The sequence below is a fragment of the Rhinopithecus roxellana genome, chromosome 5, assembly GCF_007565055.1.
Source record: "Rhinopithecus roxellana isolate Shanxi Qingling chromosome 5, ASM756505v1, whole genome shotgun sequence".
In the NCBI taxonomy this organism is placed as follows: domain Eukaryota; kingdom Metazoa; phylum Chordata; class Mammalia; order Primates; family Cercopithecidae; genus Rhinopithecus; species Rhinopithecus roxellana.
The window spans coordinates 144,881,109-144,953,197 of record NC_044553.1 but is presented as its reverse complement, the minus strand read 5'-3'; the positions used below and the strand labels follow the sequence as shown (position 1 = coordinate 144,953,197).

Here is a 72,089-nt window from a genome sequence, read left to right as displayed (position 1 = left end):
ATTGAAATGTCATGGGTCTATACTTTCTCTGACTTAAACTAGTGACTATCTCTAGGGAACGGAACAAGCTAATTAGCTAGGCCTAGCCCTGAAGCAAATTTGGAGATGGTCACACCTGAGCTCATGGACTGACACTGAGGAGGGGAGGACTCTAAGTATAAATTAGAGGAGGGATCACAGATTCTGCAGAGACAAAAACAACAGATGTTTACTATTAGGGGCAAGACGTTGCTACCAAACTTATAGATGTGGTGGCTTTAGGATGAAGAAGAAATCTTGTCCGTCCACTGTGCCTCATATATGGGGTGCCCTAAAAACCCAAACTTCCTCATTTGCATTAGGCATACATGAAGAAAACACTTCGTTTTTCAGTGGTTGGTGCAACCCTTGAAAAAATCTGTCCTATTAAAGAGCTTTAAAAAGAAAATGAATAAGAGGTCCAAATATACCCTCTCAAAAATCAGATGAGACAGTGTTCTTTCCATGAGAAAGACCTAGTTACCAGCTTGCAGGGGACAGGTAGCAGAGGGAGTTTCTCTGTTCACTCACACAAAAAAATTTACAAGTCCCAGCTGAAGTTAAACATATATCAGTATCACTTCCTTCTGCTATATTTTATCTTAAGTAGAGCAAGAAAGAAACTAGACTCTAAACTCAGGGCTGAGCCACAGACCCAGCAATCGTACAAGAAGGCCTTGGGGACAAGAATGGCCAGGCCTACCGTGGGAAGCATGGAATTATGTCTGGCTTGGCAAAGAGGTTAAATATAGCCAGAAGCAGCTTAAACGCAGAGCACTGGGAGGGATCAAGTGACAGAGACCACAGGCATGAAGTGATATGTTTCATATTAAAAACCAGATGTTTAATTACTTGACATTTCCAGTCATTTACTTAATTTGAGTCTCTCATAAGTCTCTTAAGGTAAATGATGGAGACTAAAAGTCTATCTCTTTAAAATCAATGAGTAAAATCCTTACGTAGGGCTAGAATTAAGATCACAGTTATTCATGGGGGTGATTCACCACTCTATTGAATACAGTAACTTCTGCAGGTTTGGGGGGGTATTACTTAAGGACAAATTTTAACCATGTTTAAAACAGTCAAGGTACATATTAGCTAGTATTTTCATCCCCTTCAAAACAATGTATCATCTATTGCAGCTTGGGAGTTTAATTGATTAACAATATTGGTGGAATTTTCATTGTTTTCTTTAAACATAAAACACCATGCTTTGAAGTACTTAAGATTTTTACCCCACCTTATTTTAAAATAATTAATCAGTAAGAGTTGCTGTAAAAACATAACCAGGAAAAGAAAGGGAGCAATTCTGTACTAAAATCATTAACACCATGGGAGATGGGGTAGGGAGTTGACTTGAGAAGGCTACTATGTGGCAAAGAAGAGTACTAAAAAAAATAGAGTGTAACATCTGGCTTTCCAATTTCTACCCTGCAATCTGGACAAGTTACTACTTTCCAGAGCTTCTATTTTTCTATTTGCCTGTTGAGGGGGATGATGCCATTATTTTTATAAGGATATGGTAATATACACAAAATGTAATTATTAACTGTAATGCACTAATGATCCTTAAAAATGAGCAGAATTTGAATCTTCAACCTATTTGCCTAGGAAAAGTATTTTTCACTTTTTTTATTTGCTCCATTATAATTGACTTAAACCCCCCTAGAATGGAGAAACAGTTTTGTCAGTTTGAATGGAAAATGCATTCTTCCTCTCAGGGATGGATGTCATTTGGTCATGTTTTTGAAGACTGAGTCTTCTCTGAATTCAGAAATAGGAGAGGTAAATGTTCTGATGCTAATATATGCTCAAGACCGAGTCTTCTCTGAATTCAAGAATAGGAGAGGTAAATGTTCTGATGCTAATATATGCTCAAGATTTAATAAGACTTTAGGTTCTTCTTGTTGAATAGCCATGGAAGACTTCCAAATAACAAGTGAAATTCTCAGGCTGGAGGCATGAATAGATACATGCATTAAGTCAGACAGGCTCGATAGAAAAGAAGGAAGAAAGATCAGGAAGCTGCAGAAACATGGGGAGCCTCATTCAGAAAATCGTTCTGAGAAGACAGCTGTCCAGGAGGAGCCAGTAGAATCCTGGCCCAGAGAAAGTTTATTGCAAGGGTAACTGGTTGTATTCTCAGTTTCGCTGCCTGGAGCCCTCACTAGCTGGCTGTGCTGTTTGTACATAAATAGAAAATTAACATCACCTGAGCTAAGAACTTGGGTCAGTCAACCATCAAACCTTTACCTGAATAAGGACTTCTATTTGCTTGCACTGAGCCTCCGCACTGTCAGCTGCTAAGTAGGAACCATATGGCGAAAGCCAGACTTGCTACATTTGACAATTGCCAGCTACCCCATGAAGGAGCCTCCCAACGATGCTCCAGCATGACTATTAATGCACCACACTCCTTGCCCTGAGCTGTAGCTGAGTTGGGCAGAGGAAAGTAAACCTCTCTATTATCACAATAATTACAATTAACATTAGTTACTAAAGATGATGTGGGAAGTTTTACCAGAAACCCTGAGCTAAGAATACTAACAGCAAGTAAACTCAAAATTTAACAGTGGGCCTCCTGGCAAGCAAGAAAGAAATTATTTTATACATCCCCTTTATATAATAATAATTACATGAAGTGAGATGATTTTCCTAGTGATTGTATAGATCTGCATATTAGAAGAATTTAATATCAAAATGAACAATTTCTATGGGAATAGTTGCATAAAAGCAGCAGAATATTCTTCATGGAACACATTTAAAAATTCTCCATTCTTAATGAAAAGCTAAGAGAAAAGTATCAGAAAATTATAGGTCCAGGGAAGTATTTATAAAAGGAACTGAAAAAAATTAAGGTATTGAAATATTTGATTTTTCAGAATTTTTTCAGACACAATCTTTATGTGTCTGGTTAAAATGGGCAAAAGAAAATAACATTATGGTATTAAAATATTTGATTTTTCAGAAAATTTTTTCAAGTCACAATCTTTATGTGTCTCAGTAAAGTGGGTGTGTATGTAAAAATCATTCTTTCTCATCTGTGGAGAAGAAGAAAGTTCCTCCTACTCTTCTTTTGTTATTTTATATACAACTTGTCAATGTATCAGGTGTCCTTCAAGTCCCAAATATATTGAGTGCCAACAAAAATGAAGACGCCTTTTCACAGCTGAGGCTTTAAGTAAGCAAGAGCCAGTTAGAGTTACTTTGAGGACTTTCTAAGGCAGATTTGTTCTTCGTGAAACACTGGATACTGACATTTGAAATAAAGTGACATTTCTTCAGCTTCGTGGCATCAAATAAGTATGCATTGAGTTGAGCCTGTGTTCCCATAGCTTTCTTCACATTGCATGCAGTAGGGAAACTGGAACTACAGAGAATTCATTTAAAGAAAAAGAAGCCAGACAAATATTGCGTATTCTTATACCTAAGAGGAGTTTCATTTCTCTCCTCTACTCTCCACTACATAGTTGGAATCCAGCTGCTATTACAGACAGAAAAACACCACCCGTGGAAACAGAATAAAAATTGTGAGGCCCAACATCGCAAGTGCCCAGCCCTTCTACACTTGCAGGAAATTGATCATGATTACACGCATCTGATCTTAATGGATAGTCCCTGCTCTGAGCCCTAGGGAGAACAGCCAAAAGAGGAGAGGAAAAGGCAGCTCAAGATTTCTGCCAAAATGCCAAAATGCCCTGAGGAAGAAATTGTTTCCTCAAGTTAAATCTGCAGATGATTTTAGCCTTGTGTCATGTGTGAAAAATAAGTCCATAATGTTAATATCTAATTCCATATATGCCTCTGGGTAGTGGTATTTTAACCAAAGCTAGTTCCCAAGTTTTCATTTCATATCCTCAGAAAGTTAACATTGTTTTAAATTTCATTTGGATGATCATGCAAAGGACAATGAAAAATCCATCAAGCATTCAAAAGAAAAAACAGAATCTATAAAAGCAGTTGTGAATCCAGGTTACATAAAATCATCAGCTAATTCCAAGAAATGTTAGATACCATGAAAAAAGTTTGTATTTTTCAAGCCAAGGTTAATTTTACCAATTAAGTGATTGTCACTCTCTTAAGAAAGATGGATGTTTCCAGAATAAGGAGGACATGCATTGTGAATTCTTTCCGCATTATGAACTAAAATGGATTTGTTGTTGTTCTTATATAGTATCTCTGTTCTTCATTTTGGCTTCTTGGAGATAGAGGGCAACAATGCTCACATCATATATTCCTTCACTACTCCTTTCTCTGTATGGTATGAGTAGAGGCATATAAATTATATTAACACAGGCTCCAGTTTGAGCAATTTTGCCTGGGAACACTTAAAAGTAAAATAAAATAACATCCTTTTACAAAAAGAACTACTCTTTTGCTAAAGAAAATAATTCGAACTAATGGCTGTACAAGAAAATGCCTTTGGTTATAACCCAGATGGAAAAAGTGGTTCAAAGTTCTTTTGTGTTCTGCATATGACAGTAATAGGAATTTGGACTTCTTTCCTGATTCTGAGAAAAGTGTGTTGGGAACCTGAAAGAGAAAATGAGGGAAAGGATCTTGAGTTATAATGGGGTATGAATGTTCTAGTGGCAGCTGGGGCTAGAGAAGGACAAGATTGTAAGAAGTTTCTTGTGGTGGGAACTAAATCAAAGTTTCTCTAAGAGCAAATATTTTTGTGATATTTACCTTAAAGTTTTAGGTTGTTTATGCTCTATTCTCCGTTGTCTCCAAATGTTCATTAAACATCAATTGTAAATTATGGACTGTGTCCTGGAGCTTTGTGAGCTAAGGGAAAAGGACAAGACATTTTGGCTCTAGAGGCGACTAGCAGCAAAGTTGGGGGAGGCTGCGAAGGGATAAAGTAGCAGCTATTATTTCTACAGTGAATTTGTTTGATGTGGATATATATTATGTACTGTTCTTCAAATGAGACGCATAGAGTCACAAGACAAGGTCAGACTGCAGGGTAAATACACAGGCACTAAGCTAGAGAGATAATTTCCAGCTTGATATTCTCCCCTAAATCATGAAGAACCCTTCAGATAATATTCTCTGGGAAAATCTAATTCCCTCCTATGTACTTTCCTAAACTTAAAGCACAAAGAATTGTATCTCTCAAATCACTGGTTCAAACGTAGGCCAGGCTACTAAAAGTATGCTTTGAAAGAGATCCTATTTTCTGATTTGGTCTCAGTGGAAGAGTGTGCATATCCCATCCGAATTCATCATCTGACTCCCTTGCTTAAGGAACAGTTACTATGGTCAGTAACTCTAGAGTTTTCTACCAGGGAAAAGAGTCTCAGTTCATGGGATTAAGATCATTGTGGAAGATTATATGAAGAGAGTGATATGTTTTTATTGATGCGGGTTATATACATGTAAACTACATTTGGCTCTTCATTAGTATTCATTTTGTAGGTATTCTTATTCTATTTCCACAAATTTCTGATATCAACAAAAATATGCAGATATTGTATCAATATAAATAAATACATAATTGTTTTCAGCAGACTGAAACATTTCCAAATAGAATTTAGGGAATTTATAGAAGGAAGGCTGATAGATTTACAATATTTTAATATTTCAAGTAGTACACTATGTTTTAAATAGACATTAGGATATTCTTAGGATATATAGGAAAAGCAACAGATCAGATCGATGTATTGTGGTACTTGATATGGTAATTCTTTGAATTTTGCTTTTAGAAACAAATAGGGTCTAATAGTAGACATTAATATTATTAACCACCAACGTTAGATAGTATTTATGTAGATTCATCCTGTCTGGCAATTCCACTGGAGGCTTTCAGAAGCTATGGTGATTCATTGTTATATGAATATATACGAAAAAGAAATCTCTTTAATATTTTGTGACAGACTATATTGCAAAATTTAGTATTTACATTTGTAGTAGCATCTTTATTGAGCTTGCAGTAATTCTCTTAATTGTACCAACCCACAGTAGCAATGACCTCTGGAAGTCTTGTTTATGCAATTATTTCAACCTTTCCAGCCACAGTTACAGAGACCTTGAAATATGCTCCTCACTTTTGCTTAAACTGGTTCAAGTTTGCTAACATTGAACATTTTCACTAATTGGCAGCAGGTGTGGAATCATTTATAGCAACTCAATTTCTAAGGCTTACAAAAGAATAATGCATTTAGATTAAGAAAACAGGCATTCAACGAGAAAAATATATATATATTTGCAACAAAACCGGCCTCTAAAAGAAGATATGGAGGGAAATTAAGGGGAACTCATATGAGATCATTTCTATATTTGAGTGAATGCTAAAGCAACACATCTTCTATTTCATCTTATTCAAAGACATAATCCAGCTTGGACCTGCATTAAACATGTGTATGAACTGAAGCAGGTCCAAGAGAGGATGGACAGATGGAGACCTTTGTTGTCTCTTCTGAAGAGCCTGGAAAATCTGAACCGTATATAAGACTAACCTTTTATCCAACTATTTGCAATGTTCTTTCTGATCATTTCAGGAGTCCTTAACCTGAAGCCACTTAGCAAAGTCTATATTCAAGGCAAATATAGTATCTGACAGTTCTGGAATGTTCTTTTTTCTCTCCGGGATTTGCATGGGTGTTTTCTATGCCTAGAATATTTTCCTCCCAATTACCTCACCTTTGTACCTAGCTAACCCTATTTTTTTACTGGGCACAGAGTAGGCCTACCATTAATACACAAAAAAAATTAAGAATCTCCATTTAGACATACATCACTAGTTGTCTTTAGCCTTGCCTGTCACAATGTGTCACAATGGCTCATTCACTGTCCTCAGCTAGTCATTTCTGCAGAAAATTCTGTTTCTCAATAGAATTCAGTTTAATTGCTATCATTTTTTTTGTAATTACAGCTATCACTTGGCTATAGTAGTTCTTTTTTTCTTTCTTTTTTTTTTTTTTTGACGAAGTCTTGCACTGTCGCCTGGGTTGGAGTGCAACGGCATGATCTCGGCTCACTGCAACCTCCCGAGTTCAAGTGATTCTCCTGCCTCAGCCTCCCGAGTAGCTGAGATTACAGGTGTGTGCCCCACACCCGGCTATTTTTTTTGTATTTTTAGTAGAAAAGGAGTTTCACCATGTTAGCCAGGATGGTCTTCATCTTCTGACCTTGTGATCTGCCTGCCTCAGCCTTCCAAAGCGCTGGGATTATAGGCGTGAGCCACCGCATCCAGCCTCACTTGGCTATAGTTCTTAAATCTCAGTTGTGATGCTTATTATAATTATTTATCAACATGGCTTTCTTTCTTTTTAGCTCCTCTAAGGTAAGTTTTTGTATTCCATCACCCAACAAGATGTTATACACACACACACACACACACACACACACACACACACACATTTATAATAACCTAAAACACATATATATAACACATACATATATGATGGTGACATATATATAACATATTTATACAAAACATATACATAAAACATACATTAGAGAAAAAACATGTGTGTGTGTGTGTGTCAGGTAGTTGTATTCAACATACTCAACATTTGTTCATTGAATTAAATTGATGCTAAGAAATTATATTAGCTTTTTTTTTTTTTTTTTTTTTTTTTTTTTTTGAGGCAGAGTCTTGCTCTGTCGCGCAGGCTGGAGTGCAGTGGCCGGATCTCAGCTCACTGCAAGCTCCGCCTCCCGGGTTTACGCCATTCTCCTGCCTCAGCCTCCCAAGTAGCTGGGACTACAGGCGCCCGCCACCTCGCCAGGCTAGTTTTTTGTATTTTTAGTAGAGACGGGGTTTCACTGTGTTCGCCAGGATGGTCTCGATCTCCTGACCTTGTGATCCACCCGTCTCGGCCTCCCAAAGTGCTGGGATTACAGGCTTGAGCCACCGCGCCCGGCCTATTAGCTTATTTTTTATTGCCAAAATATTGCTATTAGTTATCTTTTCCTGAGTAACAAATTACTTGAAACATACCAGCTTAAAACAATAAATGTTTATTATATCAAACAGTTTCCTTGTATCAGGAATTCTGCATTCGCTTAGCAGGATGGCTCTGGTTCAGTTTCTCATGAAATTGTATTAAAGATGCCTGTTTAGAAAGCAGACATTTGAAGGTTTGACTAGGGTGGAAGGTCTTCCAGGATAGCTTCCTTAGCAGGTTGGCAAATTGGCATTGGCTACTGGTGGGAGGCCTCAGTTCCTTCTCATGGCGGCTTCTCCATACAATTACTTGTGAATGTTCAGGGCCCGGTAGCCAGCTTTGATGCTAGCCTCCTTTAAAATGAATGATACTAGGGAAAACAAAGGAGATGTCACAATATCTATGACCTAGCCTGGGAAGTCACACACCATAGTTTCTGCAATATTTTATTAGTTACACAGGTCAGTCCTATTCATGGTGAAAGGGACCAACCACATCATGGTACGGATAGCCAGGTGGCCACTGCTGTGGATGATCTTGGAGCTTGACAATCACAATACGTTCCCACGGTAAGTTGTAGGGGGGATGTTTTTAAAAAATAACCCTCCTGACTCAATTAATAGTGACTGTTGTTAAATATTCAGAACCTATTGTCCAATTTTCTGATTGTAATAAGACAATACTGAAAACAATACATGTAAAGAGTACTGCCTTAGGACAAAATATTTGGTCAGCAGGTTATTGTTGACTTTATGCCATGTGTAGGTGCCAATTAACTGTGTGTGTATGTGTGTATGTGTCCTCATGCTCAGATACCTCTGCTACACAATGGGAACTATCCCACACTGTAACTCACCAATCATTTTCTCTTGACTTTTCAAAAGATATGTAACTAAATGGATTTATAGCCCCTTCCTCCCAAACAAACTCTTCACATATATAAAGAGAGGTTATTAAGTATATTTGATACTTTTTAATTGATTTGTTTTATATATAAAATACAACACACAGACACACAGACATACACACACACACACACACACACATATATATATATATATATATAATAATCTCTTTTGATCATATATAGGCCATACAAGAAAGAGGCTACTCTAGTACTGGGAATAAAAGAAAAAAGCTAGGAAACAATTTTATCGGTTTAATGTTTAGCTTTATATTTAATAGGAAAAAATAGATATCTCTTTATTTTTAGCAGGAAGTAGGTTACTGAAAGGAACATTTGACTTGAAACCAGAAAACATATGCCTGTTTATTATTGCTAATTTGCCACTAGTTATATTTTGTGGGTACTTTTTAAAAAATATTTCTGTATGCAGTTTTTCACTATCTTCATAATCCTGGGAAAATATCCCTTGTCTGGGTTAGCAAATTTGACTCCTCTATGATTGTACTGGAGTTTTGAGGAATAAACTATGGCCACTGCTATGTGGTTCAAAGTATCAATGCATCTTAATTCTAACAATGAAATGACAAAATAATACCATCAACTACAAATTACAGGTACAATTAGAAAATTAAGTAAATAAAGTAATAATTAAAAATACCTTTGTAATTTCATGAAATTTCTGTGAAAGCATTTTAAAGCTAAGGCTCTTTGCCACACAAATTTATGCTATTTAAACAAAATAAGTTACAAAACCATGATATAAACAGCACATGCAAATAACTCTGCTTTAAAAATGCATGTTTTTGCCATTTGCTAAGGAAAGTTTTTTAAAGTGTCTGAAAGTAATATACTGCATGAGCACTAACTTTTAAACTTGAAGAGTGAATCACACTGAATTACAATGGATGGTGCTTTTTTGGATACAATTTAGAATAAACATAGATGATAGATTTTCATAAAAGTTATGTTTATAGCCTTTGGATCAGTAATCAGATGGAACAATTCTCATTCTTATAAAATAGCGATCACTTTGGTGATAGAGAGCAAAATTAACATCATGTACTCTGTTTTTCGGTTAAAAATAAAGTCTGTTTCTTCTCTCACATTTAAAAAGAGAAAAATTAAACCTCACAATTACTTTCTAGGGTGTTATCAGTATATGGTAAAGTGAAACAATTACAAGCAATAGTAATATATAATGTTAAAGGCAGGTACAAACAAAATCTTGGTGCATACTGGACAACTAATAAACATTTGTGGAAAAAAATTAATAACATTTTTCTGAAAGCCATTTGGCAAGAAGTTAACACCTGATGTTTTATTTGCAACTTTAAAATAACTTATAAATTCAATGTTTAATTAGAACTAATATTAACTGCTTTGATAATAGTATATAATTATTTCACAAATTAAGCCTTAGAAAGCAATTTAAGTTGTTGTTTGATTGTTTGTTGACGAATGACATACTTATTTTCTTTCATTTTCTTACTCTGAGAAGAGGATGGTGGAGAATTGAAGAGAGTGTAGTAATGAGTGACAGCTAATCACCAAGCCTGGTCTTTTCTTACTGGCCCCGAAGTTGGACTTTTGCAAACTCCCTTGCAGTTAGGTGTGATCATGTATCTGAGTTCAGCCAAGGAAATGTTAGAGGTTAGTTCATTGTCTGCTGTGCCTAGGACTGACTCAAAACATCTTTCACAGTCCCTCCTACATGCCCTGTCTTCACAAGTTTAGTCATCTTAGAAACCACATGTTGAGGAAGACAAAACCAAAGGTGAGATCTGGCCTTAGAATCTCCACTTGAAGGAGTGGGTACCCACCAACCAAAAGTACAATTTTAGATTTCATTTGGGTGAGGTGAGAAATAAACATATTGTGTTAAGCCTATAAGATTTAGGGTTTGATTTGTTAGAGCAATGAGAGCAATGAGCAATTCCCTGACCAAATGGTGTGAGTTATTTTATTTTAGATCTAAAAGTAAGTTAGTACAAACCCACAATCATGCTTTGAGTTATTCTGAACAAGATTTTTTTTTTTTCCTAATTCAAATTAAGCTTATGAAGGTCTGTAAAGTTTAGAGACGGGTGGATATTGGTTGGAATGAAACAGAATTGGAAAACATGACCTTGCTGTTATGGTCACATATGGGTTAATATGAATATTTTGAAATATGACAGAAACTCATGTTTACAGCATTTTCTCCTCTTTAAATGAGACCAAAAATAATATTGAAGTGGGAGACTCACTGTCCTTTTTAGCATCCTCAAAATAACAGACGCCCTTTAATTTTATACATACTTTTGTTCTGTATGTTGAGAGGCTTAAACATGTAGATGGGAAAAAATGATTAAGGCCTATGTGTACATGGAGTACCTGCTGCAAGAAAGAAATGACAAGAAGGAAAGTGACCTAAAATATCTCAAAAATGTGGATATTTTCTCCTGTATTTTGAGAACATTGTGAAAATCGTAGCTTATTACACTGCAACTAACTCAGTGATTCATACACCTACTCAGGTTATGTATATATATATATATATATATATATATATATATATATATACACAAAAATGAAAGCATAGAACTGAGGTAAGAGTGTTTGCATCTACAACATCTTCCAGTTAATATTTTCTAGCAGACTAGGCTGCTGCTTCCACAAACCTTCTTTATTCCCTGTGTCTTCTTTGTTATCAAACTTCAGTTTTGTTCATATATTAAGTGAAAAGTTCTTGATCTGATGGAGAATAGGCCCATTCCGTTTTTTCTATCAGACCAATGAGGTATTAAGAAGTCAGCTGGGGGGGATTCTGGGGAAGATTTTCCCCTTCCGATGAAAGGATAACTCGTGCCGAGAAAATCTCTGCTGAACATCCTTCCTCTTTCTCCTTTGATTGAAGTGAGAAGAACACAAGGCTTGGAGCTGCTACAGCCAACTAGGAAGCATGACAGAAAGGTCAAGAGGACATGTCAGTGCTGTGTCTATTTGGAAATAATGCCAGCAATGGCTAAGCTTAGGATTTCAGGTATTTTGAGAGAAACCCTGTATTTTAACACCACTGCAGCAGATGTGATGGGTGCCCTTCCATGCTCTCTACCACTATGCAGTATCCTGTTCTACTTTCCAAATGACAACACATATTTATTTCCCTAAGTCATTTCTCAGTTCTCTAGACACCCAGTTAGCACAAATGCCACCCAGTTAGCACAAATGCCCAGGGAAAATTGTCATCCCTGCCTCTAAGAGCAGGCCTAATGACAGAAAGCAGTTGGTATATAAATACTTCAGCTCCATCCCTGGAGTGGAATATCATGGTTTGCACTAGTGCCCAGAGTTTCTCAGCACAGCTAAGCTCCAGATAGCTGCAGTGGTATTATTGCCTGATAACAACCCTTACTGGCTGAATTCCCATCCTGGTCTCACTTCCTCACTCTTTTATTGGTGTTTTCTGGGATCTCTCCAAAATAAATTAACTGTATTCTAACCCTTGCTTCAGGGTTTGCTTCTGAGAAAATCCAAAGGAAGGCAGCCTTTATGAATTTTCTGTTACTGGGAAAAGATACACATTTCCAGTATGATTTTCTTCTTGAAGATATAAAGGATCATTCTAACAATTGATATTACTAATTATAATGCAGGGTGTTAGATTTTCTTTTCCTCATATCCTTTCAGTGTGATTTGATCTTAACTGTATGTTTGATTTATAATTATGTACATATCTGTTTATCAATATAAGTAAACATTTTGTTTAAAATGGTATTTGGCTAGCATCCCCAGTGAAAACTTCCTATTGCCCACTAAAATACCTTGAAAGAAAAAAATCAACAACAAAAAAAGGGAAATTAGAAAAAAAAAAAAGAAAATAACATTAGGGTTTAGTACTGACAGCTTAACACCTAACTCTTGAAAGAATTGTCACTTATTACATAGTAGATGAAAATAAATTTAAAAAAATGAAATTAATGGAAAGTGTTGCCTAGGGCTGCCATAACAAATAGCCACAAATTTACCAGTTGAAAGCAGCAAAAGTTTATTCCTTCACAGTTTAGGAGATCAGAAGCCCTAAATCAAGGTGCTGGGAGTGTTGGGTCTTTTTTGGAGGCTCTGCAGGAGAAGCTGTTCTCTGTCCTTCTCCTATCTTCCAGTGGTTGCCGGAGATCCTTGGTGTTCCTTGCTTTACATTTCTACCTCTTTCTTTGCACAGTCTTCTGCTGTGTGTCACTGTGTCTCAAATCTCATTCTCCTTACTTTTCAGAACACACCAGTAATTGGATTAGGGGCCAGCCCTAAATTCAGAATAATGTCATCTTGAAATTTTCAACATTATTACAACTGCAGAGATTCTTTCCAAATAAGGTCTTATTCAGCAGTACTGGGAGTTAGGACTTGGACTTAACCTTTTTGAATAGACAACTCAACCCACCACAATGATTAAGAGCAAAGAGAGATACATGGAAAACCTAAACATCCAGTAGCAGAACCTAAAGGTGAATCCAAGGCAGAAAACAGCTAAATAAGATAGGTTGGGAGATGACATCAATTGAGTATGATGGATAGGAGAAGCGCTCCCAAAGGAAGGGAAAAGGATAGAGTTCAGATGTGATAAAGAAATAATGGAAAGACAATCTTCGAATTATAAGAGGATCTGAAGAAGCTCAAGGAGAATACAACTTTTAAAACAGAAACAATACTCAAGGACATAACTGAAGAAGAATTTTCAGAATGGATGAAAAAGACATCTAACTGAAACTACACTAATTGAAATGCTTCATTAAGATTCAGAAAAAAATAATCTTGAGATACCCCTACATCCTTTCATTAGAAGTGAGAAGAAAATCTTCTCTAAATGTCTGTTCACATTCACAAAAACAAAACACTAAAAGCAGAATACAATTCAAGCCGGCCTTGTGTTTTTTTCTCTAATGTATGAATTGCCACTAAAAGAAAATTTCAATATGTGAGGGACAAATCATGTAAGTCCATGGTCTCGGCCTTTTTGGCATCAGGGACCTCTATTTGGGGAAGACAATTTTTCCATGGACCAGGGGTGTTGGGTATGATGGTTTCCGAATGAGACTGTCCCACCTCAGATCATCAGGCATTAGTTATATTGTCATAAGGAGCGTGCAACCTAGATCCCTCACGTGCGCATTTCACAATAGGGTTCATGCTTTTATGAGAATCTAATGCTGCCGCTGATCTGACAGGAGGCAGTGCTCACGCAGTAATGTGAGTGATGGGGAGAGGCTGTCAATACAGATGAAGTTTCCTTTGTCTACCACTCACCTCCTGCTGTGTGGTCCAGTTCCTAATAGACCAGGGACCTGTACCAGTCCACATCCTGGGGATTGGAGACTCCTTCTACAACCAAATACTTTTCCTGCCATCCGAGTTGCATACTTACTGTAAAGAAATTAAAAGAACCTTATGATAATGATAATAATTAAATAGTGTCAAACATGGTAATCAGCTGGTAATCACCATGTGTTAAACACATATACGCTCTCTAATAGCACAAAATTAAAGAGATTAAGTAGTTAAATATAAAAGGGTTTTAAAAAGTAAAAATAAAACTGAGGAAAATATAACATAAAATGTATTTAATCTCATACAGAAAACTTCTACAGATTAAGTATAATTGAAGAAATCAAAAGAAACATTAAAGCTGACCACCATCAAAAAATTAGATTATTTATCAAAAATCACATAAGCAAAAGTGAAAGATAAATTGGAGAATAAGTTTTCTACTCACTAAAACAAGTGATTAAAAATCAACATTAAAAATAAGTATATGTAAATTATAAAAAATTAAACTCCATCAGAAAACACTTATTTCAGCCTAAGTAATTCAAATAAATAGAAATAAAATCAAGGTGGCCTGAATTATTATTCAGAATGTAATATTTTTTTTAAAAAGCACAAGGGTACAATTTTATCAAATGGAAAATAGTTAAGAGACAATAGGGTGAGATCACCTAGGAATTATCATATTGCTGCAGTGTAAATTGATAAAGATTTTCCATACAGGGATATAGTAACATACAGAAAAATACTTTAAACATTGACATTAAAAAATGACTCAATTTTATGTCTAGGAATTTATTCTGTGGACATAAGCAGAAACAGATGAAGATTAGTTGCTGAGATATTCATTGCCACACATTTTTGTAATAGCAAACTACTTGAAAAAAAAAAAAAGAAATCTGTGGTGTATCAAATGAAGAGTTGTCTTTTTGTCTTTAAATTTTTATGTATTTTTCTTGTTTCCAACCAGTGGCTATCATCATTTTAATTGGATGAAAATAAAGTGTGTTTTCTTTATCCTGTTGTTGAAAGTTAATATAGGAAAACTGATATATTTTATCTATTTTAATCATATATTAGTTATTGTCCTCACCACGTGATGTGTATTATCTGAATTAATCATCACAATAACATAATGTTAAGATACTCATTAGAAGAACAAAATATAGGTCAGAATATTGAAGCCTTTGAACCCGATTTTGCGTCTGAATCTGTATGATTCCACATTTCCAGGCAGTTTCCCACTGAATCCTGGAATGAATGTTGGCAAAAGGAAGGCACTTGCACCTATTTAATCTGGCCCACCTCCTCCAACCTATTCCAGGGAAATTCTCAGGGGGAGGTGGTAGGGACCTCGAGCTACATGCCTGACAGGATGCTTAGTACTGCTCATTTCTCAGAGAAAAAGCTTTCAGGTGTTAAAAATGACCCCCTTTGCTACTCCAGATGGCATTGGTCAATTGCAGCCAATCTATATTTAAAGAAGGGTAAGGGGCACTTGTAGGCTAACCAAAATGATTTACAGCATTCATGGAAAGCCAACAACCCTATGAATATCTGGAAAAAAAACAGTAGCCAATGACTGAGAGAATACTTAAACATGAGAAATGATCATCTCTTCTTATGTAATCCCTAAAATATTTTCTTCAGTTATAGTTCCATATTTGATTATAATAGATCCTATATGATTCACAATATTCCACCCAGATGCACTCTACTCTCCTCCTCCTTTACAGAGAAAAATATATCGCAATGAAAACATGTGTTGTCAAGTCATTCGAATTTATATCATCAAAAGTGGCTCCTAGACTATGTTCATGAGGCAGGGATCATTTGCTACACTATTTACTGAAATGCCTTAATTGTTTAGAAAGGATCTTAGGACACACTAAGTGCTTGCTAAATATTGGTTGAATAAAGGAGTGACAGTAAGAAAGAGAAACAAAATAATGGATTAAAGGACATTAGAAAAATGTGTGTGCATTCATGTATTCACCAAACATTCGTTAATTGCGTAACATATGTGGGACAATCAAGAATGCGTGAACTAAGGGAACCTATGAGAAATAATACTCCCACCTGAAGGAATGAATATTCTAGTATTTATTTTCATTGCTACTGATGAAACATGGAAAGAGACATTGTTAAATAGATTATTAAACTTCCTTGACACTTCCCTGACACATGAGAATATTTTCAAAATACACCTCAAAGTTAAGCCTCAATATTTTAAAGATATAATTTTTAGGAAATTCATGGGACAAATAATTCATGTGTTTTGTGCAAACTAGCTGAAATTTTTACTCTTGTATTAATAGTTTCATAATTATTTCCTCCAGTAAGTTCTTAATTGAAACTGTTTTTCAAACAGTAACATTTGTTACTTATAGGAGAAATTTAGAGTATCAGGACTTTTAATAGACCTTTCTACAGTAAAAGTCAATTTTTTTCCCAGCTATAAAATATTTCACTTTAATGCTGACTGTTATAACCCTACAATGAAGGTAGTTATAACTCCATGTTCAGGACTTGTCAATCTACTAAAAAACCAGGCTATATTTAATGTGGTCATCTCACTACAAGAACAAGAAGATTGGATTGGCAAGGAAAAGACACCATTTCAAACAATGTGAAGTGGATTCCAGCCTTTTGTCTTGTGAATGAGTGGACAGAGTTGTCTTAGTCAAAAAGGGTGGGCTTTGTCCCCATTTCATCTTTGACAGTGAAGAAAAGTGACAAGAAAAGTGATGAAAAACACATGAAAAGTAAATGGCCATAAATTGGAGTCTCCTTGAATGGAAAGTTTCCTGTAATAAGAATGTCTACTTGGAATAATAAGCTATTGAACTTGGAAGGGGAAGAAGACAGCATGGCACTTTTGGGAACAAGTCAACTAAATGTAATCCACTGAACCAAAAGACAGACATTTCCAGCAGGGACTTATCCAGACCTGCTGTTTGTCTCTCTAGGTGATGACTATCATTGACATCACAGGATGAATATTTCTGTTGTCTTAACCTGAAGGCTATCTTCATAATACCATTGGAAAGATACAGCCAGGGAATGTGCGTGTGTGTGTGTGTGTATGGAACCAGTTGCCACAGCCTGTAATCAGCAAAATGGCACAAATGATGAACAAGTCTGTTGCTTCAACCTCTTTTAACCATGAGCCCTATTTTATTACCTATGACATATCATTTGGGGGGGGGGGGCTGACAAGGTTATACATAAAGGCAAATTCACTAGTTTCACATTTCCTGAAGAAAGTCCTCAAAGTATAGCTTTTAAAAAATGGCAGAAGTTGATAGTTTGGGTAAGTGACTACATTAAGCACAGCGTCAGTAACGGTGAGGGAATGAAATTGGTGTGGTGTGGTGCTGTGCTGTACCATTTGTCTAACTTGAAAGACACCTTTCAGATATAAATACTCTGGTCAAAAGTGGCCTACAGAGTCAGGATGATGATGCATATTACTGCAATATTTTTCTACATAAACCAACTAGCAATCTCGATTACGGGGGATATAATTCTTTGACTTTTTCATACCAATCTTTTAAAGTCCTGATAGCATGTACTTTTCTAGAATATATCCTGTTACACACACAAATTTTCTATTTAGAAAAGGTTACAAAGAAATGCTTATGACTTTCAATCATTTACTCTCATTTTTAGGGTTAGAAGAATTAATATTAAATAGAAGTACCTTCAACATATCCAATGAGATACACCAAGTTGGAAAAATAATGAATGAGGCAAGCTATTTAAACTATAATGTGACCCTGGAGGGCATAAGCTACTCTCTGGTAATAGTTAACACAATTATATTAGGTAGAAATGCATACATTTATAGTCTTTGAAATAGTAGTAAATCTTAGCTGTGAAAAAGGAAAGCTCAAGGATTATTATATTTATAGGTGATGAATCTTGCTAAAAAAATGGACCTCCAAAGAATCACCTTATTGAATTGTAGAAATTAATTTGCTGTTTTGTATGCTATGGCCAAAGGAGTCTGACAAAGATATAGCCATTTTATTAGTGGTTAATGGAGGGAAGGAGATGGAGAGGAGAATAAGGTATTTGATATATAGTAGAGAATGTTCTTTGTAGTATAATGTCCAAAACATCATTTGGAGGAAGGTAATTACAATTGTTTATATCTGCTTTTTCCTCTATGGATAAAGGCTAGCAGACAATCCACACAGATTTGTTAAACAAACATATTTATCCACGTATTTATTTAAAACTCATGAAATATCTATATGTGTCATTCACTGTTCCAGGCACTAGAGATATGGCATGAACAAAAGGAGGAAGTCTTTGTCCTCATGTAGGTGTCATTCTAGAACAAAGAGACAGACATTTTAAAAACAAGCAAAATAGAATCCATCAGCATAGCAATGAGTGTTGTAGAGAAAAATAGTAAGCAAGAAGGGGGATAGAGTAGTGTTGGGGAAGAGTAATATTTTTAGTTTTTAGCATAGTCCTCACAGATAAGGTAACATTCCTGCAGTGGCACAAATAAATCAATGAGATGACAAAAGCCACATGGCTCCCTGGGCCATTCCATTGAACTATGAAGGAAACCCGTCTGTTACAGTCTCCAAAGAGACTTTCATTTTGACTTGATGTATGTGGCTTGAGAATGACCCTGTCATGCTGAGGGGTGACAACTGAGGATTTGTGTTCTCTGTCAAGGAAGAATAACCTGCCTGGTATCACGATCACACATGATATGTTACACCAGCATCACTTGTCTCAAAGATTTTGCCTACAAAAATGAAGGATGTTTTGTCTTCTGAGGTGATTGCAGTAAACGTCATCAAAGCTTGTAATCTAAATCATCACCTTTCCTGAGTTTTTTTTTTTTTTTTTTTAAGAAAAGGTACCAAGTACAGTTATTTATTTATTTATTTATTTATTTATTTATTTATTTATTTATTTATTTTAGATGAAGGCTCTCTCTGTTGCCAGACTGGAGTGCAGTGGCACAATCTCGGCTCACTGCAACCTCCGCCTCCCGGGTTCAAGTGATTCTCCTGCCTCAGCCTCCTGAGTAGCTGGGATTACAGGCATGCACCACCACACCCAGCTAATTTTTATATTGTTAGTAGAGACATGGCTTCTCCATATTGGCCAGGATGGTCTTGATCTGTTGACCTCTTGATCTGCCTGCCTCGACTTCCTAAAGAACTGGGGTTATAGGCATGAGCCACCATGCCCAGCCACAGTGTTCTCTCTCTCTCTCTCTCTTTTTTTTTTTAAATAGAAGGTAGCTTGTTTTTGAGACAAGATACTACTGCCTTTCTAAAATATGTTTTAAAAAAGCGTCACTTTCTTCACAATCAGAACAGATAATTTAGTTATGAGAAGAAAATAGAGAGTTTATCATATAACTGGAAGTTTGACAGATATATTCACACAGCACAATGTGAGTATGTGATAAGCCAGGGAGAATTTGAGGGCTTTTCTTAAGAAACATTTGGTTTGTATAAAGAAAGTTGAGAAAAAAATTACTAGCTTTATTCTCCTTGAATAAATATTTCTTTACTGAATATAATGGAACAGTCATTGAAATTGAAGTGACAGCAATTTTGTACAGTTAGGTGAGCTTTATCAGAGATTTTTTCCAGTGGAAATCTTGATGTGGCAAAGACATGAATGTTGTATCCAGTAATGTTCACTGCAAATTCTACTAATGATAGTGATTTTCGTAAAATGTGATTTCACTGATTGGTTCAAAAGGATTCAGAGTGGAATGTGTGAATTTCTAATGTAGTTAATTAGTAGTTTGGACAATTAGTGAACATAAAAATGTAGATCCTTGGGCAGGTTCTATATATGATAGAAGTTGCATGCATTTTGTGCATTAGACCACCACCAGGATCAACATAAATGTAAATGATAATATGAATATGACTATTTAATATATATGGTTATTTCTATAAGCTCCTTGAACTAAAGCTATTCCGTGAAAATAACTTAGCTGGTAAATTTTGTAAAAATGTATAATTCTTGTGTAACATTAGGATGACTATAACATTAATATTAATTGTAATTACATTTTTCCTATTCTATATTTGTTAGCAAAATTGAATTTCAGTGGCTCACTTATTCAGCAATTTTGTGTTTTGAGGATATTGGTTGAAGAAAGATGAATAGATGTTGCAATATACTTAATTTAGGTCCTGTAGAAACATTCTCTGAGATTGAGAGTTGTATGTGGGAATTTTACTCGGAGGTGCTTTCAGGAGAGAGCTAAAACGTGGAGAAACAGTAATTCCATAGTGGAAAAACCTGGCAGATGCTAGTTTCAGCAAATGACCAAGGTCAAAGTCACCACTGGTAAGTTTTGCAGATATCATGTACCCCTCAGAAGATCCAGTGAGAAGAGCACTTCCCCTCGGAGGTAATTTTGTTCCATTGATTAACCCCAGACTGATTATGAGGAAATATTAAACACAAATTGAGAAAAATACTACAAAATACCTGGCCATAGCTCTTTAAAACTGTTGAGTTCATTAAAAACAAAGAAAACCTGAGAAATCATCACAGATTAGAGGAGACTAAAGAGACAGGATGACTAAATGCAATGTGATATCCTAGATTGGATCTTGGAAGAACAAAGTAACACCAGTGAGAAACACTGAAATCTAAATAAAGTCTTTAGGTCCATTTTTATAATGCTATACATTGGTTAAGATAAAGACACATAAATGATGTTCAATGGGTATGAAGTTTCAGTTATGCTAGTGGAATAAATTCTAGAGATCTGCTGTACAGCATAGTACCTGTCGTGAACAAGGTGATACGGTGCATTTCAAAATTTGTGAGGTGGATAGATCATCTGCTACATATTCTTATCAACCTCCCTCTTCCCCACCCACCCCAAAATAAACAACAAAAACAACACAAGGGAAATTTGGGAGGTGTTGGATATATCTATTTCCTTGATTGAGAGGATGATATCATGGGTGTGTGCATATGTTCAAAGTCATCAAACTACATACATTAAACTGGTGCAGTTATTTGTACATCAATTATACCTTTAAAAAGCTGTTAAAAAACAGTTATATAAAAGTCAATTGTATATAAATGCCCCCAAAGGTGAGAGAAATTGGGTTGGACCACGGAAAGCAAACAAATTCCAATTGCAGTTGAGGCTTTTGATTCTATGGGCAGCTCTCGGGCCGAGTGAACCTTTGGAGTTATTGTGAGGAAAGAGGGAGGGGAAAGAGGGAGGGGGGTTGGGCCTTTGTGTCCTTGCCTCAGTCAGTCATTTGCCAAAGCTGACCCCTGGGATGCGCCATCATCTTGGACAACTCAACACATGGCTCAACTATCAACATTCAGCAGCTGACATGCTCATCAGCTTAAGGAAGGGACTAAGCCTTGAAAAGAGAGCCTGGACGGGGGAAACACCCTCATCTGACAATACTCATTTCTTGGTCTTGAGTTGCTACCAAATAACCTTCATTAACATTTGACTTCTCTTTGCCTAGGTGTCTGTCTGTAAAAAATAGGTCCTATCTGGAAAAAACAGACTCTATCTTTCTCTTAAAACACCAAGCTGATTTACATATTCAAGAACTTTTTCTCTTCTTCAAGTCTCTATGGAGCAAAATGACATGTCCAGAGAATTAAATGATAAATAGTGTGATGAAACTGAATGGTAATATCAACAAAAATGTGTGTATATGTGTATGTGTGTGTACACATATGTATAAAATAAGTCAGATTCCAAGGTTAAATAGATATTCTGTAAACTCTACAGTTTCTTTGGGGATAGTGGAGAATGCCCATAGAGAAGTTTAAGGAAAGTTGCTAAGGGCATTTATCTCTAACTAGCATAAAGGAAGACAGTTGAATGCAGTGAAGAAAACAGAATAAGGATATTATTTTTAAAATTTGCACTGGGATTATGGAAATATTTATATTCGAATATCAACTTGTGATTCACCATTATTTTTGAAATTTCTATCAATGGAGTTTTAAAAATTCTTTTAGATATTGTGTTTTTTTAATAGTTGACAATACTTTATCTTTTTCATACAAATGCTAAACTTAAATGTGAATACATCAACTGTTTTAAAATAATTGCTCCTTTTGTAACACTGAGAATATTTTCAGTTATTAATTTTAATTAAAGAAAGAGTTTTAGAATTGTGCAGCTTTGTGTTTACACTATGTGATGATATATCAAAACATTAGGAAACAGCATCCCTAGGTTTCTTTGGTGGACTTAATATTCTTGCCTCCACAGACGTATTCCACCAATTCTAAAAGTTCCTTGATCATTTTACAAACCAACTAGTAGATTGGAAGGGAACAATAGCCTTTCGAACATAGGATTATAAATTGATGGCTGCATTTCCCAGACTTGAATCACTGCCAAATAACCTTTCGTCTACATTTGGTGTTCCTATCGGCAAAAAATAGATTCTATCTTTCTCCTAAAGAATCAAGCTAAGGTAGTTGAGAGATTTGAGAATTTCCTTTAGCTCCTAGGAGAAAACATTATTAGAAATAACTTGTCATCGACTTCTACATCAGTGGTTATTAAACTAGGGCTCATGCATCTGAGTGCCTTAGTAGCGTGTCAGGGTAACGTCTGAACCCCCTGAATAATGCATTTTGTGTGAATGGAAACATTCGCATGGGGGTAGGAATCAATAGTTTTTACTAAATTCTTAACGTGATTTCTGCCCCCTCAAATTTTAAGGCCACTGTCCTCTACACAGTATGTTTTTCAGATCTTCCAAACCAGATGCTCCTTGTCTGAAATGCTGTCTTTGGCAAGGAATCTGCAGAAGAATCAAAGGTCACACATAAGACAAATTTTACTCCTTGAGTTTGATGGAATACACTTCTTCTTAGCCAAGTCTTCTTCTCCCTGGAGTCTTGTTACCCTCCAAGGAAGAACCTTCAAATGGAAACAAGTCTTTTTTCTGAGGTCATCTTTTATTCTTCACTTATGGTTCTGCCCTTGTACGAATGTAAAGACATTTTGATTATATGTCTCCGCTGTTTGCACCCTTCTCTTAATTATTTCATGACTTAAATAAAGGTCCGTGTTTGCACCATAGCAGTCCTTTCTTTCTCAGTTCACAGCTGGGCAGCATTTGAGTTTAGAGCAGCATTCATTTTCAAGAGGGTCCCAAACGTATCTACTTACGGCGATTATCAAAGCATCATTTGGGACTCACCTCTCCCACACCTCTGAACACTGCCCTGAATTTTTACTAGACTATGACGAGTCCCTAATCTTATCAGTGACCCCTGTCTACACCCAGGTGGCCTCTTTTTAAATGGAACTTCCAGCCATAATTAGACACAGCTGTGTGGTGCCTTTGTCTGCCCTGTAAGAAAAGCCTCATGGGAAGGGCAGTGTCCCCGCACCACTGTCGTCCCTAAAGGGTGAAGTGCATGTCTACCCCAGCAGCCTTTAGGAACACAAGGGGTAAAGAAACTCCTGATATGAAGGAAAGGTTTGCTATAATATTTGTTTTTCTCTCCTAATTTATCGCTCAGCCTTGGGCCAGACAGCAGTTTAAAGAATGCAGGTTGGTGGAGAACTTTATGAAGGCTAAGAGCACGCATTACAATCACAAAATTTTCAAGGCTCACAAAGCTTGCATAATTATACCGGCTGCTGAGGCCTTCCGGCACTTTTCAGCTATAATGGCAATCTGGCTAATTTCCCACTGGCTTAATCTATAACTTCAAAGACTCCTAAAGCAGTTACAATTATTCTGTTTGCTTTTCAGGTGACCTACACCATTGGTATTGAGCGGCCAAGTTCTCAGGTTGATTAATTAGAAGAGTTCAGTTTTAATTTAGGAATTTTTTTCTAAATATTTTTCTTTCTAAAAATAATCTGTAGTTGATACAGTAGCAAAACACTTCTCAAGAGTCACTTTTGCAAGGTAGAGGACAGTTGAAGACCAACTGTTGTTTAATTTTATTTTAACTGCAACTTCTTCTTGAGGTGTCAAATAATATATGTTCAGAATATAAAGCTTGGAAAATACACAAAGAACATAAAGAAGAAATATGAAGTCATCAACTACTCCACTGCTCAGCCATAACCACTATTAATATTTTCTTGTATTCAGTAATTAATTCAGTAGATGCCAAGTAGGCGACCAGGCACTGTGACAGACTAGGTGTTGAGGATCACTTAGTGATTTTTTTTTTAAGTACATTTTTGGCCAGGCATGGTGGCTCATGCCTGTAATCACAGCACTTTAGGAAGCCGGGGTGGGTGGATCACCTGAGGTCAGGAGTTCAAGACCAGCCTTGCCAACATGGATAAACTCTGTCTCTACTAAAAATACAAAAATTAGCCAGGCGTGGTGGTGCATGTCTGTAATCCCAGCTACTCGGGAGGCTGAGGCAAGACAATTGATTGAACCCGGGAGGCAGAGGTTGCAGTGAGCCGAGATCGCGCCATTGCACCCCAGCCTGGGTAGCACAGACTAAGTCCAAAAAAAAGAAGAAAAAACCACTATATTTTTACATATACATAAATATATTACATATCCATTTTCTTCATATTCTTTTCCTCTTTTAAAAAGTCAAGTTAGAATCGTGGGTGTCTTTTATATCCTGCCATTGTTTTTTGTTCGTTCATTTGTTTTTCTCTACTGTATTCCGTGACCTTCCCCATGCAGTTGCACATTCTTTAAAAGCATTATTTGAATGACTATGTAATATCTCATCCTATGGGTTATCATAATTTAGACAATTCCTCATTCTTGGACCTTTACATTATACATGAAATGAAATGAAATGAAATGAAATGAAATGAAATGAACCCTGGTCATCTTTCTCCTCTTGTATTTTAACCCTTTCCTCACTTTGAAACTTCTCATGTTTACCTACTCTGAAATTTTGATACTCAACTTCTTTTCCATGTTTTCTGCCTATGCTTTCCTTTTTCATAAAAAATAAAAAAAGCAATTTTGACTCCGTTTAAGGCATTGGGGGAAAAAGTAGAAAAATACTGGAGAGCTTTCCTTCGACTGTGAAGTCGAAGATGATAATTTGATTTTGCTTAATATAACTCCTATAAACTATAATAGATTTTTCAAAATAAAGTATGTAGTGTTCAGTACATCATAGCTATTTATTAAATGGTTAATATTGCCAATAAAGATAAATTATACCAAGTCCCTAACATAAAACACAAATATGAATTAATGTGTGAGTTCAGTGGTACATATCCATACTGACATAAATAAATGATTGAGTAAATGAAGGGTTAATAAATAAGGGAAAAGGAACAAATCTTTTTTACAAAAGAACTGCAAATAATACATGTGAAATGGAAGTGAAAAATAGAGTATCATCATTAAACCAGCATGTAATAATTCTTCCAGGCAATTGATGTATGATAAAAATCAGTGGGCAAAGGTTAAAAAGTAACAGAATATTTGCCTAGCCTCAATGCATTTTATCCAAAATATTTATTACTTACTCTGGTGGTTTTAACATTTGACTATGGATTCTTTCACACTCCTCCCTCCAGAAGGAGAAACTTAACTCCTCTGCCCTTGAGTATAGACTGGATTTAAAAACTGAAATCTAAGGAATAGATGATGGAAGGAGAAACTTAGTGACTACTTAGGATACTATCAGACAGCACATTATCCAAGTGATCAAGGTTAACCTCAATAACAAGTCATATTGTTGTCACCTTCCGGCTGATACGCAATGAGAGAGGCAACTTACTCTCAGCGAAACAGTGTCCCTCAAAATGTATAATCCTTGTCCAATCATGAAAACACATCAGACAAACCAAAATTAAGAGACAGTGTATAAAATAAAGGACCAAGGCTCTTCAAAAGTGTCAAGGTCATGAAAGACCAAACAAACAAACAAACAAACAAAAAAGAGCACGAAATTCTCAGTTTGGTGGAGATTGAGGAAACACGTTGTGACAAAGTGTTATGCTAGATTGCATCATGGACAAAAAGACATTAGTGCAAAATCTGATGAATTCTGAAATAAACTTGTAGTTTAGTTAATAAACATTCTATCATTGTTGATTTCTTAGGTTTCATGACTATGTCATGATTATGTAAAATGATAATATTAGCTATAGCTGGGTGAAGACATAAACTAACTCTTTATTACTGTTGTGATTCTTCTTGTCAATCTAAAATTATTTCAAAATATAAATGTTTTCAATAGTATTCTCATTGTTTATTAACATTTGTTCATAAAGCTGTCAAGTGTGTTTAAATACTGTAGAGAGCTTGTTAACAATTCAATGAGGTTGAGCATATGTAAGAGATTATAATTATCAACATATTGTCCTGCCATCTGATTGAACTAAGCTGGAGCATCGTGCCTCCTAATCTGCTCCGTTATGATTTAGGGATTGTTTTCTGCTTTTCCTACTTTTGGTTTGTTTTTGTAGGTTAGGGAAATACAACCATTGAGTCCTCTCAAGTAATTCGTTCTAATAAGCTCTTTGGTCCTGTCATATTAAAGCCTACAAGCAAAGTTGATGCTTAGTGCTATGTCCCAGAGGACTTACTTCAAACAACTCAGAGCAACAAAGGAACAGATTATTTTACTTTTTTCCCTTTTTGGTATAGTCAGGCTGTTAGTACTATGTCTTGCAAGTTTCAACAAGTTGATTTTTGAGAGTGGAACTCCGAAAGTCAGAGTATAAGAAATGAGAATTACTCATTGCTACTGTTCAATAACTTGATACAGTTTCTTATAAAAATGAGTGATTTATATATTTCCTAATTTTGCAAACTATGAAGATTTTATCAACATGTTAACAGTAAAGAGATGTAAATAGAAGGTATTACATAAAACTAATTAGCATTTTTGAGATTATGTCGAGCATCAACATTGACTTTCTCATTCTTAGATCCTTCTCTGTGAAATGGATAAGTAATTTTGAGTGTGGCTTACTTAATCTTTAATCACAATGAGAAATAAGAAGAGGACATTTTCAATCTTAAATTGGGAAGAATACACATAAATCTCTAACATCTTTCTACTAATTTTGATATTTGACCAAAAGGAAAAATTTATTTACTTTTAACTATAAGGAAGTATCACTGAAAAGTGTTCAGAATCTTGTCAAGACTTCTTTTAGCCATTTATTTTATTTATAAGCATTATTTTTATGAAATGTTAATTTTATTATATATATATATATATATATATATATATATATATATATATTTGAGACAGAGTTTTGCTCTTGTTGCCCAGGCTGGAGTTCAGTGGTGTGATCTTGGTTCACTGCAACCTCTGCCTTATGAGTTCAAGCGATTCTCCTGCCTCAGACTCCTGAGTAGCTGGGATTACAGGCACCTGCCACCACGCCTGGCCAATTTTTTGTATTTTTAGTAGAGATGGGGTTTCACCATGTTGGCCAGGATGGTCTCAATCTCTTGACCTTGTGATCCGCCCTCCTCGGCCTCCCAAAATGCTGGGATTACAGGCATGAGCCACTGTGCCCAGACGAAATGTTAATTCTAAAACAGAACAAATGTTATCATTTTGGTTTTGCCATGTACCATATATAAGTTCCTGGAGGAATTTACATAACCACCTCATGCCTCAGTTTTCTTACTCCTGAAATATAAATTATGCAATTTTCAATCACAGAGGATTATTGGAATAAAACATGTAAATGATAAGTAGCTGCTTAATAAATATCAGTATGTATACTCCCTACGGACTAATTATTTTCTGTATATTCCTTTCAAGTTAAAATGTGGAAAACAATAATTTGTAATTCTATAAAAATAACATTTAATACAAATAATATATTAGAGAAAAAATGTATTGTTTTAAATATCTAGTGTTATCAACAAATATATGTACATACTCTAGTGTGAGATTTGCTTCAGACTCCCAGGCTGAAAATTTACATAGCTGCATTTCAACTTTATATTTAACAACAGAGAAATTCCTCTCCATGTCTGGGCAGTTACCCTCAATTCAAGCCTTTCCAAGGTATGCTTGGATGTTGAAGATTGCAGACCCTATATGGGCAAGACCACCAGCTCTGAAGTCAGCCAAAAATGAAACCACCTTGCTGCTTCACCTCTCCTTTGAGAAAGTTACTAAGCCTTTGGTATAGTAGTTCTTGTTTGCAAAACAAGCCCTTAGGGTACTGCTGTGATGTTTAATGAAATTAAATTATGTGAAATAACTAGTGTAAACTATGTATCATTGTAAACACTTAACAACTATTTGTTCTCCTGCACTCATTCATTTATGAAACAAATGTTCACTTAAAGTGTTTTAGTATCCATATGACCCATTAGATGAATTTCTGGGACAACTCCCATACATAATAGAACAAGTATCTGTGTCCTTGGGCCATGCTGAGACAGGCTTTTAAAATAGGTGTTTATTAAATATTTTAGAAAATAAAGGCACTGAAGATGTACAATAATAAAGGAATTAAATAGTGTCAATATATGAAATCAAAGCAGAAATCATTTATACTAGTTCATTCTTACATTGCTATAAAGAACTACCTGGGGCTTGGTAATTTATGGAGAAAAGAGGTTTAATTGACTAACAGTTCTGCAGGTTGTAAAGGAGGCATGGCTGGAGAAGACTCAGGAAACTTACAATCATGGAGGAAGGCGAAGAAAGGCACGATCTTCACATGGCGAGCTAGAGCAGGAGGAAGAGAGAGGGCAAAGGGGGAAGCACACACATTTTCAAACAACCAGGTCTCCTGCTAACCCTATCACAAGAACAGCCAGGAGGAAGTTTGCCCCCGTGATTCAATGACCTCTGACCAGGTCCCTCCTTCAAAACCGGAAATTAAAATTTGACGTGAGATTTGGGTAGAGACTCAGAGGCAACCATATCAGTATTGCTTAGTAAGCAAGGAAGAACTATAGTTGTAAGGCATACTATCTCTGAACAAAGAAAATGATGATTTTATACAGGGTTTGGGGAAGTACAGAGTTCACGTATCTGCAGTCTTTTAGAAGCAATAGTGTTGAGAGACTGGTTGACCTTTCAGACCCTCACAAGCATGGCCACTGGAGCCAAGGGGTTGCTGATTTGCTGTCTGATTAAGGAAGACAAGTTGTTACTGCAAGACTGAGAAGGTTTAAAAGCAGTTCTGATGAAGACTTGGATTCACGACCAAAGAAAAGGTAATCTATCTTACTTCTTTCTTGAACTTGGAGGATAGAAATTGCTTATTCTTAATAAGAGAGTTCTTCAAGATTTGCAAATACTTTAAATTCATCTGTTAACTGAACATCGCTTGCTACTTGTCCATATGTACATCATGCCTTTTAGCCACATCAACTGAGACTTTTCCTAAAATCATGCCCTTATGTGTATGCACATTCCAGGTACCCATTCCTTATCATCCTTCCTCCGTGTGATAAATTGCCAATCATTCTTTACAGCTCAGTTCAAATGTCATGACATGTGTGAAGCTTCCCCCAGCCACACATACTTGCTAATTGAAGTATTCTCTGATCATTCCTCCACCCACCTCCCAGCCTAGACAGTGATTAAACCTTCTTTCCTTGAGTTCACATAGAACCTTGAAACAACTCTAGTCAATCATTTCTCACTGCATATTGTAGTTATGTTATTATGTGTGTATTTGTCTTCCTCTCTGCATGCTAATTACCTCGAAGGCAGGCTCTGATTCGCACATTAAAACAAATCTATTGCCTAGTTTCCTGTCTGTAGGTAGGTACTCAAGAGATGCCTACATTGATAATAAATGTATCATTTCACTTCTGGGCAGTAATTCAATGATTTATTTTCATCTTTATTTCATTTCTAATTAGTGAGGGAAGGATGAGATTAAATGATTTTCCCAAGTTTACACTTTTAGAATTGGCAAAGCTCGCAAATCCAAATTGCAAGTGTCGTTATCTTTCTTTTGTTTCCCCAATATAAAGTGAAATCATGGCATAATGCAGAGCAGCTTCTCTCGATAGAGGACTCGAGACAACCACTAAGAATCTTTTCCACAAGCAGTGAGGAAAATGCAGCCGTACAAGCAGTATATTCTGTCAGTGTCAATGGCCATAAGAAAGCCTCAACACCATGGTCAGAAGGAGCTATTTCCAGACAGTAGAAGGTTTCCAACATGCATAAACTATGGCAAGTTGCATAGTTGACAACATTTCTCCTCCAGGAGACTACTACCCTCCTAGGGTAAGGTATTACAAACTGAGAGGCTTCAACAACAGACATTTGTTATTATTATGAATGTTAATATTAATATAGCTCCACAACCCTGGTGACTGCCAGAAATCTGAAATTAAGGTGTTGAGGAGTTTGAGTCCCTTTGCGGGCTGTGAGGGTGAATCTGTTCCATGCCTTTTATTTAGCTTTTGGTGGTTTCTGGCTTCTTTGGGGTTCCTTGACTATGGCAGTCTAACTACAGTCTTCACATGATATTCTTCCTGTGTGTCCAAATGTCCCCTTTGTGTGAAGTCACCAATCACATTGGGTTAGGAGTCCAAATGACTCCAGTAGGGACTCATTCTAACTTAACCAGTTCCATCTATTATAATACAACAATTCTATTTCCAAATAAGGTGACATTCTGCAGTACTGGAGATTAGAACGTCAATGTATGAATTTGCGGAAGACATAATTCAACTCAACAGAAGCCAGAGCTCTTCAAGGAAGACCAGAGAGTCTCCAAAAGAGAGATTTTGCAAAGAAGCAGAAGAATATAGTATATGTTAGAAGGTAGGCAATGAGAGTGGAGGGATTTGTGTCAATCACCTTTGCTATAAAGGTAGTCTCTTAGTGTGAGAGGAAACTAGAGTGGAGTGGAAATCAGGAGATCTCAAATCATTTCTGTAACTGCTTTGAGTCTCTATGCAAGCACCTGAGGCATTCTTCAGAGTTGTGGAAACTACATTAATAACACATTAATTATAATAACAAACATTGCATACAGCTTGCCAAACATTGTTTTAAACACGTTGTTTATTTCAATGTTTAGAATTCTTAATACAACTTTATGAAGTAACTACTGTGTTTGATCTGTACTGCAGGTGATTAAACTGGCTTATCAGCAGATTAAATAGTTTGCCCTGGATCACACAGTTTGTAAAACCCAAATCATAATTTGAATTCAGGCAACTGGGATTCAGTATATGTGCCATATTGCCTAATACTTAGGCATAAATCATTTACTTCCTTTTCCTTTCTTCCCTTTTCTTCCTGTCTCTTCCTTTGATTTTAATTATTTTCCTTTCTCTTTTCTTTCCTTCCTTTTCCCTCCCTCTCTCCCTTCCTTCTTTCCTTCCTTCCTTTCTTTCTCCCTCCCTTCCTTCCTTTCCTGTCTTCCTTCCTCCCTCCCTCCTTCCCTTCCTTCCTTTCCTGTCTTCCTTCCTCCCTCCCTCCCTCCCTCCATCCCTTCCTTCCTTCCTTCCTTCCTTTCCTGTCTTCCTTCCTTCCTTCCTTTCTTCCTTCCTTCCTTCCTTCCTTCCTTCCTTCCTTCCTTCCTTCCTTCCTTCCTTCCTTCCTTCCTTCCTTCCTCCCTCCCTCCCTCCCTCCCTTCCTTTCCTGTCTGCCTGCCTGCCTTCCTTCCTTCCTCCCTCCCTCCCTCCCTCCCTCCCTCCCTTTCCTGTCTTCCTTCTTTCCTTTCCTGTCTTCCTGCCTTTTTTCTGCCTGCCTGCCTGTTGGCCTTACTATAAATTTGCAAGGAGTGAAACCAAAAATTAAAAATAAATATTGAGCTTTTTTTCCTTTATATTTCCTTTATCACCAAAAAACTTATATTTTTTTCCTGCTAATGCACATCCAAGTTAACTATTCAATAAATGTAAAGTGGATTATTGGTGTATTTCCAAGAATGGAGGTAGGGTGTGTTTGATTTCATATACTGGCCTGTTCTGACTCCATCAAGTGCTTTGACCTGTCAAACTCTACCCTTAACCCCTAGGGGTAAGTGCGAAACTAAATTTATACTTTCTACTTCAATATCTAAATCCAGCGTCCTTCCTGCCACATGATTGTCAGAGCAAAAGCATCAGGAAATTCTAAATCTAGTTTGTCTCCACAGCTTATATGCAGCTGTCATTATAAACAAAGTCTAGTGTCACTCTCATCGAACTTGAAATTTAACACGTGCTTTTGCCACTCAATGAGGGATTTCCTCTAACACACTTACTACGTAAATCTACTGTTCTCCAGTGGTTTTACTTTGGTATTATACTACTATAAAAGCACATTTGGGGACAAAGTATTAACGATATAAAAGAGTAATAATGAGCCTTAAAAACAAGGCTGAAAATTCCACAGAAACAGGATCATTTTTTATGACACTTGCCATTTTTATCTCCCAAACCAGAATTATTACTCAAAAATTAGACATCTAGATGAAAAATATCTGGAATGGAAAAATAAGATAAAGTTAACTGTTTGAGGCCTAAAATTTATTTCAAAGCCTCTGTTAATAAAGATGAAGTTTTTTGTAAAGATAACATTTATGTAATATATTCCTTTTTACATTTTGTGATATACTCTTATTATAAGACTTTCCAATTAATTTGAAATTTAAAATGACGTGCAGACATATTTCAGTAGCAGAAAGTTCCTCCTATCTGAGATAAATAAGAAAGACACAAATAGATTTGTTTATTTCATACTTTACACATCACAGTCATCAAATATATGCATTAAAAGCTTTTAATGTCTTCTCCCCCTTTAATTTTTACCTTATCCAGTCAATATTAAGTGCTAATTTGAACTACTTTATATATATAGATATATCTATCTAGTGCATATATAAACATATGTATTTATATATGTTTATATATATATATATATATATGGCATCAATATTGCAGTATTTAGCATATGAACATCGCATCATAGTTCCAGGAGACGTTTTAGAAGTTTATCTATCTATCTTCAATATTTTCAGTCAAAATTTAATTTCATATCTAAAAAAATTAAGTTCTTTTATTGGAATCTAAAATCACAGGCACTAGCATCGAGCTAGAGTCTTCATAATCCATGACTATTTGGCCGGGCGCGGTGGCTCACGCCTGTAATTCCAGCACTTTGGGAGGCCGAGGTGGGCAGATCACGAGGTCAGGAGATCGAGACCATCCTGGCTAACACAGTGAAACCCCATCTCTACTAAAAATACAAAAAAATTAGCCGGGCGAGGTGGTGGGTGCCTGTAGTCCCAGCTACTCAGGAGGCTGAGGCAGGAGAATGGCGTGAACCCGGGAGGCGGAGCTTGCAGTGAGCCGAGATCGCGCCACTGCACTCCAGCCTGGGCGACAGAGCGAGACTCCGTCTCAAAAAAAAAAAAAAAAAAAAAAAAAAAAAAATCCATAAATATTCAAGACTGCAAAAAAGCATAGATTAGTCACATTCTTGATGGCAAGCCACAGGAACTGAATACTGATTTCTCAGACAATCAGGGAATTACTGATTTCTCAGACAATCAGGGAATGTGTTAGAATATCAGGTAATCATTTAGTTGATAGGACAACGGAGGGGTAAGCTTGGTAAAATGACGAAAGGCAAGATTTTGCACTGGAAGTTAGGTAGTAAGAACAACGGCCAAGGTCATGTTTTAAGAAGACTCTGGTCCTTCTTTTGCTCCTTGAGGATTCACTATCCTTAGAGAAAATGCGTGAGTGCCTAAGCCCAAGTAAAAAAAAGAATAAATTGATCTACAGATTTTTGTAGTGGGAATAGGTACTTCCCCACCTAAAATAGTCACAATAATAAATTATTCTTCAAGAAAGAACAAAATGAATTAAGAAAGTGTGAATAAGAAAAGAAGGACAATTCAAAAGTGACTAATATCCAATATGATATAATGCATGTGTGTGTGTGTGTGTGTGTGTGATGGTCTTCTCTGCTAATAAAAATAATATCAGCCTGCTCATATAAAAAGTATAACTATATAAATGCTTTAAAATCCAATCTCTAAAGACTCAAAGTCATCAAAATGCCACATAAAGTGTGTGTTTAGACTCAGGAGATGAAAATTGGACCATACCACCTCTAACCTATTACATAGAGCATGTGATTTTGCTGCTTGATCTGTAGTTCGTTTTGTTGGAAAATGAGATTTCTATAAAACTGACAACATAAAATGTTGTGAGATGAGAATATTTTATATAAAAGTCATTTCCAAAATACAGAACACCACACATAAAGTTAGTTTCTCATTATTCAGATTCCTTTGGGTCTAACGAGGGAACCTGATTTTTCTTTTTTTCTTTTAAGAATAGATCTTCTGTGCTTGCTCATTTCACACCAGAAAAACTCCCAAACAGGCCTCTGAAGACTATGAAACATTTTCCTTTGGCTAAGAGAGAAGTGTCAGTAGAACTGAAGAAGCAGTCATAAAATTATTTTTTTAAGTGGAAATAATTATCTTAACTAGTGAAGAAAGTCAGCTTCATGATTTTAGCCCTAAGCAAAGGTATGGCTCAGTCATTTTTATTTATGCCTTTAAAAAGCCTCCTCGTTTTGTCCTTTTTGTGACTTTTTTTTCAATTAGCTTGGATATATTTTATACCGCCCTGCAAGGAATTTTATAAATTGTGTATTATTTTTCTTTTTCAAAGAAAAGGGTTTATAAGTCCCAGATTTCTCCCACTCCATGTGGCCATTATTGGTCTTCCCTGGGGGCTTTTTTACCCCTTGCCCTCCAACGTGAGGCTTAACGGGGATGGTTCTTGCAGTCATAATTGAAAATTAACGATGAGAAGCAGTCCCAAACCACACCATTCCCTTTCTCCCTCCTCAGTCCAAAAAGTGTACAATGCAGATTTTATTTCAGGGACCGGAGAGGTGATTAATCGTCATGGGGTCTTGACACTGGCTTCAGATAAGTGGCGCAGTCTGGCAGTAACACAAATATGTGGACACCATTCCCATTAATCTCTGAACACCACATGGAAAGGCAAAAGTCTTTGTGAGGCCTCCATAAAGGGAGTTATTATTACGAGGCCAAATTTTCTTAAAAGAAAGACTAATTTGTAGCCTCTGTGAACCTATCCAAGAGCGGAGGAATTCCTACACTCTACTTATTATAAGGGGAATTTTCTCCAAATAAGAAGATGTAAATGGAGTGTGAGGGTGAAAATAAGAAAACAGAAGTATGAGAGAACTGACAATCAAATGCACAGAGTCATTACTACCGGTCTGTGAGAACTATGAGGCTGGCCGGGAACGTGTTTTTGGATTGCTACAGCTGAAGCACACAAATGGCCCCTAATATATGCTGAGTGAATAGAGAAATGGAACATTCGCATTTTGTTAGGATGCAATACTCATATTTAGTCGTTTATAACTGCAAATAAGATAAATGAAATAATATTAATGTTATCATTGATATTCTGATCTTTGTACTCTTATTACACAATTTCTGCTATCTATAATGTTATGATGATGATAATAATGTTAAACAATGCCCTGTTGATCCACCTGGAAACTCCAAATGCATTGTCTTTCAGGTTGACTCACAATTCCCTTTCTAAATGAAGTCTGTTACCTCTTATTTATTGTTGTTGCTGCATGGAGTTATTCTTCATTTATTTACAGATGTTGCAATTATATTTTTAGATGCTTTGATTACCCTAAGAATTTCTTGAGACACACATCATGAAAAGTTGTTTTTTTTCTTTTTTTCTTTTTTTTTTTTCTTTTTTTTTTTTTTTTTTTTTACCATCAGTGGTGTCGTACCTATCAGGTGCTCAATAAATGTTTGTTGAATGTTTCCTTCTTCCTTTGACTTAGTTGTCTGTCTGTAGGAGAAAGTGTCTCCAAATTGTTAAATATATAGTCTTTCTGTGATCTTTTCTGGATAAGATATTTCTATTCTCTTCGTGAGAGATAGATGCTTGTCTCGGGGATTATATAAACGTTGTCATTCCCTTTTATCCTTGTGTAAACATGACACCCTCTCTCACAGTAGCGCATATCGGCTTTGTTGAGTTTGAGATGGCATAAAATTATTCTTGTTTAACTCTGATTGTTCAAAGAGGATAACTAGACACAGTCTCCTAGTTTCATAGGCAGGCAGTATTTAATCCGTTTTTTAAAATATCTTTTTTTATTTCTAAATACTATTCATATTTATTTATACTATGAAAAGACGTTATTTTACTAACTATTCAGTAATCTAAACCTTCAATGTTACTGAAATAAACTTTGAAAATTAACAGCAAGGAGTATTATTCTATTTTATAAACTTGGTTCTTGGAAATATTTCAAATGAAATATATTCTAATTAATATAGAAGGGTCATAAAACATATATTTTAAAAATATTAATAAAATAAAAGCCCCCTAAACATCAACCAAGGTAGGCATATGAGTTATGTTCTTGGTTCTGAACCCTTCTTTCCCAGTAAGAGTAAACATTGCCTTGACTTTTGTGATAATCATTACTTTGATTTATTTTATAATACTATGTATTATTTTAAATAGCTAGGTTTGGGGCCTCATATAAATACAGTCAGTTGTGTGCATTCTCATGTTACTTATTTCTTTTCCTCATCAATATAAATTCAATCTATGTTGGCAGCTGTAGCTTAATTCAGCCATTTTAATTGTTATTTATAATTGTATTACTAGACTATATTTTATTTACCTATTTTATTTTATTTCACATTTAAGTTATTTATTTTGGGCTATTTCAAGCAATGGTCTTCTAAAATTCCTTTTAAATGTCTGCTGACATATATACAGTTTTTTTTTTTTTTAAGGGCATATATGGAGGGATGAAAAGCATATATTTAGCTTTCTTACGTCATGTTAAAAATGTTTTTCCAAAGTAGTTTTTCTAATTAACTTCCTTCCGGTACTCTATGAGTGTTTCCATTATTTAAACTCTTCACCAACACTTTAAACTACCACAAATTATATTTTTGCATATTAATAGCTGTATAATAATATAATAAAGGTCTTAAACTGTAGTTCCATGATTATTGACTTTTATTATATTTTATGTTTATTTTTGCTATTTAGTTTTTCATTTTAGTGAAGCATCTTTTAAAACATTTTGCTTATGTTTCTCTGATAAATTAAGTTGTATTTTAAATTCAACTTTTAGTTCTTGATCTTATGCATAAATATCATTAATTTTTGTGTATTGACTTTGTATAATACCTCCTTGTTATAGTAACTTACAAATTCTAAAAGTTTTCAATTTTTGTTAGATTCCCTACAATAGAACTAAGATATTCTACATTTGCGGACAGCAGGGTGGCAGTGTCTTTATTGTTTTACTTCTTACTTTCCAATCATGTGTCTTATATGTTTTATAGCCTTATTGAAATAGCTAGATCCTCCAGGACATTGTTGAATATCACCAATAAGTATTACCTTAGTCATAAAATGTATTAGATATCCTTTATCAGTTTTAGGAAGTTCCATTTTATTTCTAATTTGATGAGAGTTTTTTATGAAGAATAGGTTTTGAATTTTTCCAAGTGATTTTTGTAAGTATTAGCATAACTGTATTTCTCTTTTTTCTTAAAATTACAATTACATTATTGATTTTAGAGAAAAACAGCATTGCACACCTTAGATATCGTCATAGTGCCATTTATTGCTACTGCATTAATGGATTCAATTTGCTCATATTTCATGAAAGATTTTCTTCTTTATTTAGAAGGAATATGGTTTAGAGGTTGCTTTTGTTTTTCAAGACAATGTTGTGTTTGGATTTGGTGTCAGAACAACGCTATTTGGGAAGTGTTTCTTCCTATTCTATTTCCTAGAGGACATTGTGTAGAATTGGTGTTATTTCTTCTTTAAATAACCAGTATATTCACCAATAAAACTTTCTGTCCTGGAGACTTCTCTATCAGGAGTCTTTAAACTACAAATTAAATTCATTTCATAGTCATAGAACTATTCAGGATATGTCATCTTGCACACATTTTGGTAGTTTATGTGTTGTGACGATTTTTTTTTCTAATTTATGTTGATGAATCTATGTAACCAGAGTTATTTTTGTATTTGCTTATTATCTTTTTAAAACCTACGGAGTCTGTAGGAAAATTCCTATTTTTATTGTTAATACTGGAGCTGGAAAGTGATTTTTCTCTCTCTCTCTCTTTTTTTTTTTTTTTTGAAAGAGTATTTTACAATTGGTATTATTCTTCTCAAAGGTCTGCAGGAATTTATTCACCACTGATGTCATCTGGGTCTTTATTTTGTTATTGTTTTTGTTTGTAGTGATGTTTTTGCTTTTCGAGTCAATATTGCTAATTGTTTCTCAAACATTTCATGTTTTACATGTTGTCTGATTTTAATATAATGTTTACAATATTATATTATCTTTTTAATGATTACATGATCAGGAGTGATGGTAATTTTTAATTTCAGATCTTGATATTTTTTGTGGATTCCTTTTTCCTGATGAGACTAACTTTATTGATCCATTCAAAGAACCAGATTTTGTTTTCACTGATTCTGTTGTTTTGCTGTTTTTCAATTCATTGACATTTAACTCATATTTTTATTATTTACTTCTGTCTACATAATTGGTTTTAATTTCTCTCTTTTTTTTGTACTACCTTCCTAATGTGGGAGCATAGATCATTAATTGTACACATTTTTCTCATTAAATATGATCACTTAAAGGTATGTATACAGTTTCTTTTTACTTTCTCTTTTTTTTTTTTTTTTGACTGGTAGTAATTTATTGTTACACACACACACTCATACTAGGTTAACATCAGCCATCACACCATCCAGGCACTCCCCAGTCACCACGTGTGAGCGCGCGCGTGCGCACACACACACACACACACACACCCGCACACACACACCCGCTCTTGGGAGGCAGATTTCCCTGTCTGCTCCCCTCTTCCCGTGGGAGAGGCATGGCTTCTGGGCAGTTTAAAGGTGGGAAGTTACAGGGGCCTAAATAGGTAGAAGAGCAGCAGCTCTGGACTGGCCAGCTGTAAATAGTCTTAACTGAGGCTAAGGGGCCCTAAGGCCAGTCATGGAGGGTCCTGAATCCAGATCCCCAGGAAGGTTTTCAGCAAACATCACAGTCCCATTTGATATGATGCCCAACCTCTATCCTTAAAGCATTTCCAGCGTCCTTGACGCACGGTGCTTAGACAACTGGCACAGAAGTGGTCAGGGCCTTGGCTGTGGCTCTGCCTCCTGCCTCACTGGAAGCCGGGGAGTGGACCAGAGTCCAGCATTAGGGAGCCCTTGTGGCAGTGGTGGGAGGCTGCTCAGGAAGGAGCTGTGCCTCTTCCCTGGTCCTGGCCCCATGCCCTCAGCATCCATAAGAAACACGGCTGTCCACCTTTTTTCCTGCAAGAAAACTAAGTCCATCCCATATGACTGTCCTGGGCACCAAAGGTGAAGGGCAGCCCGGGCAAGGGGAGAACTCTGATTGATTGGAGTCCCTGTTGGGGTAGTAGCAGGGTTCCACCCACTGCGGTCCTAGGCCTGGGGGCGAAGTCCAGGCCTGGCCACAGGGTTCAAAGATGTGTCAGACCCACGCCATTACCCACTACTCCGAGTGGGAGAGCAGAGCGGCTCAGCCCCAGGGGCGGGGCCTGTAGTTGGAGGCCGACCGGGCGTGGTCCGGGTAGTCCAGGCGGCTCTCGGTGGCAGTGAGCATGCGCTCCGGCTCTACCACGAACATGTAGTAGAGGTTCCACATCAGCATCGACAGCAGCGGCAGAAACGTCAGGCCGTAGCCGAAGCCTCGGAAGGAGCGGCCCACGGCGAAGGTCAGCCAGTAGATCAGACGGGAGATGGCAAAGAGACCAGTGAGCAGAGGGAGCAGTTTGAGGGTATCCTGGGGCAGTTAAGTAGAAAGCACGGCCAGGTTGAAGAAGTAGAGGATGAAGAGCTGGATCGACTGGGCCACATATCGCCGGTGGATCTCCACTTCCCGCCGTGGCTCCCCAAAGGGCCGAAGGGCAGAAAAGCATAACAGGCTCAGCCCGTACACCAGGATCCCCAGCACAATGGGGAAAGTGGCAAAGACCCCGCAGCGCAGTGTGTAGATCAGGCGGGAACTCATGGGGGGCAGCCGTGGGACATCAAACGGCAGGAAGGCATATGCCCCGTATAGTAGGCAGGGGAAGAGGATGAGTGCAGCTCCCACGGAGGCCACAGCCCTTAGCCACTCACGGTCTCCACAGCTCCCGCAGCCCCCACAGGAACGGCCAGGCGGCCTCACCACTGCCTCAGCCCACTTGCGCTCAGTGGGGTCGGGCTGGGTGGCCCGGCGGGGCATGAAGGTTCGGCACTCGCCCTCGCCTGCCTCACAGCGCATGATAAGGTCTTCTTGGGGCCGCCGCTCGATGCACTGTAGGTCAATAGGCACGAAGGCACGGGCCGCTTTCTCAGGCAGCAGGTTGGCATCGTCTTCGGGCAGCTCCTCTAGCTTGGTAAGTGGTTCTGACTCAGGGGGCTCTGGTTCAATGTCCCGCCAGCCAGGGGGATCCGGGAACGGAGCACTGGGCTGAGGGCCGGTCTCCCAGGGCAAGGTGGCAGCCTCGCTTACTGTGCTATCTAGACCATCCTCAGCCCCCTCTATGGCTGTGGGAGACCCAGCTGAAGACCCCACTCCGAGAGACTCAGCTCCTGGGGATTTGGCCCCACCTTCCCCTTCTGGCTGCCGGCCATTAAAGTGTCTCTCTCTGTTGGCCAGGCTGGAGTGCAGTGGCACCGTCTCAGCTCATTGCAGTCTCCACCTCCTGGGTTCAAGTAACTCTCCTGCTTCAGCCTCCTGAGTAGCTGGGATTACAGGCACATGCCACCACGCCCAGCTAATTTGTGTATTTTTTTGTAGAAACGGGCTTGCACCATGTTGGCCAGGCTAGTCTCGCACTCCTGACCTCAGGTGATCCACCCTCCACCCGCCCTGGCTTCCCAGAGTTGCTGGGATTACAGGCGTCAGCCACCACGCCCAGCCTGTCTACATTTTCATCTGTGCTTTGCTTTAGCTGTTTCCCATAAAGTTGGATAAGTTTTATTTTCATTATCATTTAGTTTAAAGCAGTTTCTAATATTGCTAATGTGTCACTCGTAGGTCTTTAAGCATGTGTTGCTCTATTTTGAAATAATTTTAACTTTTCACATTATAACTTTAACGGTTTTATCTTTTTCTGTACTTTTTTATTTGTGTTATTAAGTTAGCCATCATTTTTTTATTTTTTGTGGTTTTCCTCAGTGTAAATCTACCTTTTTCTCTGACCATTTTTAATATTTTTTTTTACTTTCTGGTTTTAACAGCTTGACTAGTGCCATGGCTTAATGTCCTCTCCAAAATTCATGTGTTGAAATGTAATTGCTAATATAACGGTATTGGGAGGTAGAACCTCTAAGATATGATTAAGCAATGAAGGGTCCATCTTCACAAGTGGTTTAATACCATTATCTCGAAAATGGCTTAGTTATCCTGGCAGTGGGCTTCTGATAAAAAGACAAGTTTGGCTCCATTCTCTCTGCCTCAGGTGCTAGCTTGCCCTTCCACTATATTACGACATGGTAAGAAGCCTCTTGCCAGATGTTGGTGCCATAATCTTGGACTTTCCAGTCTACAGAACTGTGAGCAAGATAAATTTCTTTTTATTACAAATTATCCAGTCTATGGTATTTTGTTATAGCAGCAGAAAATGAATCAAGACAGCAGTAAGTTCCTATATGTGGTTTTCTTATACTTACTTGGCTTACCTTTTTCCTGTTTTACTTTGGCATTTTATTAAATAATATATCTAAAAGATCTATGGAAGTATATGGAGACACTCCTTTCTCTTTGTTATAGCTGCATTATAATCAACTGTATGTGACATTAGACCTTAGCTAAAAGTTTCCTTATTGATAGACATATGGGTAATTTTGAGTCCTAGCCTATTAAATCTACTAATTTATTGAATAAACATTATATAGATTTTTGCATTTTTTCTAATTTATCCCTGGAAAAATTCCTAGAGCTGATCAAAAAGTAAATGCAGTTTGGTTTGATATGGCTACATTTCTTCCTAGATAGATTCTGCTATTTTCTGTTCCTATCACCGGTGTATGAGAGTGTCTATTTTTCCACAGCCACACTAACAAAAATGTCACCAAATTTTGATTTGTTTTACCTTGGAGATAAGAAATTCTATGTTTTTGCCACTACTCTTACAAATCAAGTGTTTGAATATGTATGCATTTGTACCCATATATTTTTCCTATCTTAATAATGAAATGAAAATTGATACTATACTGTGTTTTGTTTTATTTACTAATATTTTCTTGCTATTTCTGGTCCTTTGACTCTCATAGACATTTTGAATCTTTAACAATATTTACACATACACACACACAGAACATGGATTCTAACTGAGATTCAGAAGATCAATTTGAGGAGAATTTACATATTTACAAAATTGACTTCAATTTTTAATCATGATGTCTATCTTTTCTTTTTGAGATTTTAATTTTCCTCTTCCTTGGAGTTTTTAGTTTAGAGATTTGCACATAATTTAATGTATATTTATATTACCTTGAACCTAGGGACTTTGTAAACTTATTAACTCTGATATGTTGGATATATTATTTTACATTTTCTGTGTATGCGAATGTGTCATATGCAAATAGTTGCTGTCTAGTTTGTTCCTTTCTATTGATAACATTTTTTACTCTCGTCTGCTGTGCTAAATATAAATTGCTGTAAACTTTACTCTTGATTCATTTATAAATTACAAAAAATACTATATAATTATTTTATTATTGATTAAATGTATCATATCAGTTAAAATATTGGTATTAATACTGGTATCACATAAGAATAATAACTTTCATGATTTCTCTAATAGGAGAGAGCTTTTTATTTCTAGTGTTACTAAGACTCATTTCAGCATTTGTTGAATTTTATTTTCAACAGCTTTTTAGATTATCAACTTTGAATTTATTTACTTTTTCTATTAATCCTTAGCTTACACTATTATTTCAAATGTTAAACCAATCCTTAATTACATAAATAAGCCCAATTCAGCGTGATTATAATTTTTGTAATGTAACACTGCATTAAATTTGTTATTTGTAGAGCATATATTTTTCTGAGAAAGCTTGACCACTTTGTTTTCTTTTCTTAGTCACATTTTTGTACCAAATGTATGTTCGCCTAAAAAAAAAAAATGCGTTCAAACATATCCCATCTTTTCAAAATATCTTAAATATTTTTCTACCATAATTTTTATTCCTAATAATTTTAGAAAAACTCACAGTAAAATATTGTAGCTCTAGATATTTCTTTGTTAAAATATTTATATTTACAAATTTATTTTTGAAATAGATACAAGACTTCTTTTTTTTTAGTTTTTGTGTCAATTGCCACAGTTTTGCTTATAAATAGGTCTATTTCATCTGAATAAAATTTTATTATCAGAGAGATTCTCATAATATGCTCCCATAATTAATGGCTTTAAAGTCTACAGTGATGTTTCTTATTTTCACACCTATGTGTCTACCTTTTGAAATTTGAAGTTTTTGTCTTCTCTCTTTGATTCTTAATTACCTTTACTTGGAGTCCACATTTTTATTAGTCATTTTCAAAGATCTTTATTTTGTTTTTTTGTTTGTTTGTTTTATGGAATCTATTGTAATTTGTTTTTAATTACTTTATCTTCCTATGTTTTTTCCTTCTATTGGATTTGAGGTATTTTTTTAATGGTCTGGCTTCTTGAGTTAGAAGCTCAAATCAGTGGTTTATTTTCAGCTTTTCTTTTTTTTTCTTATATATTTACTTAAGGCTCATTATTTTCCATTAAGCATGACATTAACATCATCCCACAAGTTTGATATATCATTTTAAAATCACAGTCAAAACACTTCCTAATTTCCATTGTGGTTATTTTCCTGTGGTTGTTTTAAATTGCAGACTCATCTTTAAAATAGCAAATATTACATTATTTTTTATTAATTATTTTTAGGTATTGCTTCCTGACTTAATTCCACTCTGATCATTGAATACATTTTAAATTATTTTAGCCCTTTACAACTTGTTTGGACTTGCTTTGTGTCCTAGCATACAGTCTATATTGATAAACAGTTCATGTAAATTTCAAAAGAATGTGTAGTCTTCATTATTTGGTCTAGCATAATATGTTGATCAGTTAATTGTTATTCAAATGATCAATATTCATAAGGATTTACTTTGTTTGCTTAGTCTGTCAAGTATTTAAAGGGATTGCTAGTCTTCCATTCCACTGTGACTGTGAATTCTGTAGTTTTGTCTTTTAGCTTTATCAATTGTTCCTTTACGTGTTTGATGCTATGTAATTAGAGACACACACATTTAGAATTTTTATATCTTTCTGGAAAAATGACCTTTATATTATTATGAGATAGATATCTTTCTTTGTAGTATTGGTTCTTGCCTTAAGTCTATTTTGCCTGACAGTGATGTATGTTTACCAGTTCTTAAAGGTTACTGTTTGTGTGTTAATGCTTTTTTATTATCCTCTCATTTCTTATGAGAGGCACTGAAAAGGGTGTCCTTTGTAGGTAATATTTTTCTTTGATGATTTTTATTTTACTCTGACAGTTTTAATTTTAATTGTATTATTGTGTTTACTAATATATAATAGAATGTTTACTATATTTGTCTTTATATATCTACCTTACAAAACTTATTTTAAATTTTCTACCTGTTTTACTTTAATTTTCTTTTATTATCACCTTTGTTTGTGCTCTTTTGCTGTTGAATGTTTATGCTATCACAGCCTTCAACCTTGATTTCGCATATTCTATTTTTTATGTGTAGAATTTGCTGGGATTTTATCTGAGTGCTATGTGATCCTATTTCCTGTGATACTGTTACTTTACTCTTTAATACTATTATATTCCCTGCATTCATTATCTTTTTTTTGTCATTTCTTCCCGATTTTCCATGTTTCTTCCTAAGATCATTTTCCTTTACCGGAGGAACTCACTTCAGTATTACTTTTGTATGGACACATCTTTTCTCTCTAGGTGCTTTTTTTCTCTTAATAATTGCTTTACAGAAATTTTATTTTGATGTTCCTATGCACACATCCATAGGTTTTATTTTTACTTATTCCACCTCTTCATATTGGCCCAATGTCACACAGCAGTTTTGGAAGAGTCTCAGCCATTATCTCGTCTAAATTTACTTGTGCCTCATTCTCTTTCTGTTCTTCTGGGACACAAGGTAAACAAGACTTTTCAGATGTGTTTCTCATGCTCCATTCTGTTATCTGAATTCTTTTATAATGTCCATGAATCCACTTGCCTGTTTTCTATGCCCCTGGCATTCCCTTAACCAATTTTCTTTCCTATTGTGTCCTGTCTTCTGTTAAACCCACCTATTTAGTTGTAAATTACTATCATGATATTTTTAATCCTAGATCTCCTATATCATTTTTCAAGGATTCCCTTTCTCCAGTAAGTTACCTTTTTCTCTCTTTCCTCACAAATATTAACCATAGTTCATTCAAAGTCAGTGTCTGAAATCCATAATTACTCAAATACCTCTGGATCCGTTTCTGTTGTTTGCTTTTCAACCCGATCATTTGTGTGTTTGCATGTGTATGTGTGTACAACTGATGCACAACACTAGATAGAAAAAATATAGCGTATCTAGATACTATTAATTCTCTATAAACTTTACCCATATCCTCTACCAGGTGTATAAAGTGGCACCATGTGACCTAAATTCAGTGACAGCCTTAGCTGACTGTAGCCCAACGTGTGGTTTTCCAAGACTTCCTCTACTTCCGCTTCTCATTCTCTTAGAGTGTAGCTCTCCTGAGTTCCCAGCTTAAAGCCTGGGTCTTACATTCTGATTATGTTATTTGCATGTTTGTTTCTCTTTGATACCATGACACAACCATGTCTTTTCTTGATCATAATGGGAAGGCCTGTAGTGTTTTCCTTTTAAGTGCTTGTTTATTGATTAAGATATATACTTTATCATGTTAATAATGTGTCCATTAAGTACTATTTTATTGAGTGTAGTTTTATCGTGACGTGTGCTGAATTTTGGCAAATGCCTTCTCTACATGTTTGTAGTAATCATATAATTTTTCTTTTATGCTCTGTTTATATGGCCTTATTATGGTCGTATTTATGGCCTTTCTACCATTGGACCACACTTGCATTACTGAAATTAACTATAGTTGTTTATCTTGTATTGTTTTTTATGTGCTATTAGATTCTATTTGCTGGTGTTATATTTACAAATTTTGCATTAATATTTATAACTAAAATATATTTGTAATTTAGCAATTTTGTGCAATGTATAAAATGAATGTTATATTCATAGTATAAATCAAATTTAGAGGTTGTTCTTTTTCAATGCTCTGAAACAATTTATGAAGCATTTAAATTACCTGATCTTTAAAAACTTGGTAAAGTTCCTAGATGATGTAAATTGGGATTGCTGCTTTTTGGAAAGGGGCTCTTTAACTACTTTCTGTATTTCCTCTAGGATAATTATTCTGCTTATATTTTCTATATATTGAGTTTAGTTTTGGTAAGCTTTTCAAAAAAATTATTTATTTTATTTTTTCTTTGGAGAGTGACAGAATTTATGAGTAAACTAGATTTAGCATTTATTCACTACTTCTGTTTTAGTGCATATCAGTTTTCTAACTCATTTATTTCTATCTTTATTAATATTTCCATCTTTATTTTTATTTATCCTTTTTTTCTAGGTTTTAGAAATCATTAATTTATTTAATTTTGTCTCATTTTTATTGATATAGTTATTTAATACTATACTATGATTTTTTACTCACAAAAATTTTTTACTCACTAAAACTGTTTTAGAAGTATATCACAAAATCTTTTGTAACCTGTTTTTATCAACCTTATTTTCAACTCCACAGTCACTTTATATTTACCCTTTGAGTCAGCATTATTTAATTTTTTATTACATTGTTTCAATATGAAAAGTCATTTTCTTCTGATTTTTTTGAAATTAATTTCTAAATTTTTAAATTATAATCAGAGAATGCTATTTTTATTATTTCTATATTTTGGAATTTATTGAGGTCTTTCTTTTGAGAAATCACTTAAATTATATTTTCTTGAAAAAATATTATTCAGCTATTCATTTAGATGAATGTTCCACATGCACATTGAGTAAAGGTACAATGGCAAAAACTGCAATGACTTTTACATCAACCTAATCTATTGTCTGGTTTTGGCAATCATAGTATATCTTTAATTGCATGACAGACATTTCTCTAAAAGAAGACAGAAACTGAAGTAAGTAACATTTACCTCCAGAATGGGGCACATAGCTTTTAGTGCCATGCCACAAAACAGAAGCCAAATGGATTTCATTTCTCATGGAGCTAGGTCTGACTGACTTGTGCTGCAGATTTGGTTGATTTCATTAAAATAAGTTGAGAGGTGAATCAGGACCTTCCTCATAACTGGAACGAGAATCTAAAAGCTGGTTGGCAAAGGCACCTGTGCTTCATTAATGATATTGTGCTGCCTAGGATTGCTCCGGATCTTGCTGTTTTCTCCATGAAGAGTTCCAGTAGCTCTCCGTGCCCATCTTGTTTGCTCTTTCAATCTTGAAGTGTTGCCTCACCCCTGGACCTTCTCAGGGTAGCAGACCGAGCTTCTGTGACAATCTGGATGTCTCCCAGCTCTTATTTGCTGAACTTTCAAAGTGGGAGGAAAAGGGATCTCAGTCTTTGAGCCCTACTTTAAGCATCAACTCCTAAGGACATCTAATAGATTTCATGTAGTTCTACTGTGTTTGCAGACTGTGGATACCTTGAACTTACTGCATGCTCTATATATCACTAGGTGCTCTTTCTTGACTGTCTTGTGGTCATTAATATTTCAGTAGAAGAGAGGCTCATTTCTCCCTCCCCTGTCTATGGAAGATTCCTCCTTTTGCAATTGCAGCAGGGATGAAAGCAAAATTAATTTACTTTCTCTGGTGAAGGACTTCTCACTTTTTTGAAATTTAGTTCACTGGGCATCTGCACGTGCACAACTCTAAAATTATCCGGTTTGTTTTGGTTGTTATGGTGAGAATGACTGTCTCTTTTTACTTCCTAGATCTAAACTGGATTCCCCTTGTTTTGTTTTTGTTTTAATTTTTAACCATTCCATTTTATTTTTCTCTCTCTTATATATTTCCTTAAGCTTTTATATGTGATCATGTTTTATTACTGCGCTCTCTTTTCCAATTTTAGTGTTATTTCTTAAATAATTAAAAAAATTTAATCCATTCCTAAATTTTATCAACTACCTTTGTAAATCTTTTTTTATTCTAATCACATAATTTCTGAGCTTTTCTAATTTTGATTTATCCTATAAATTGTTTTAATTTTTTTCTTTTTCACTTGAAATATTAGAGTATCATCTTTGTTGTGGGTGTTTACATTGGGCATAACTTCATAGTCTGGAGAAGCATTATTATTCTGAATTATTTTTGCCTTTTAATGTTGCATAAGATTTAAATGCAAAAATCATTACACAGTGCATAAGCATTATCATTTTGTGCTGTCATGTATAAGTGGGATTAGTTTTCTTTCTTCTTAGACAGATAGAGAGGTCAGGGTAGATTATCTTACTTCATAGCTCTAGAGTTCTCTCATCTACTGATTTTGAGAAGTGGTAAAAAATAACACATTTCTTAGACATTTCAAAACCTTGTGTCTGTTTTCCTCTACTTTTTGATCTGGATTTTATCTTTTCTTTATTGTCTCTGTCCTACTAAAATGGAATTATACTCCCAGGAGTTTTTTTTTTTTTTTTTTTTTTTTTTTTTCTTTTCAATCTATGGCTTTACCCTGAAATGAAATAACTATTATCTGGTTTCAAAATCTATAGGGCTCATATTATCTCACATTATAAACCTATACCATGGTCCTTCACAATTTCTTCTTTATTGTTACTATTTTTGTTATTTTTATTTAAATTGTACAACATGGTATTTTGATAGACATAATAAAATGATTACTATAGTAAAGTAGTTAACATTTCCATCTTTCTACATATTTACCTCCCAATGTTTTGTACTAAGAGCACCTAAAATCTGTTCCCTTTCCTGTATACAATATGTTATTTCTTATATACAATATATTATTAACTATTCTTTTTGTGCTAGACATTATTTCTCTAGATGTATTCATCCTACACAACTGTAACTATGTACACTTTAACCTATTCATTCCCTGACTTCTCACTATTGGTAACCACCATTCTATACCCTGTTTCTATATATTTAACTATTTTTTTTAGATTTCATATTTGAGAGAGATTGTACAGCATTTTTTTTTTCTGTGTCTGGCTCATTTCACTTAACATAATGTCCTCTGTGTTCATCCATATTGTCACAGGTAGTAGAATTTCTCTTTTTAAGGCTGAATAATATCTCATTATGTGTCTATGTATGTGTGTGTATGTATGTAATCACCATAATTCGTTTGTACATTCATCACACCATAGACACATAGATTGTTTTTATGTATTGACTATTAGAAATGATGCTGCAAGGGACTTGGGAGTACATATATCCCTTTAAAGTGCAGATTTTATTTTCCTTGAGTTATACCCAAAAGACAGACTGCTTGATCTTGCAATAGTTTTATTATTAATTTTTTGAGAAACCTCCATACTGTTTTTCATAATGGTTGCACCTATTTACGTTTCCATCAGCTGTTTACAAGGACTTTCTTTTCTCCACATCCTCATCAATACTCTAATCACTTGTCTTTATGATAAGTCATCCTAATATGTGTGAGGTGGTACCTCATTGTGGATTTTATTTTCAAGCTATGCAAATTAATCAATGCGATACACAACACTAACAGAATGAAAGGTAGAAACCACATGTTCATTTTAATACATACAGAAACAGTACTGGACAAATTAACATGCTTTTTTGATTAAAGACTCTCAACAATGTATGTATATAAGGAAATTCCCTCAACATAATAAAGGCCACTTATGAAAGATCACAACTAACAGTATAATCAATGGGGAAGAAACTGAAAGCTTTTCCACTAAGACCGGGTACTAGACAAGGATGTCTACTCTTGCCCATTCTAGTCAACATAGTTCCTAAGTACTAACAAGTGCAAGCAGACAATAACATAAAAGCACTTAAATCAGGAAAATGTAAAATTATTTCTATTTGCAGATGATATGATCCTGTATGCAGAACATCCTAAAGACTTTATACACACAATAAAACTGTGCTAGAACTAGTAAACAAATTCATTACAGCTGTAGAATATTAAATCAATGTACAAAAATAAGTTGACTTACTTTACAACAATAATTATCTATTTGGAAAAGAAATCAAGAAAACAATCTCATTTACAAGATCATTAAGAAGAATAAGTTATTTAGGAATAAAATTAACCAGGAAAGCTCTACACACTGGAAATTTTAAAATATTGATGAAATTGAAGAAGACACAAATAAATGGAAGCAAATAAATTAGAAGCATCTTCTAATTCATGGATTAGAAGAATTTGTATCATTCAAATGTCCATATTACCCAAAGTAGATTTAATTCAATTTCTATGAAAATTCAAATGACATTCTTCACACAAATAGAAAAAAAAATCTAAAATATATATAGAAGCACAAAAGAACCCCAGTAGCCAAAGCAATCTTGAGAAAGAAAACAAAGTTGGAAGTGTCACACTTCCTTATTTCAAATTACGTTACAAAGCTGTAATAATCAAAACAGGATGGTGCTAGAATAAAAATAGAAACATAGACTAATGGAACAGAATATAGAGCCCAGAAATAATTTCAAATAAATGCAGTCAACTAATTTTAGACAAGGGCACCAAAAATAAACAATGGAAAAACTATAGTCTCTTTAATAAGCTGTTTGGAAAAAGTGAATATCCACATGTAAAAAAAAAATGGAACTGGACCATTGTCATATATAAAACACTAAAAAATCAACTGAAAACAGATTAAAGACCTAAATGTAAGACCTTATCTCATGAAGCTGTTAGAAGTAAACATAGGCAAATAGCTTCTGAACATTGACCTTGGCAAGGATTTTTTTAATATCACACCAAAAGATCAAGCAACATAAGCAAAAATTAAGAAGTGGAACTTCATCAAACTAAAACATTTCCACACAACAAAATAAATTAATAAAATTAAAAGACAGCCTACAGATTGAGAGAAATTATTTATGAACCATATATCTGTGAAGTAGTTAAAATTAAAATAATCTGCCTGCTGCTGTCACCACTGCCAGTACACACAGACATCTTTTAGGGGCCTGGCGATTGACCCTTTCTGCCCAACCCTGCTGGCATACACTTGCATGCCTTTTGGGGGCCTAAGGGTGGGCCAGTCCCAATCACTGCCACTGCTGGTGCAAACTGCCCAGGAGTCTAAGTTCATCCTGTCTGGAGCCACCAGTGTAAAATTCACCCGGTGAATTCACTTCCAGACTGAAAGTGAAGAGACTGAAAATATATTCCACACAAAAGGGAACCGATAGTGTAATTATGTCAGAAAAAGAATAGACTTTAAGTCAAAAAATAATAACAAAGACAAAAAGAAGGTCATTATATAATGATAAAGGGGGCACCCACCACCAAGCCCGGCTAATTTTTTTGTATTTTTACCAGAGACGGGGTTTCACCGTATTAGCCAAGATGGTCTCCATCTCCTGACCTCATGATCCACCCGCCTTGGCCTCCCAAAGTGCTGGGATTACAGGCGTGACCACCGCACCCGGCCACGCCAGGCTAATTTTAAGCTTTTTGTAGAGGCAAGGTCAATTCAACAAAAGGATATAACAATGTGAATATATATGAAGCCAACATTAAGGCACCCACTTATATAAAGGAAATATTATTAGTGATAAAGACTGAGGTAGACCCCTAAACTGTAAAGTTGAGGACCTCAACACTCCACTTTCAGCATCATCTAGATAGAAAATCAGCAAAGAAACATAAAATGTCCTGCAATGTAAACCAAATAGACCTAAAAGATATTTACAAAATATTTTATCTGACAGCTGCAGGATACACATTCTCTTGAGCACATGGAACATTTCTCCAGGCTAGACCACAAGTTAGGCCACAGAAACAAGTCTCAACAAATTTTTTAAAAATCAGAATCACATGAAATATTTTTTAAAACACAGTGGAATAAAACTGGAAACCTTAACAAGAGGGATATTGGAACTCTAAAAATATATGGAAATTAAGCAACATACTTCTAAACAACCAAGGTTCAACCAAGAAATTAAGAACAAGATGAAAAAATTATTTAAAGAAATGAAAATGGGACCACAACATACCAAAACCTATGGACTATAGCAAAAACAGTGCCAAGAGATGAGTTTGTATCAATAAAGGTCTACAGCAAAAAAGTAGAAAGATTTTACATGTAGAAAAATCTGAAGAATCCATCAAAATATCTTAGAACTGATAATAGATTAAGAAAGGTTTCAGGATACAAAATCAACATATAAAAATTGATAGCATTTCTGTACACCAGTAACAAATGTATGTGACTATTTTTTGCCAGTTAAAGAATAAAATAGAAAAAAATCCCTTAATTGTTATAGAACCACAAAAGACCTTGGAGGGCAATAAATGTAGGAGGCATCACACTGCCAGACTTCAAAATATATTATAACTCTATAGTAACCCAAATGTTATAGCATTGGTATAGAGACAGACACATAGATTCATGAGCAGTATAGAAAACCTGGAAATAAATGCAGATATTTACAGTCAACTGGTTTTTTTTGACAAAGGCACCAAGAACATCTACTGGGGGAAGGACTCCCTCTTCAATAAATGGTTCTAGAAAAGCTGAATATCCGTTTACAGTGGAATGACATTAGACTTTGATCTCTCATCATATAAAAAATCAACTCAATATAAATTAGACTTAAACATAAGACCCAAAACTATAAAATAACTAGAAGAAAACATAGTGGAAACACTTCAGAACATTAATCTTGGCAAAGATTTTATGGCTAAGACTTCAAAAGCACAGATAACCAAAAAATATATAGATGTGTGACTATATTAAACTTGAAAGTTTCTGCACAGCAAAGGAAGGAAACAATAACGTGAACAGACAACCTGTAGATTTTCAGGAAACAATTGCTAATTACTTACTGGACAAGGGACTAATATTAATGTATACAAGGAACTCCAACAACACAACAGAAGAGATACCCAAATAATCCTATTAAACACTGAAAAAGGAATCTGAGTAGATATATCTCAAAGATGACATACAAAAAAACAGGTATTTGAAAAGCATGTAAAACACCAAGGGAATGTATATCAAAATCAAAATGAGATCATCTCCCTCCAGGTAGAATGGCTTTTATCAAAAAGACAAAAAGTAACAAATGCTGCTGAAGATGCGGAAAAAAGGTAACTCTTATGCATTGTTGGTGGGAATGTAAATTAGTACAAATTTTGGAAAACAGCATAGTGGTTTCTCAAAACAGCAAAAAAAAAAAAAAGAAAAAATTGAACTATAATACAATCTGGCAACTCCACTGCTGGATATATATTCAAAGAAAAGAAAAATCAGTATGCCAAAGAGATATCTGCACCCCCATGTGTACTGCAGCACTATTCACAATAGCCAAGATAAGGAACCAACCTGAGTGTCCAAAGGCTGGAAAGGTTGGGTGGGTGGGTTGTGCGGAGAATACAGAAACATTGACTTTGGCTACAAACATAGAGGTGGATAGAAAGAATAGGTCCTAGTGTTCAACAGCACAGTAAGGTGATTAACAATACTTTATTGCGTATCTCAAAATAACTAGATGAGAAGATTTATAATGCTCCCTACAGGAAGAACTAAGTGTTTGAGGTAATGGAAATTCTAAATACTCTGGTTTAATCATTGCATATTGTATTCATGTATTGAAATATCACGTGTAGCCCATAAATATTTACATTTATTATTTATCAATTAAAAAGAAAAAAAATCCAAAGTATATAAGGTTCTCACATAACTCAATAGTTGAAAAAAAAAAAAAAAGAATAAATAACCCAATTTTAAAAATGGGCAAAGTAATTGAGTAGCGATTTATCTAAAAAAAAAAAAAGACATAAAAACATCGTTAATTGTACTGGCTTCAACTTTGTAATAAAGCTGAGTTATTTATCAGGATGGTTTAGCACCAGTTTTACCTGAAAATAAGCATGGAAACTAATATGCCTTGATAAAGAACCATTTTATACTCTGTGCCATACTTCCCTTCCTTCAAATACAGTTTAACAACTAGAACCCTGTTTAAATTATCAGACCTCAGGCCCTGTCTATAAACATCGTCTTGTTTATTCATTCAACACATGTCTATTGATTATCTCCTCTGTGCAGGTAGGTGCTTGTTTTTGTGAATACAAAATCGAATGTATAGTAATCAGCTCCTTCCGGGTACTTGACCAGGAAGTCTACTTGGTCAATTTGTCTTAAGACTCCTATGTTCTTATCTGTATATATGGGTCAAAGTGAATGTCCTAAATTACGGTTTTGACCACATTATATTCTGAAAATAAGCCTGTAATGTTTACCCATCTCCAATAAAGAAATATGCTTTTAAATCAATATTCTAAACCCTCTTCTATCTCTTCCTTGTCTTGCTGTATGATTCTGTTTTTGCAAACAGAACACTCCATTCTAACTGTTACTTAGTATCAGTAACTACAGTAACTATTGTTTTGGAGTTTTCTTCTTAAACTCTCAAAATAGTTCCACATTTAATTCTGATAAGAAAAAGTCTGACTCATTCATTTACATAACAAATATTTATTGTATATCTACTAAGTGCTAGATTGTCAGATTGTCAGATAATGGGTACCCATTGGTGCCCAAGAAAATAGGCACAATCCGCAATGTCACAGAATGTATTGTGAAAGACAGTTATTGTTAACTCATTACAACTGTCATACATGTTACAAAGGTAAAATGCATGAAAATAGTTTTTAAAAACTAAAAAAATCGAGTAACAGAATTTATTTTCATGAGAAATTGACATTCAAACTGAAATCCAATGAGTAAAATTTGCGTGGGGACGTGGAATATAGCTGTGCAAGCACAGAGAGAAATCTGTGAATTTTCCCAAATGGGAAATTAACTAAGGGAACTGACAATTTTCAATACAATATTGTTTCTTTTTTGAATAGACTACTTTTTAGACTAGTTTTTTTTTCTTTTTTATTATACTTTAAGTTCTAGGGTACATGTGCACAACGTGTAGGTTTGTTACATATGTATACATGTGCCATGTTGGTGTGCTGCACCCATTAACTTGTCATTTACGTTAGGTATATCACCTAATGCTATCCCTCCCCCCTTCCCCCCACCCCATGACAGGCCCCAGTGTGTGATGTTCCCCTTCCTGTGTCCAAGTGTTCTCATTGTTCAATTCCCACCTATGAGTGAGAACATGTGGTGTTTGGTTTTCTGTTCTTGCGATAGTTTGCTGAGAATGGTGGTTTCCAGCTTCATCCATGTCCCTACAAATGGCATGAACTCGTCATTTTTTTATGGCTGCATAATATTCCATGGTGTATATGTGCCACGTTTTCTCAATCCAGTCTGTTATTGATGGACATTTGGTTTGGTTCCAAGTTTTTGCTATTGTGAATACTGCCGCAGTAAACATACATGTGCATGTGTCTTTATAGCAGCATGATTTATAATCTTTGGGTATATACCCAGTAATGGGAAGGCTGGGTCAAATGTTATTTCTAGTTCTAGATCCTTGAGGAATCGCCACACTGTCTTCCACAATGGTTGAACTAGGTTACAGTCCCCCCAACAGTGTAAAAGTGTTCCTATTTCTCCACATCCTCTCCAGCACCTGTTGTTTCCTGATTTTTTAATGATTGCCATTCTAACTGGTGTGAGATGGTATCTCATTGTGGTTTTGATTTGCATTTATCTGATGGCAAGTGATGATGAGCATTTTTTCATGTGGCTGTTGGCTGCATAAATGTCTTCTTTTGAGAAATGTCTGTTCATATCCTTTGCCCACTTTTTGATGGGGTTGTTTTTTCTTGTATATTTGTTTGAGTTCTTTGTAGGTTCTAGATATTAGCTCTTCGTCAGATGAGTAGATTGCAACAATTTTCTCCCATTCTGTAGGTTGCCTTTTCACTCTGATGGTAGTTTCTTTTGCTGTGCAGAAGCTCTTTAATTAGATCTCATTTGTCAAGTTTGGCTTTTGTTGCCATTGCTTTTGGTGTTTTAGACATGAAGTCCTTGCCCATGCCTATGTCCTGAATGGTATTGCCTAGGTTTTCTTTTAGGGTTTTTATGGTTTTAGGTCTAACATTTAAGTCTCTAATCCACCTCGAATTAATTTTTGTATAAGGTGTCAGGAAGGGATCCAGTTTCAGCTTTCTACTTCTGGCTAGCCAGTTTTCCCAGCACCATTTATTAAATAGAGAATCACGTCCCCATTTCTTGTTTTTGTCAGGTTTGTCAAGGATCAGATGGTTGTAGATGTGTGGTATTATTTCTGAGGACTCTGTTCTGTTCCATTGGCCTATATCTCTGTATTGGTACCAACAGCATGCTGTTTTGGTTACTGTAGCCTTGTAGTATAGTTTGAAGTTAGGTAGCATGATGCCTCCAGCTTTGTTCTTTTGGCTTAGGACTGCCTTGGCAATGCGGGCTCTTTTTTGGTTCCATATGAACTTTAAAGTAGTTTTTTCCAATTCTGTGAAGAAAATCATTGGTAGCTTAATGGAGATGGCATTGAATCTATAAATCACCTTGGGCAGTATGGCCATTTCACAATATTGATTCTTCCTATCCATGAGCATGGAATGTTCTTCCATTTGTTTGTGCCCTCTTTTATTTCACTGAGCAGTGGTTTGTAGTTCTCCTTGAAGAGGTCCTTCACATCCCTTGTAAGCTGGATTCCTAGGTATTTTATTCTCTTTGAAGCAATTGTGAACGGGAGTTCACTCATGATTTGGCTCTCTGTGTGTTATTGGTGTATAAGAATGCTAGTGACTTTTGCACATTGATTTTGTATCCTGAGACTTTGCTAAAGTTGCTTATCAACTTAAGGAGATTTTGGGCTGAGATGATGGGGTCTTCTAAATATACAATCATGTAATCTGCAAACAGGGACAATTTGACTTCCTCTTTTCCTAATTGAATGTCCTTTATTTCTTTCTCTTGCCTGATTGCCCTGGCCAGAACTTCCAACACTATGTTGAATAGGAGTGGTGAGAGAGGGCATTCCTGTCTTTTGCCAGTTTTCAAGGGTAATGCTTCCAGTTTTTGCTCATTCAGTATGATATTGGCTGTGGGTTTGTCATAAATAGCTCTTATTATTTTGAGATACATTCCATCAATACCGAATTTATTCAGAGTTTTTAGCATGAAGGGCTCTTGAATTTTGTAAAAGGCCTTTTCTGCATCTATTGAGATAATCATGTGGTTTTTGTCTTTGGTTCTGTTTATATGCTGGATTACATTTATCGATTTGCATATGTTGAACCAGCCTTGCATCCCAGGGATGAAGCCCACTTGATCATGGTGGATAAGCTTTTTGATGTGCTGCTGGATTTGGTTTGCCAGTATTTTATTGAGGATTTTTGCATCGATGTTCTTTAGGGTTATTGGTCTAAAATTCTCTTTTTTTTTTTTTTTTTTTTTTTTTTTTGAGACGGAGTCTCGCTCTGTCGCCCAGGCTGGAGTGCAGTGGCCGGATCTCAGCTCACTGCAAGCTCCGCCTCCCAGGTTTATGCCATTCTCCTGCCTCAGCCTCCCGAGTAGCTGGGACTACAGGCGCCCGCCACCTCGCCCGGCTAGTTTTTTGTATATTTTTAGTAGAGATGGGGTTTCACCATGTTAGCCAGGATGGTCTCGATCTCCTGACCTCGTGATCCGCCCGTCTCAGCCTCCCAAAGTGCTGGGATTACAGGCTTGAGCCACCGCGCCCGGCCAAATTCTCTTTTTTTGTTGTGTCTCTGCCAGGCTTTGGTATCAGGATGATGTCGGCCTCATAAAATTAGTTAGGTTGGATTCCTTCTTTTTCTATTGATTGGAATAATTTCAGAAGGAATGGTACCAGCTCCTCCTTGTACCTCTGGTAGAATTTGGCTGTGAATCCGTCTGGTCCTGGCCTTGTTTTGGTTGGTAGGGTATTAATCATTGCCTCAATTTCAGAGCCTGTTATTGATCTACTCAGGGACTCAACTTCTTCCTGGTTTAGTCTTGGGAGAGTGTATGTGTCCAGGAATTTATCCATTTCTTCTAGGTTTTCTAGTTTATTTGCCTAGAGGTGTTTATAGTATTCTCTGTTGGTAGTTTGTATTTCTCTGGGGTCGGTGGTAATATCCCCTTTATATTTTTTTATTGCATCTATTTGATTCTTCTCTCTTTTCTTCTTTATTAGTCTTGCTAGTGGTCTATCAATTTTGTTGATCTTTTCAAAAAACCAATTCCTGGATTCATTGATATTTTGAAGTGGTTTTTGTGTCTCTGTCTCCCTGTCTCCCTCAGTTCTGCTCTGATCTTAGTTATTTCTTGCCTTTTGCTAGCTTTTGAATGTGTTTGCTCTTGCTTCTCTATTTCTTTTAATTGTGATATCAGGGTGTCAATTTTATATCTTTCCTGCTTTCTCTTGTGAGCATTTAGTGCTATAAATTTCCCTCTACACACTGCTTTAAATGTGTCCCAGAGATTCTGATATGTTGTATCTGTGTTCTCTTTGGTTTCAAAGAACATCTTTATTTCCTTAGAGACTTCCAAAGAGACTTTGATATTTAGGATAGTTAGCTCTTCTTGTTGAATTGATTCCTTTACCATATGTAATGGCCTTCTTTGTCTCTTTTGATCTTCGTTGGTTTAAAGTCTGTTTTATCAGAAACTAGGATTGCAACCCCTGCCTTTGTTTGTTTTCCATTTGCTTGGTAGATCTTCCTCCATCCCTTTACTTTGAGCCTATATGCATCTCTGCACATGAGATGGGTCTCCTGGACACAGCAAATTGATGGTTCTTGCCTCTTTATCCAATTTGCCAGTCTGTGTCTTTTAATTGGAGGATTTAGCCCATTTACATTTAAGGTTAATGTTGTTATTGGTGAACTTGATCCTGTCATTGTGATATTAGCTGGTTATTTTGCTCGTTAGTTGGTGCAGTTTCTTCCTAGCTTCGATGGTCTTAACATTTTGGCATGTTTTTGCAATGGCTTGTACCGGTTGTTCCTTTCCATGTTCAGTGCTTCCTTCAGGAGCTCTTGTAGGGCAGGCCTGGTGGTGACAAAATCTCTCAGCATTTGCTTGTCTGTAAAGGATTTTATTTCTCCTTCACTTATGAAACTTACACTGGCAGGATTTGCTATCCTCAAATCTCAATGGTTTAACACAAGAAATATGTCTTTTTCCCTCAGGTAAAATATACCACTTCAGGACATTCATCTAGGCAAAGATTTTATGTAAAATTTAAAACACAAAATATACTTATTTTATTGGAGAACTGTGAATGTAGTGGTTAAGGAGAAACCAGAAGGAGCCACTGAAACCAATATTCGTGTTGATGTGTTCCTGTGATTACCACAGCAGAAGGACAGCAGAGCACACCTGGCATTTGGTTACTTCAGGCTCCCCACTGGAAGTGATATATCTGCTTATATTTGCTAAAGCATGTTATAAATCCGTGCCTAACGTCAAAGGGGCAGAGACTTACAAGCTTATTCCGTGTCTAGAAGAAGGAGGAGGTTTGTGAATGCTCCTAATGACTATGAAAATAAACATTAGTATACTCTCTTCACAGAAAATAGAATATATTTATTAAGCAGCCACATTTAATTACACTGACACTAAATTAATAATGTGTGCTGGGGCCTGTTTGTGGGCATAGAACTGTATAATCCTACATGAAAAATGAATGTGTACATCAAATATAAATGTGTGCGTGTGTGTGTGTGTGTGTGTAATGATGGACTATGGCTTGTTTTTTTCCCCCTTGTTGGATGAAGAAGAAAAGTTGAATGTGTGTTATTCATTAATATATTCTAATTCTAATTCTATTGGGCAATCTATTATTGGCAGTAGTTTTCGGCTGGCAGAAATGATCTACTAACACACACTAGGCATTTACTACCTTTGTCTCCAAGACGAACATCACTGTCTTGTGATATGGCTCAACTGAGGTTTATTTTACTACTTTTAGACAAGGCAGTGGGGGTGATCCTCATAATAATCAAAATAAAACTGCACTTAATGAAGGCATTACTACCCCATTAATCTGTGAAACTTCTTACTGAATCTATCCCTTAAGCAATAGGATGTGAAGTTTGATGACCTATCCAAGCCAATCCTCTTACTCAAAACCTCGTGGTGGCAATAAAAAAAAAAAAAAAAAAATGCCATCAGGTAGTTTACCTCACTTACTTCTTATAACAAAACTGTGAAGGCATTATTAACAGTAATGAGTAAAAACCAAATTTCAATACACCCCGTCTGACTACAAAAACATTTTAACCGTTACATCAATTTGATTTTTTTTGGTTTGAATAAAAGTTGATCATTAACTAAATAAATCAAATTATTATTATCAGATTCTAACCTAAGAGGTATTACCCATTCCCCTAAACCCTTTCAGGTTGCTTAAAACCCTTTCAGTTTGTGAAAAACTGAAAGAAACTCATTAGTAGATAATAGATTCTGGCTCAGTTGACATGTAGTTTATCATTTCAATGTGTGTGTGTGTGTGTGTGTGTGTGTATGTGTGGATGTACATGTCTGTTTCAATTTTCATGTCTCATGATTTAATATGCAGTCACATTAGTAACTGTGCTAGAGACACTAACCTGTGAAGAGCCAAAACTTAAAAAAAAAAGATTTTTCTGAAAAAGACATCACAAAAGTATCACCATAGAAGATGAAATACAAATGAAAGCATTCTTCCTTTTTTATTTGAAAATAGTCAATACAGAATAAAATTACATCAGAATTGAAAATGATTTAGCATCATTTCTAATTCCACCCCTCCTATGTCAGAGAAGGAAAAAATAAGTCTCATTGGAAGAACCAAATTTGACAGAGAAGACTGACTTCCCCAGTGATGCACAGTCGCCTTGTGTAAGAATAGCTTGATAATGTTTCCACCTAGAAGTAAAGAGCCCCAGCGAGTAACAGGAGGTCACATACATCTGTGTATAGAAAATCATGGGAGTTTAAGTGTTTCTTGGTCTAGCTAAAGCTGTGAGCTGATGAACGAATACAAGCCTTCAGGCTTCTGAGACCACATACCCCAGCTTTCTTATTACTTCAAAAGAAAAATTAATTTTATCTTTCGTGAATAACAAATATATACTTCCGCCCAAGTACATTTAGAGTTACTGAGCACAAAGTGTTTCATCAACTCAAACATACTTGTAATTAATTAGAAAAAGCTCAAACCACCTATGACTAAATAAAATTATGGACTTGCAGTAGTTTTCTGACCCGTATCTATCAAAATGTCGAAAGGATATTAGTAGACAGCAGGCATGCAACTTGGAAATAATAGGCCAACCATTAATCTCTTACTCTGCTTGATTCTGCTTCGGGCAAATGGGACACAAACCATATATAAGCCCAGAATAAGAAACATTGATTTACAATGTTTTTGTAAATTCAAAACCACGAGGTTTTGAATAAGAGGATTGGCTTGGATAGGCCGTCAAACTTCACATCCTATTGCTTAAGGGATAGATTCAGTAAGAAGTTTCACAGATTAATGGGGTAGTAATGCCTTCATTAAGTGGAGTTTTATTTTGATTATTATGAGGATCACCCCCACTGCCTTGTCTAAAAGTAGTAAAATAAACCTCAGTTGAGCCGTATCACAAGACAGTGATGTTCGTCTTGGAGACAAAGGTAGTAAATGTATTTGACTTCTGTTTGATTCCTTGGGGGGAGCTCTTTCTGTTTCTTCTCGAAACACACTGTGGTCAGCTTCTCAATCATCTGGTACTCAGTGACTCTGTTTACCTCAGGATCCTATAGTGGCAAAACTATAGACATTGAAATCAGTATTCTTAAAATCACATTCCAGCTTTCAATCCAGCTCTTGAGAGTAAAAAAATGTCTAAGACCCACTTTTTTCATAAATTAAATGAAGGGAATAGTCAGTATCTATCTCCCAAAGTGTCCATGAGAACTAAATATGATATATGTAAAGAATAGAAGCAGTAGTCAATACCTGAAGGTATGTCATTATTTATTATTGATAAATCCTTATTTAAGGCTCATGTTACATGAAACTGTGACATACCCAGAAGTGAAGAAAAACCAAACAAAACTTTGCTTACTGAGACATGTCTAGAAGAAAAGGGAAAATAGGAATGTAATTTAAAAAGTAAAGAAGTGTCTCACTCAGTGGACAGAGTATGCCTTAGAGTCTATTGTGAGAACCACAATTTTGCTAAAGGCGACACCTCCTAGCTACAAACGCCAGAGTCCCTGCCGGTGAGCAAATCAAAGCAGAAAACTCTCCCTTTCGTGGGTGCTGAATCTGCTAGTAATTCCTTAGGTAGTAGCTCTATTTTATTAAATGTAGAAATAAAGTTAAATGATGCAGAATCATAGATTACTTCCTTTGGATGTGGATCAGCTTTGAGGATTTAAATTCCATATATATATATATATATATATATATATATATATATATATATGTATATATGTATATACACATATATTCCAGATTAACATGCTGAAGTCTTTATATTCCCCTCAACTGGCTTTTCGAATTGTTTTGAGAACGCTTTTGGATGTGTCAGAAGGCAAAGAAAGCATGCATTTAGGAATTCTTAGGAAGCGAAGTCACAGTTTCTGTACCCCAGGTTTCTTATAAAAACGTTCCTTTTTAAATAATTGGCATGCTCCCTCTTTGACTACACATACTCGGACAGAAACTATATTATAATGTAGTCTTTGGCATTTGCATTTTATTATTCAATAAATTCTTACTTATTCATAGGTATATGTATGTATATATGCGTGAGTATAATATATATCTATGCAATTCAGAATTTAAACATTAGACATTCCTGTATGAAACTAATGCAATTCTTATTCTATAAGTAAATGCCATTGAGTCAATAAAAATCTGTTAATGGTAAATATAAAAAAGGGAAACATTTCAAACTGAGTGGAAAAAATACTTAAATTTAAAAGGGTAGCTGTATAGCAGGAAAACTAATCCAAGGAATTGGAGTCATACACAAGTAACATTCAAGGCAAGCAAAAAAATAGCCTTTCGAAAATAAAATAGCAGAAGCAAATATCTGCTATATATTATGTTTTACATATTTTATATTCACTTCATGGTACGTCAGACAGCTAGACATGATCTCCCTTTTACAGAGGGAGAAAAGAAGGCTCAGGTACTTTGAATATTACACAATTAGATTGCTAGAATAAATATTCATTATTAGAGTACAGATATTTCTATAGTGAAGTTAATGATTTTCATTTGAATGTTTGTTTTCTACCTACACCTAGAGGTCTCAATCCTCTTTGATTCAACATGTTAAAAATTTAACTTCATTGAAGTATAACTTAAGTAACATAAATTGCGTCCATTTAACCTGTACGATTACATAACTTTTGAAAGGTGTACATGCTTGTAAAACAACTATTGCCATTAACATAGAGATTTTCCTCACATCTGAAAGATTTTTCATGCTCGTTTGCAATCCATCACCCTCTTCATTATCAGAGAAAACCCACTGATAAGCTGTCTGATATTATATATTGGTGTGAATTTTATAAAATTTTATAAAAATGGAATGAGACTGTATTCTATTTGGTATGGTTTCTTTCACTCAACATAGTGATATTGAGACACATCCATGCTGTTGCATGTGTTACTAGTTTGACCTTTTTTGCCGTACAATAATATTACATTGTATAAATATGCTCTATGCTGTTTATCCAGTCAACTTTTAGAAAGTTGGATTGTTTCTCATGTTTGGTTATTGTAAATTATGCTGCTATGCACATTCATGAAAATCTTTGTGTAATCATATGTTTTTGTTTTTCTTTAGTGAAAAGAAAAATACCTAGGAGTTGAATGGACTGTTCTTAAATTGATATATGTTTAACTTTTGGAGAAACTTCCAAAGAGTTTTCAAAATTCATCGCATCATTTTATACTCCCTCCAGAAACATATGAGAGTTTCCATTCCTACACATTCAGGCTAGTCCTTGGTGTTATCAGTTTTTAAATTATTAGCCACTCAGTACTCACAGAGGACTATCTCATTGTGGTTTTAATTTGCATACCCTAATAACTAATGATGTTGAGAATCTTTTTATTTGCTTATCCATAATTCATATATCTTCTTTGTGAAATGCCAAATCAGTATTTTACACATTTTTTGAAATTGAATTGATTGTCTTTTCATTTGTCAGTGTTCTTTATATATTTTGGATAAACCCTTTTGTTAATGCAGTGTATTTTCTCCAAGTCTGTCTTTTAAGAGTGTATGTTTTCTCTTGTTTCTTTACAACAGCAAAATATTTTAACTTTGAAAATATCAGTGATTACTTTTTATAATTAATTTGATGTATCATATCTAGGAAACTTCTCTAACATGTTTTTCTCTAGAAGTTCAGTTAAGTTTGCTTAGATTTTTATCTATTTTAGATAGATTATCTATTTTCTATCTATTTTAAAATAGTTTTTTTATCTATTTTATGTCCACTTTTTGTGTGTGAGGCGATGGACTTCCTCCTCCTTCTCCTTTCTTCTCCTTTCTTCTCCTCCTTTTCCTCCTCCTTCCCCTTCTGTTTCTTTTTTTTCTAAAATACAGATTAGTTGCTTCAGAACTATTTGTTAAAAAGGCTTTCCATTCTCCACTGGGTTGCCTTGACACTTTTGTCAAAGCTTGATTGACCATATAGGCTTGAATTTATTTCTGGATTCTTTATCTTTATGCTTATGACACATTATTTTGATTATTGAAGCTTTATAATTAATCTTTGAAATAAGATTAATACATCTTCCAAGCGTGTACTTCATTTTAAAAACTACCTTCACCTAGTCTCTATTCTTTGCATTTACTCATATTTTGGTATCAACTTACAAATTTAATCCCAACATACTATTAGGATATGATTGAGGTTTTGGTGACTTACAGATGAATTTAAATAAAATTGATATCTTAATACTGAATTTTTAGACATACACATATGTACACATTTCTAGTGGTATTACATTTTCTAAGCAACATTTTGAAGTTTTCAGAGTATGAGAGCCTTTCAGGATTATACAGCACTTGGTAAATTCTTATTACTAAGAATCTTGTGTTTTCTTATGCCTTTATAATTGAAATTTTCTTTTAAATATATTGTTTAATTGTTTGCTGCTTGTATATTGAAGTTTTAACTATAGTGCAGTGCAGCCAACTGTGACCTGCCTTCAGGATAAAGCTGAACAAATGAGAAACTCGTTCTTTCCAAATTGTAACAACCTTCTGAAGGTAGCCTACTTTTGTTCACTCACTTTTTTTGTAAGCTTATCTAAGCGAAAAAAAAAAGAAAATGTGCTTTTAGTAGTTTACTCCACTATGCCAGTACAGAACTTTTGCAATGATAGCTTTTTATAATTAGCAAATAGAAAATATTTTTAAAGTATTTGGGAAAAAATAACATTTAATTTAGTTACAGAAAATGAATTTCACAAATAATACTGTTACCTATTCACTTAAAAAACAAACACATTTTGTCATACCTTAGTGATTAAATAAAAGACATATAAAAAAAAGTAAGTATACAAATTAGTTGAAAGATTCTACTTCTGCCTAGGATGTATATGCTTGAAAGACCACTGTTTCCCCCTTAACAATTAGGAAAGACCAGATAATATAACGTTTCTTAATTGTTTCAGAGAGGTGAGCTAACGGAGCTATTGCTTATCCTGAAATGTAAAGCAAGGTAGGTGTCTCCTAGGAGAGCAAGGCCAGAAGTTCTGACTCACTGTGGCAGAGCACAGAAAGAGGACCCCCTGTATGATCTGGAAAAAGAATTTAGGTGAGATATGTAATGTGTTGCTAATGTCCAAATGTGGGCTATCATGAAAGTATAGAACTGCCGACCTGAAAGCCACCCATAGGCTCTTTTCCATGAATCCCCACTGAGTACCCACAAAAAAAAAAAAAAAAAAAAAAAAAAAAAAAAAAAAGTAGGGAATGGGGCCAGAGACTGGAGAAAGCCTCCTTCAGTGGTAAATGCTTAGAGAAGGGGAGGAGCTGCTGCTGCAGGAAAGACACGTGTCCCAGCCGGCCCTCCTCCTGAAGTCTTCTAGGAAACAAAAACTTCAAAGTGCTTGTGAAAGTTTCATTGTGGCTCACAGAGGGGTAAAAGGAGAAATTCTCCATCCCCGGATGGGGTAGAGGGCTGCAGAGAATCATCCCAGATCCGGAAATTTGAGTGATCTCCTGTTTCGGGGAGAAAGGCAGAAATCAGTCTACTACACAAGTCTCATCAAAGATATGAGGCAGTTTGACAACCATAGGGAAGAAAAAAGTCTCACCCTAGAAACCCAGGAGCTCAGGGCATGCCTAAGACAGAAGCTGGACCAGAATTTCAGACTTTCTGCTCCTAGCACCAGGCTAATGAGCTTGTCGTCACACATAACCTATTGCTGCAAAGGGTCAAGAGCAAAAGGAGCAGGTATGCAGCGAAGACCTAAAGCCACAGGTGGTGGATTACTGCCTCCTCACCCCTCATCACCTCTAAATGTAAAATTACAATGGGGAAATTGGAATCCAGGAGTGCGATGAAGACAACTGCATTAGTTACCTACTGCTGCAAAACAAATCATCCCAAAACTTAGCGGCTTTAAACAATATACATTTATTATCACACAGATTCTGTGAATCAGAAATTCAAGAGTTACTTGACTTTGAACTTTCAGCTTAGGGTCTCATAAAATTATAATCAAATGCATTTTGTGCCTGCAGTCTCCTAAACTTTTGACTGGTGCTGTAATTTACTCCTTTTTCAGGATATATCAAATATTGTTAAAAACCAAATATATTTCCATATTCTGTCAACAAAAAAATGGAAATTTAAATGAAGCAGTGCTATTTACAGTGAAACCCTTAGACATGAATTGAACAATATAAGTCCGAGATCCGAATACTGAAAAGTTTAACGTTGTTAAACAAAACAAAACAAAACAAACCGAGAAAACCTAAATCCAAGGAGAGAGATATCATGTGAATGATTTGAAAGACCCAGTATTGTTGAGATATCCATTTTCCACAAACTAGCCTATACATTCAACACAATCTCAATAAAAAAAAAAAAAAAAAAAAAAAAAAAAAAAAAAAAAAAAAAAAAAAAAAACAAGCTGAACTTTTAAAGATAGGCTGGCTGAGTCTGAGTCTTGTGTGGTAAAATAAAGGAAACAGAAGAGTCAAAACAATTTCGACAAGAAGAACAAAGTTGGAGGACTCGTACTAGCTGAGTCCAAGACTTAACTATAAAGGCACAGTAATCCAGAGAGTATAGTCTTGTCAAAAAGATACATACCTAGATTAATAGAGACCCGATAAAGACTACAGACACACATATATATGGCCAATTTATTGTGGACAAAGGTGCAAGGCAATTTTAAGGTGAAATAATGTTTTCTAAAACTGATTCTAGAACAATTGAATGTCCAAATAAAAATAAATGATCTGAACTCGGTGGTGGCCACTGTGCAGATCAGACTTCGCTTGTTTTCGTGCGCCTGGCTCCGCTTTTCCTCCGCGACCATGTCTGACAAACCCGATAGGGCTGAGATCGAGAAATTCGATAAGTCGAAACTGCAGAAGACAGAGACACAAGAGAAAAATGCACTGCCTTCCAAAGAAACGATTGAAAAGGAAAAGCAAGCAGGCGAATCGTAATGAGGCGTGCGCTGCCAGTATGCACCGTACATTCCACAAGCATTGCCTTCTTATTTTACTTCTTTTAGCTGTTTAACTTTGTAAGATGCAAAGAGGTTGGATCAAGTTTAAATGACTGTGCTGCCCCTTTCACATCAAAGAACTACTGACAACGAAGGCCGCGCCTGCCTCTCCCATCTGTCTATCTGGCTGGCAGGGAAGGAAAGAACTTGCATGTTGGTGAAGGAAGAAGTGGGGTGGAAGAAGTGGGGGTGGGACGACAGTGAAATCTAGAGTAAAACCAAGCTGGCCCAAGGTGTCCTGCAGGCTGTAATGCAGTTTAATCAGAGTGCCATTTTTTTTGTTGTTGTTGTTCAAATGATTTTAATTATCGGAATGCACAATTTTTTTAATGTGCAAATAAGAAGTTTAAAAATTTAAAAATAAATAAATAAATAAATAATCTTAAACCCATATTTCCTACCTCAAAGACCTAATTTTAAGCCCTAAAGTATAAAATTACTGGAGTCAACCACTGAATAAAAATCTTTTTGATCTTAGAGAAGACTTAGACACAATAGCCAAAGCATAGACTACAAATAAAAAACTTTATAAATTTGATTTTATCAAAATTTAAAACCTTTATTCAATTGGCATTGCTAAGAAAATGAAAAACCACAAGTTGGAACAAAATTTTGTAGAACAAATATTTAATAAGCCACTTGTATCTAGAATATATTAAGGAATCTCAACAAGCAATACTAAGAAACCACCCAGTAAAAGATTGGACACATTTTTGAACAGACAGTTCACAAATGAAGATGTATAGCACAAATGAACACATGAAAAAGTGCTTCACATTATTAGTCATTAGGCAAATTCAAATTAAAACCACAATGTGATATACTACATGTCAATTAGAAGCAATTAAAAAATTCCTCATTGAATCAAGAGCTGGTGGGGATGCAAATTAAATGATACTCTCGTAGACTGTTAGTTGGAATGTCAAATGATATTGCTTCTTTGCAAAACAATTTACAAATTTTTTATAAAGTTAAATATATGCTTATCATAAAACCCAGCAATTTTACTCTTAGGTCATCATTATTCAACATAAATAAAAATTGATGTTCATATAAACAAACACACACACACACAAATTGAATAGGAATGTTGATAGAGGCTTTATTTATAGTTATCTCAAACCAAAACCAACTCAAATGTTCTTCAGTGGATGAAGGGATAAACAGCTGAGAGGCATCCATTTAATGAAATACTCTTCAGTATTAAGAATGAATGAACTACTGGTACACATTTTTTGTGTATTAGAATGCATCATACGTGTATTGTGAGGAAGATCAGATCTCCAAAGAAGTAGAAGAAGAATTTGGAGTGTTGATGGAATGGTTCCAAATCTCAATTGCTGCCTACACAGCTGTATGTATTTGTCAGAATTCATAGAAAATGTCTGAATGTTATTGTATTAAATTATACCTTAATAAACTTGACTTCCTGTGAAAAACCTGAATGGAGTGAACTAGACAATAATACGCATTTCAATATTTCAATACCCAGCATGACACTGGGGGCTATAATTACATAGTCAGACGCTTTTGTTTATGTAGCGTGGAATAAACGCAGTGATATAGGTATGATGTATTGACAACTCAAACACTACAGGTAATGTTGCTGTTAGAAATGTGAATTTCTGAAATATGAACCATTCTCAGCAAACTTTAAAACAAAACTACAGCATTCTCACATCTAATAACATTTTATATGGTAGTGACGTTTCTAGAACTCTCACTGTATATTACAGCCATATAACAATATTCAGTGTGGATATGAAAATGTAATTTGATTTTAGGCTCAGAAAAATCAAATGAGTATCCTATTGTGATTTACAGCAGGGAGTTTCAGGCCAGATTTCTTGAGAGAAAATCTTGGCTTTACTACTTCCCCACCCTGTGATATTGGGCAAATTATTTAAATATCTGTGCGCCTCGATTTTCTCATTTGTAAAATGGAAATGGTAATATCATCTAGTGTACTAAATTATACCTTAAAACTTGACTTCCAATAAAAAAACCTGAAGGGAGTGAACTAGAAAATAATACACATTTCAATATTTCAATACTCAGTGTGACACCAGGAGCTTATAGTTACATAGTCAGATGGTTAGTTTCGTGCAGTGTGGAACAATGCAGAGATACAGGTATGAGGTATTGACAACTCAAATACCACATCCACGCAATGCACATAACATACATGCAGATATACAATCAGCATGTATCATATGTGTATTGTGTGTGTATCAGCATGTATCTTATGTGTATTTTGTACCTCCCCATGAATCTAGTTGTATTTTATGAAGATTAAATGACTTATCTTTGTAAAATACTTAGAATTCCTTGCCCATAATAAGTGCTAGAAAAGCATTTTCAGAGCGATTTGATTCTTGGTGACAAACTTATGTGTGTTTCTTCAGGTCTGATTACAGGCAGTTAGAAAAACTTTACCTGGGAAGTCTTACAGGGGAAAATTGCCCTCTTCACACCAGAATAGGGGCACAGCCAGTGCACTGCAGCCCCTGGAGGGAGCTAAGGCCAAGGTCTCAGGCCCGCTGGCTGGTCATGCTCTTACACATGTTGTCCTGGTGCCTTCTTTCCTAGATCTGTTCATCTGAGGCCTCTGTCCCAGTCTCCTTATAGGGGAGGAGGAAGACATCTTGATGACACTTTTCCCCACTCTGCCTTAGTCCCCATCTCAGAGTTTATAAAACCAGTGGAACATTTTGTTCTGGCCTCCCTCGGCAGTAAGTTGGCCTCCACATCTCTGCTGGTCCACCTGACCCTTGACCTGCATGCCATTGTGTGTGTGAAAATGAAACAGAGGGTCTGTGCTTTTTCAGGTTTGAGACCCTGGCTTGTGCTCTTGCAGCAAGTAAGACTTTCCTCTTTTATTTTTGGCTTGTGGCTTTAAACCATGGCTCAACATCTGACGGCTCAGCTCTCTTCCAGCTCAGGTGAGTTCCTGACATTATCGTGGTTAATAGTCATTATAATGATTGTTATTACCATGTATAATTAAATGTGTATAATAAAACAGTTTGTTTTGTTAATGGGCATATCTGGCCAGATGTTTGAATGTCCTGTAGAATACTGAAAATATATTTACTGTACTGGACTGTCCCTTGCATTGCAGTAAATAAGTGTTTGTGGCCTATACCCATTAAATGCTAGGAACATGCTTGAATCGTGGTGACTATGAAAAACACTTTGATCTTACTTGCAAAATGTCCCCAGGAGGAGCAGTGCTCACCTTTGAGAACCAGCACGCTGCACTGTTAACTCTACTCAAAAGAGTCTCTGATTCTCTCTGGTTCCTTCCTGAGAATATGGAAAAATAACACCATGGGTGTTAGGCTATATCCCATCTTTCTACACTAGTTAGGTAAGCTGTCACAGATATTTCCAAATTTGTACATTACCATTGTCTATTACTCTGATATATGGTGAATTTTTGAGTTGGTATTTACAAACATCTCTGTTCTTGAAAATAACATAATGCCACCGTTATCAGCACTTAACATTTAAATTTCTTGTAAATATTACTAAGAATATAAATTGCACATCTACTCACATATTTACTTTCTGCAACCATGGGTAACCTGTAGCTTCTTTAGCAGCTATAATCAGCATTGATTTTTATTTTCTTCCAGATGTACTTTGGCTGGAGTTCCTCATTTAATAGTTAAAAGTGTATATTTTACACAGCAATGAAGACAAAAACAATGGCAGTGGTTGAAATGGGTCAAATAAACAAGATGACTTGAACACTGAAACAGAAATGAAATTACCATGAAATTACTCATGTATTTTGGAAGAAAAACACACATTCGTTTTCCTTCCCAGGAGGTTTCCAATAGGCTTTAGGTGAATACTAATTTGGGAAATAAATATACTTTTTTTTTTGGCAGAATTTGGAAAACAATTTTTCCATACACTAGGAAGTGTTAATTATGTCTGAAATAGGCCATATTAAAATTATTACCATGGTCAGTTGGTCTTCAGCAAATCTCACTGAAATACTTTTTCTAAAATTGGAATGGCTTTTATTTATCCCAGGGAGCACA

At 35.6% G+C, this 72,089-nt stretch overlaps 2 pseudogenes across 2 annotated transcripts; one reads left to right on the top strand and one right to left on the bottom strand.

Annotated features, from left to right (window-relative positions):
- Positions 1-39,447: 39,447 nt before the first annotated feature.
- On the bottom strand, positions 39,448-47,877 carry LOC104668562 (annotated as a pseudogene). The gene is made up of 2 exons (XR_748837.2): positions 47,873-47,877; positions 39,448-40,771 (listed from the first exon to the last, which is right to left on the bottom strand). The product of XR_748837.2 is annotated as a transmembrane protein 79 pseudogene (transcript).
- A 19,879-nt stretch (positions 47,878-67,756) lies between these two features.
- On the top strand, positions 67,757-68,398 carry LOC104668563 (annotated as a pseudogene). Its single transcript, XR_748838.2, has one exon. The product of XR_748838.2 is annotated as a thymosin beta-4 pseudogene (transcript).
- Positions 68,399-72,089: the final 3,691 nt, after the last annotated feature.